Source organism: Bidens hawaiensis, unplaced genomic scaffold (assembly GCF_021521415.1).
Source record: "Bidens hawaiensis isolate Kalapana, Puna unplaced genomic scaffold, B.hawaiensis_p1.1 tig00023831_1, whole genome shotgun sequence".
NCBI classification, from domain to species: domain Eukaryota; kingdom Viridiplantae; phylum Streptophyta; class Magnoliopsida; order Asterales; family Asteraceae; genus Bidens; species Bidens hawaiensis.
In genome coordinates, this window is record NW_027493750.1 from 92302 (window position 1) to 164390 (window position 72089).

General features: G+C 36.2%; 4 protein-coding genes across 4 annotated transcripts; 2 read left to right on the top strand and 2 right to left on the bottom strand.

The window, feature by feature from the left end:
• The first annotated feature begins 24854 nt into the window (after positions 1–24854).
• On the top strand, positions 24855–25670 carry LOC143568204 (uncharacterized). The gene has a single exon (XM_077054414.1). The coding sequence runs from the start codon at positions 24855–24857 to the stop codon at positions 25668–25670; it is 816 nt and encodes a 271-aa protein (XP_076910529.1).
• Positions 25671–28817: 3147 nt separating this feature from the next.
• Positions 28818–32577, top strand: LOC143568202 (uncharacterized). The gene is made up of 9 exons (XM_077054412.1): positions 28818–28896; positions 28976–29041; positions 29582–29687; positions 29778–29820; positions 29974–30046; positions 31141–31228; positions 31959–32015; positions 32097–32175; positions 32306–32577. Exons 1-9 carry the CDS (start codon positions 28826–28828, stop codon positions 32317–32319), a joined length of 597 nt encoding a protein of 198 aa, XP_076910527.1. The 5' UTR covers positions 28818–28825; the 3' UTR covers positions 32320–32577.
• A 5541-nt stretch (positions 32578–38118) lies between these two features.
• On the bottom strand, positions 38119–38682 carry LOC143568205 (F-box protein SKIP19-like). The gene has a single exon (XM_077054415.1). The coding sequence runs from the start codon at positions 38680–38682 to the stop codon at positions 38119–38121; it is 564 nt and encodes a 187-aa protein (XP_076910530.1).
• A 7201-nt stretch (positions 38683–45883) lies between these two features.
• Positions 45884–52216, bottom strand: LOC143568206 (uncharacterized). The gene is made up of 14 exons (XM_077054416.1): positions 51454–52216; positions 51259–51345; positions 50992–51101; positions 50859–50909; positions 50621–50792; positions 50214–50531; positions 49857–50066; positions 49290–49772; positions 48342–48551; positions 47835–48020; positions 47511–47674; positions 47280–47432; positions 47121–47199; positions 45884–46451 (listed from the first exon to the last, which is right to left on the bottom strand). Exons 1-14 carry the CDS (start codon positions 51877–51879, stop codon positions 45993–45995), a joined length of 3108 nt encoding a protein of 1035 aa, XP_076910531.1. The 5' UTR covers positions 51880–52216; the 3' UTR covers positions 45884–45992.
• Positions 52217–72089: the final 19873 nt, after the last annotated feature.

The following is a 72089-nucleotide window of genomic DNA, read 5'->3' on the forward strand; positions in this document are numbered from 1 at the left end:
AAGTTTTTGCTGTGTTTGAATTAATCAACTGTAGATAATTGATTAGTCTAGTTTGATTTTATGATGTTTTTGTGACACTCGTCAATTTCAAGTTAACTCCGTTAATCCGAACTACGTTAATTCAAACTTAAGATCACACGAACTATAACGCATATCTAATTACATTTAAACTACGGTTTAGATGACGCATGACAATCACTACACAAGTAGTCTTTCGGAATTTCACCGAAACACACACGAGTCGACTCAAACCGTTGGTGAACAAACAATAAATATCATGAACAAGTATTTGATAATTAAGGTGTTAAGCTTATGTGTTACTTGGTAATTATGTGTATAAAGTTTACTATAAATTATATAGACAAATGTTTGCTAGAAATTGGTTAATTAGAAGATTAGAGGGGCTAAGTGTAATATAATTGATATTAATCAGATTATTACATAACCCTAATCCTCCTCCATCCCATATACGATCGTCTCTTTCCCCCTCCCTCCTCTTGGCAGCCGTGAACACCCACACACACATACAATCTCCTTGCAAGCTTGTTTGAAGAATTAAAGTGCTAGCTAGGTAAATTACATCCTCTCTAGTTTATTTCATTGAGTTAATTTCATGATTAAGCATAATAAACATAAACCCTAGATGTTAAAACTATTGATTGTTGATAGATTATGAGTCTAGAGGGTTGCTTGCATGGTTAATTGTTCATAGGATGATAGTTTATTGAGTTTTGATGAAAACTGATGCTGGACAGATTGTTGAATTCGTGTTTGGATGACTGTAACTCGATGTTAATTACATGTTTTGATGTGATTGTTGATTCTATAATATACTAGGTCAAGTCTAGTTCCTGAAAAGTCCGAGTTTGTAATTTTTGGACGCGTAAAAGTAAGATTTTATTATTTTACAAATCTGTTGTGCAAGTCTGATTCGGGAAGTCTGATGGTAAGCTGTTTTGCGACTAAGATATCTTATAAATGACCAGACCAAATGGGTTGGTTCCACTTCTGAAGGTTAATACTTTCAGTTAGGAATCTAACCCAATTGGTCTTGCATTAATTGGATTTGTCATTTAATGGGAATAACAAATAACATTTTGTTGCACATGAAAATGATTGTTGTGTGTTTTCTGTGATGTTTTGATCACTGTGATAAAACCGTATACGATAAAAATATAATAAAAATATTTTTAGAAACCTATCACGTGTGCTTCTGTGATGATTTTTGATGATTTATTTGACATGTTAGGATTTATTAAATAGAGTAATATTTTCGAGTGAAAATCTGCCTTGACAATTTAGCTGCTGAACTACTTGGATTAACATGAAAAGTGTATAACCGATCGATGTTTGTTATGTTTTGACCAAATTGCCCTTGTGGGGGATATTTGCTAGTAATGAACGATGTTAATACTTGACACTTAAGTACTTGTTCACATGTGTAACTTATCACCAATGTGTTTGTCGAGTCGCACTTATTTCACAAACGAAACACGAAACGCATCTCATGCATAAGTTGTATGTGTCGAGTCTTGGGACTCACTCGTACTTCAATACTTAGAAAATCTCGTTTTTGTTTTTAGAACACCAGTGAGGATTTTTCTGTGACGCACACCTTTCTCGGATCTTTTTGGTTATCTTCGCAAACAGTGAGTTTCACGGCCCCTTTTACTCTTTTTAAACGCTTTTATTAGGGGGAGATAACATACTCCAACGATTTAGATTTTGTTACTTTTAACTTGTAAGGCTAACTGGCAAACAAGCCAACTAAAGTCCTTCATAACATCGAACCGGTTAATATTTGGATAATAGCGAGTCACTGTTGAGTAGTACTACTGGGTTTGACAAACCCCACCCAACTCTACACTCGACTGTAGGTCGAGTGGGTGTAATCTTGGCTAACACATTACCATGGTCGTGGTTGACATGGTGGCAAGGCAATTGATAAACAGTCAGCTTCGGTGAACACTTAGTAATACATGCTTGATAGGTTAGCTACCTATTGATATATAATTGACTTAACACTATCTGGTAACGCAAAACGTAAACGCTAAAAACGCAAACACTTTATTTATATAAACCTGTGAACTCACCAACCCTGTGTTGACACTTTTAGTATGTTATTCTCAGGTAGCCGAGGCAGGCGCGCGGTATAGGACATGCATTCGCTAAATACCATTGATTTGAAAACTTCTTTTAACTTTTGTCTTAACAACTTGTGTTTTTAAGTCGTCCTGTGTGGCGCAACTGTTTGGTTTACAATTTACGCTTCCGCATTTATACTTAAGACTTGATGTCTTGGTTGTTTGAAAACTTTATTTATGGTGTTTGATTATAACTAATGATTCCGATCCTGTTAGTTCACACCCTCTGACGGTAAAACTCCGTTAGTGGATTTTGAGGGTGTGACAGTTTTATAATATGAACGTATCATGAGTGTGTTACTATATCTGATTATGAGCTGATTATAACGTTGTATAATATGAGCGTGTTACTATTAGTATTAGCGTAATAGTAAATCATAATAATAGCCTATACTATATGCAGAAACAGTTGTTCAGTTATTATAAACAAGCTTAGCAAACGCATGTCAAACGCTCATCAAACGCCTAATACTATATGCAGAAACAGTTGTTCAGTTTTTACAAACAAGATTAGCAAACGCTTGTAACACGCTCATCAAACGCCTAATACTATATGCAGAACTAGTTGTTTAGTTATCACAAACAAGCTTACCAAACGCTCATCAAACGCACAAGACCAGTTAAAGAACATGTTATTCACTCATCACAAACTCTCATCAAACGCCTAATAATATATGCAGAACCAGTTGTTCAGTTATCACAAAAAAGCTTACCAAACGCTCATCAAACGCACAAGAGTAGTTATTTAACACTTGGTATACCAATATGATGAAATCAACCCAAACGCTTACAAACAGAGGTTAATTGACAACGTAATAACCAATAATTAAAAACAAATAATACAATTTAACATAAAATTAAACCCTAAAATGATTGCATCTACTGATTGTTGTCAAACGCTCATGAAAACAACTGTTAAAACTTCTCTAAAACCTAAAACGATTACAAGAATAATAAACAAACACCTAATTTATTAATAATCTGAGGTTTATCTTGTTTATGCTTTGATCTTCGTTCTTTTGTTGAATCAGATGAGTTAGGGTTCTTTGTTTTATCCATCTTCATTACGATTGAATGTAGTGTGCTTCAGTTGCTTCGTCGCCGGAACAGTTGATAGTTTTAGTTGATTGAATGAGTACGCTTTCGTCGCGGGTAACCGCTCTCTTAATAGGTTGATTAATGAGAGTGATTTTAGGGAGACAAATTGACGATGTTACCCTTTTTGAAGAAAGAGGCGCGTGGTTTAAAAAACTTGATCGGACGCTTGATTGTGTCGCGTACTGTTTGTACGATAAGGGATTAATGTACGGTAACCGCCCTCATACCATGTAAATATAAAACTATACAACTTTTAAAAACTAACAATCTCAACTACTAGATCCTAAATCCAATGGTCTATATCTATTCTTAGAGCATTCTCATCCAACCAATATCCCTAAATCTAAATTACATTAAACACACTATATTTTCTCTTTCCTTTTCAATTAAATAATACTTTTTATACCTTTATCATTATCATTTCTCTTTCCTCCACTCACAACCACTTTCAAAATATATTAAAAAGTTATAAAGGGTGAACAATAGTTTTTCAAATATACAGAAAAATCACTACGTTTTATAAAATATAAAAACTATTCACTCACAACACACTAAATCACTCTCTAAATTATAAAAACGTCCTCTCACATAATATGGGGTGTTGGATGAGAATGCTCTTATGCTTCTCACAAAACTATTATTTTTTACGTTAACCATATATATATATATATATATTTATATGAAAATATAATTAAAGTATCAAACATTAAAACTTGTGCTAAATTAATTACTTTGACAATTTACTTTGAGTTATCACCGTAAATTTCTTTTACGTCTTTAAAGTGTGCACACTAGCTTTTGACATGAAAGCTTGTTTTATAACAACATGACAAGCATACACGTCTTCGTTAGTTTCAGCACTTGATACCATAGACGTTTCTCGTCAATATAATTGAAGTGACTTGGATGGTTACATATGGTTTCTCTATCTACTTCGAGTTTGATTTTATATCTCATCTCCTAGTCATCCACATTGATGTCAGTTTCATCTGCATCACATCAACATTGTTCACAACAACAAATGCATAATATAATTATATTGGTAAAAAATAATTATTTTAAAACCATGAAGCCCTCAAAATTGGTTGTTTAAGTAGGCTTCAATGAAATCATGTTTCAAATGATTATATACTTGTTTAGCAATCGCATCTATGACCTAATTAAAAAAGAATACCTACATAGATTGATCTTTTCTTATTAAGTTTTAAAAACTTAGGGGTCGCCATTCAAAACTATCAAGGGTCGATCAAAAACCGTAATATACACTACATACAAAGAGTTAAAAAAATGCATGATCAGTTGAGCCTGCTGCCAATGTAATAGGTCCATCCATGTGAGCTTTTAAGTTCCGGATCAACAATCAAATATGAACTAACGAATAACTCTCGTTTATATTGGTAAAAAATGTTACTCATAAAACTGATTACAACTCTTAAACTATAACTTGGTTTGACTCTTGATGAACCGTAACTCGGTTACATCTCGTGTGTATATCTAAATGAACCATAACTCACTTGCATCTCACACTCTCTAATAATGTCTTACCATAACTTGGTTTATATAGACTATCCTAACTTGTTAGCCCATAATTACCAAATATAATAAAACCCCAATTACAACCCCATAAACTCATTACATCATTAATGAATCCCACATGCCTAATAAGTCCAACCCAGTCAGTAGTAAGGCCCCGTTACCGGTGCCCTACTTTGGACGTTGGATGTACTCATAAACATAGTTCTAAATATCAGAGTTAATTAAAAACTTCGCGGAATAAATAAAATTTCAAACATTCATTACAAAACATTCATAACAGGTCTTAAAACATTCTTGTCTTTCAAATTAAACATCAAATCATAAAAACAATTTGAATCTTCAGATGCCAGCTTCTTTATTCAACTGCCATGTGCCCCGCTCAAGCTAGCTGCTTCATCCTACTCACCTGCGTGCATACTAAAAGTCAGCTACGCTGAGTGAGTTCTAGTTTATCATACAACATACAATACGTATAGTTACCTTCAATCATGCATTCGAAGATACATAATAATTACTTTACTAATTTACTTTCATTACATAATTTCATACATACGTTCATAATTTAATACTTTCATACTATATAAGTACTGTCCATTCTATCTCAGATATTATTAGGGTCTGATCTCTCTTACCTTTGTCTATCTCAGATATTATTAGGTTATGATCCCTTTCTTGTCTATCTCAAATATTATTAAGGTCTGATCTCTGTTTACTTCTCTATCTCAGATATTATTATTAGGGTCTGATCCCTTACTTCTTCATCTTCGCACATACTGTCTTTACATACCCATAATGTACATATACTTTCTTTAATCATTCATACAAATTCACATGTTGTACATACATATATATCATACACATTCATCTTTCGTATTCATACATCCCTTGTCAATACTTGCAAAATCTGAAGATCGTTCACATGCCGACAAGCTTTCATTCACATTCATAACATAATATCTAACACATAAATCATACATGGCATACGCTTACAATTTAAGGTAAGTGTATTAACTATCACATCGAGTATGCTTACAGCCCCGAAAACATAACAAGGAATGGGCCTAGAAACTCACCTGAACTCGGTTACATTTGCCGTTAATGGTTATCCCTTTCTTTAGTTATGCACGGCTAACTGTATAACAATTACGCGTATTAATTACTATCACTATCCATATCGTATTTCTAGTTAATTTATAACCCTCATCGAATAGGGGTCCGAGGGCAGCGCCCCTTGCAGCGGAGTTCTAAGGGCGGCAGCCCCTAGTGGGGTCCAAAGGGCAGAGCCCCTGGCTGGGTTCGAGCTGCCAGGTCAGCTTGGAAAATTTTTATTTCCATTAACTGTCTTAACACATTTTCCATTAGAATTTTATATTATTTTTTTATTCTCTAACTCATTCGTTTGATTTGCCTCTGATTCGTTATGTTTTCTTCCTTAATTCGTTTTCCTGATTTGTCATTCCGGTTCGTTATCTGAACGTGACTTGATTCGTTATCTTAATCGTAACGAATTGGCGAGTAACGAATTACCTGATTCGTTATCTGGTTCGTTATCTTAGCATACCCTAATTCGTAATCTGAACACAGCCTAGTTCGTTATCTGAACATAACGAATGGGTGAATAACGAAACACTTGATTCGTTATCTGAACTTAACGAATGGGCATAAGCACCAGTCTTATCCAGATCTTTGACTCAAGGGATCAAAGTCAAAATCATCAAGAACAGCATACAGTCAACTCGTACCAGATCTGCAATAAACCTTCGTTTCTTAACGAAACAACACGATTTAAGTATCAATGCACTGGTAATACCAGGGCCAACAAACCCTAACCATTCATTCATCCAAATATTCGTGTTTATATGGTGCGATTATGTATCTATATTACGGGTTCATTAGGTTAACAATTAAACTATCAAACGTTAACGAATTTCAGTAGGATTTGTTGAGTTGGATTTGTTTTTAACATACTCAAACAAATTTATGATTTCTATATGTAATTCGGACCTAAACGAACAAGTTCTTGAAATAAACGTACCTTAAAAGAGTCGGTCTACGAACACGTTCTAGTCTTGATGTTTTTTTGGTTCGTCACAACGTTCTAGCACTAACAAGCGCGGGTTTTCACCTTCGGATCTTGGCTCGGGTTATAGGATGGTGTTTGTGTGTTTTCCAAGGTGTAAGCTATGGTGTAGAGATGGATAAAAATGGAAAGGATTAGGGTTTAAAGGGTATTTATACTCCCTTAAGCCCATGGACTTAAGGCCCATTGCATCTCTTATTCCATCTTCTAAAGTCCAAGCCCACCTTCTGTTAGTTTATTTATTTAAACTGATAAACGATACACTATAAATAAACGAAATTTCATTTATTATTATAACCGAAAATAGAATGTTACACCTACACGTGACAGGCCTATTAAGATAGAAATTATGTCCAACAAGCTTGCATTTTATTTGTCTTTATAGCTTCTCGTTTGAAATTTAGAGAGTGTTACATAGACTTAATATAATCGTGACCAAATAGGTTCATGTTTTGTAAATGATTACCAACCTTTCAAGTTACAAGTTTTGTCTAATGAAGTACAAAATAATTATGTGCTTATTCGTGAAACTAGGGATGAGATCGGTGTTGCGATACCGAAAGTACTTGTACCAATAATTGATAAAATTGGATATCGAGTACCGTATCTATATTTATTGAATGGCTACTTTCAATACAATATTCGTTTTGGTATCACTTTTAGTTTATTATTTTTGTATATAAAAAATCTTCAATTAACTTGGTATCGATACTATACGAGTAACTAATAAACAAAATACAGTACATACATTCAATGAACTACAATATCAAAACCGTAACCGCTTGAAAATGATACGCACGGGTTAAGTTTTGGGCCTTTCAATAAAAACCTCTACATGTTCAAAATGGTACCGTGTATCGAAATCCTGAGTTTTTTTATTACCAAAATGGGGGTAGGGGGAAAGTATTTACCAAAATGGGTGATTTGAAAACTATTTACCAATATAGGTTTTACTTTATAAATTTATCTTTTCTCACCTCCATTCTAATTGAAAAATTAATTTCTGTTAAAAAGTTTTAATAGAAATTAATTTATTTAATAAAAATGAGAGTGAGAAAAGGTGAATTTATTAACGAAAGACCTATTTTGATACATACTTTTCAAATCACTCAATTTGGTAAATAATTTTTTCTCCTCCCTCATTTTGGTAAAAAAACTCTCGAAATACCCTTACGCCTAAGTACATAATAGGGGTGTGCATGGGTCGGTTTGGGGCGGTTTTGAGCCAAACCCATAACCATAATCGATATGTCGGTTAATGGATAACCATAACCATAACCGATTCATTATGGTTGTTTCGGTTAATCGGTTTTGAAGGTTAAAACGAGTCGGTTATGGGTCGGTTAACCGTAACCAAAACAATATAGTCGGGCCTAAAATTTTGATACCAAATATTAGAAAAAATGGCTTGACATAATTCAACATAACATATAATCCATAATATCAATATCAAATATTAAAAAAATAAACATTATATAATCTAACATTAAAATTTAAGTTAATTTGATAACAAAGTTGAACCGAACACATCAAAATGGTATAATCCGACAATATGTTTGTTGAAAATAAATCCCAAACATATTGTTGGTTAAATAAATAGTTCGGTTCGGTTATGGCGGGTTTGGAAGTATCTAACCAAAACCGACCCGCATTTTGGCGGATTTCAAAAAATCATTAAAACCAACCCACCGGTTATGACGGTTATCGGTTAAAATTGGTTCGGTTATGACGGTTATGGTTTGGTTAACGGTTATGACGGTTAAATTGTTCATCCCTAAGACATAAACTCTAAAATCCTGATACCTATACCCGGTATACCGTACAAAATAGACTGATTGAGTACATACACATACACGAATATTCAGGAAATAATCACATCCCTGCGTGACACAAGCCTTGCGTCTGATTTGCGTCTCGATTGATTTATGTAATTAAATCGTGATGGTTTTAGTTAAAGGTGGGATGGGAATTCCCCTCTTGGACGTTATTGTAAAATAATTTGTACCTTGCGTTATTATCAAAGAAGGGCTTTAAATAATAATTACAAATTAAAAAATTTAATTTTCCAATTCTTATCGAACATTATTCTATTAATATTTATATTAATATTCTCTTAAATATTATTAAGTGATTTTCGTATATTAAGCACGACATAATCTTACAATACTATTAAAGGAACACAATGCACCACATGACATTCAATTACAGTGTCCACATCAATGTCACATCATTGCCAACTCATCTATTTTATTTCATATTATTGTCAAATCATCTCATACATCTTAAATAAAACATAAATTTTTCAACCCTAATCATTTTAATATCTCTCTTTCTCTCTCTCTTGGCTTATTACCTCCACCATCTCCTATATTCCGGTAAGGTTATATCTTTTTCCGGTCAGGTTTTCCGGTAAGGTGTTATATTTATTTTAATTTTTATATGATTTTGTTATAATCTCTTTAGGTTGTATATCAAAATCAAAGATTGAATTGATATGTTAAAGCTATTACGAATTTCCGGTAAGGTTTATATATTTATTTTAATTGTTATCTGATTTTGTTATAATCTCTTTAGGTTGTATATCAAAATCCAAAATTGAATTGATATTTTGAAGTTATTACGGTTTTCCGGTGAGGTTTTATCTGATCTGCTACTCTAATGTCCAATTATTGTATTATATCTTATTTCATTTACAATTGTTTTTGTTTTCCGTTTTTGTTTGTATTATTATATATATTAAAAGGAGGATTAAATCCTCCTCACAAACTTACTATTCCTTTCACTATTCAATTTTTAAGTATTTTATTAATTATAATACCCACTAGCCATAATTCCATAAGTAATAATAATGGTTTTTATTTCCTTCATTAACTTTTGTTTTTCAACTAATTAAAATATTTAACAAACTATATTTTTAAGCACTAAACTTGAACAAAGGTCGGATTTACATGTTGTATTTATCGGTTAAACGATTTTCTTATACTTTGTTTGCACATTTTTTATAGTTCGTCTTCACAATGACCGAAACTTTTTTCATGATTTAAAAATAGTCTATCGTCGCATGGTTTTATATCCGTGTTTCAATGTTTAACACCATATCTTTAAATATTTATTTTGGCTTACTAATTCATGTTTATGAATTTGTGTTGGCACCGCTGATACTAACTGAATTTGTGTTGGTTCGCAGTTGTAACGTGCTGGTTTTTTTGGTTCTACATATGCTGATTGTTGTATTTTGGCACTGACGGGTTTATTTATTTTGTTTAGTTTCGATGTCGTAACTTGATACGTACTGACTTCGCGTCGACTTGCAACGAGTTTATGGTTTAATGTTTTACTTATGTTTTTTTGGTCAATTTAACTGTCCCCGCGCGAAGCGTGGGATCCTAATCCTAGTTTATATTAATTATTATATGTTTTTCTTATAATTTCTTAAGGTTCGATATCAAAATCGATCGAAGATACAATGGAGATTTTCCCTATTTCATTTTGCTGTAATGCGATTTAAATATTCCGGTTATCAATTAGAATATCAATTTTACATTTGTTAACATAATTCAAATCTCCCATAATTGGTAATTTATTTATTATGTGATATTAATATTAATATACAATTTTCTCATTTCAGGTTATGTCCCCAACTTGATATAGCTAATTTCATGGTTTGAAGATTTTTGGATAAGATTTCTTATTTTTTGTTTAATATTAATGTATATTTTTGTTATTATTCATGTATAAATATGTATTTTTCATAATTCATGTAATTTTTTTATTTTTATATAATCAATCATATATTATTGTTGGTCAACGCAATTTAAAACATTATTTTCCAATATTATCGCACTTTACATTTTAAAATAATACACATTTAATGAATTTTTAGAAACCGATTTTCACTATTCAAATTCGGGTTCTCACCATATATGTGACATCTGCCCGATCCGACCCAACCCAGGTACCCGTTTCCCTTATCCGATCTCTTTCTTTTATGATTTAATATTTATTTATACTTATATTTTACTTTTAATAATAATATATATTTTCCTTCCCGCCTCTTTCTCTCTCTTTCTTTCCGCCGTCCCGTCCCTCTCCTTCTCTCTTTCCGCCCTCTTTTCCCTCTTGTCGCCGTCCCGCCCTTACGCCTTGTTTCCCCCTTTTTCTTCTAACTCTTTGCTTGTCCTTTGTTCCTTCCCGCCTAAGGTTGTCTGCGCAGCTCCACGCACCAGACCCCTTACAAGGAATCCTGCGTGAAGACCACCTGTTTCAGCGATACGCGAGACGAACTCTTCTCGCAGCGCGCTAAGAATTGTAATTCTTCTCGCAGCGCGCTAAGAACGGTAGTTCTTCCCGCGACGCGCTAAGGATTTGTAGTTCTTCTCGCAGCACGCTAAGAATCGTAGTTCATCCCTCGACGCGCGAAGAATTATAGTTCTTCCCGCGGCGCGCTAGGAATTTTAATTCCTCCCGCGGCGCGCTAAGAAATGTGATTCTTCCCGCGGCGCGCTTAGAAATGTAGTTCTTTCCGCGACGCGTTAAGGTTGTTTCTGTCTGCCTTCGCGCTCGCGCTCTCTTGACCTTCTGTGTCTGCCTTCGCGCCTTAGCCTTCTCGCGCTAAACCCTTTGAGTTTTTCTTCTGTTTAACCCAGCCGTTTGCTTTTGTGATGTCTTATCTTTTGAGCTGTTGACCTAATCTGCTTTATGTCTGAAAAGTTACTTTCGGCGCAGCATGCGCACCAACCCCATTGGTTGGCAGAAAAAGTGACTGACGTTATCTTTTGAGATCTGCTTTTTCCATGCTTGACCAGTACCTTTATCTGACCCGCCCATGCCTGTCTACTGTTCCCTGTCAGCTTTATCTTGCCCCCTGCAGCTGCCATATCTTTTGATATCTTTTGCTTTTGGAATCTTTTGCTTTTTGAGATCTTTTTCCCCTTTTCTAGGGATTGTGTTCCCTAGGGTTTCCCTATAAATAATAATAATATTTTCATAACACTACACACACAAAACACTTAATCTCTCCTGTTCTCTTGCTCCTTGCTCTCTCTGCCGTCTTCCTCTCTGCCTCCGTCTTCCTTTCTATTCTGCCCTGCTTTTCCGGTAATATATATATATTATATATAATAATTTACTTATTAATTATGCTAACTTGTAATCAAGACTTAAAACAAATCATTAAAACGATAATCTTATTTATAGGTTAACTTGTGCTTGTTTAAAGTCGGTTCTTGCTTTATCTTACACCGCATCGTTTATCAAGTGAGTAATCTCGTACCTAATCCCTTTTTGCTTTTAATGTTTTGGGATGTTCATGTGTTCATACAAACTTAGAGTCTTAAACTGTTTATGAACTTTAGTCGCGCAGTATCCCATGTGTTGAGGACGTAGACTTGGCTGTTTATTTGTATGTGTGGATCATTAACCGTCTTGTCGGTCTATTCCGCAGTTCTCATGGTACCATTAGATGAACACGGGAGAACTATCGTTTATGATTTTCTCTTTTGTTTACACATGCACAGTTTGTCTTGTTTGTGAGCTCAATTGTGAGCACTGGCAGTCTTATGAATCTTAGAGTTGGTCCCGATCAGATTACACCCTTGTTGAAAACCAGACATACACATGTTGCGCGCAGATTTATTGTTATCTATGTATTAACTATTAAACTTGATTTCTCACCAACACGCAAGTGTTTGACGTTTATTTTAACACATGTTCAGGTTTGCAGTAGCTGTTTTGGAGCTTGTGGACACATAGGAAGTTTTCTTTATTTTGGACCTAGATTAAAATGTATCAAGACAAGTTATTGTTGTCCGAATATTATGATTTATAATATATTGATTTATGATGATTTATGTTATCTTATGTCTACTTTGCGCGTGCGCGAATGAATGTATTTATTAAATATTGACACCCAATAGTGTCACGAGTAATGAAACAATATGTGGCGCCCCGATGTATAATCCGCCTTTGGTCGGGGTGTTACAGATTGGTATCAGAGCTCGTTGACTTTAGGATAGGTGGTTAGACGTAACGGCCTAGAATACCTAAGAGTCCCTTCTCGCGCAAGAGAGAAATCTCATGTTTGCACGCTTATTGTTAATTACTCGTTATTTATGAATATGCTCGCGCTTGCGCAGTATATGACTTTATGTTTTATTCCGCGATATTTCGATTTTTGTTGAATTTCGATTTTTATTGATTTTACTTACATATTCGTTTGTTGGGTTTGAAAATCCGAAAAGTCATGGTGATACATGAATAGTTGATTTTCAATTTCCATTTACGATTATGTTCTGAGGTTGGAGACTTGAAAAGTCATGGTGATACATAAATTGTCAACCTCCAATACTCATTTTCTTGTATGTTTTATATTGAAGATTGAAAAGTCATGGTGATACATGAATCGTCAATCTCCAATACTCGTTTGCTCGTATATTTTAAATTGGGAATTCGGAAAGTCATGGTGATACATGAATTGTCGATTCTTGATTCGAATTTGTTACCTTTATTAAGTCTGCATTTAGGGTCATTTATTTTACCTTAACTTTTGACAGTAACTGACTCCGCGAAACCAAGCTTTATAAAGTTATACTTTGCGATAAAACCAAGATATTAACTAAAATTAAAACTTTTATAGAATGCCTCCGCTATCTCGCCGATTTCAGAGAAGAGAAGCCTCGCGCATGCGTAGACAGCAACGTTCCCAGGAAATGGCCGCCGCGATAGCCCAAGCCTTGAGCCAAAACAATACCAACACCTCTGGTTACAACATTAAATCCTTTAACGCGGGTAACCCTCCAAAGTTCACAGGTCTTGAAGGAGCCACCGTGATGCTCCAGTGGCTTGAGAAAATAGAAAACACTTTCCTCCACACCCAATGCCCCTCAGACAGACGAACCCTATATGCTTCCAGTGTCCTGGAATCCAGAGCGCTTACATGGTGGAATGGAGTAGCTCATGCGCGTGGCGCAGAGGCTGCTTCTAGCATGACATGGGAGGAATTCAAGGAAATTCTTACGCGAGAATTCTGCCCTCCCAACGAAGTTAAGCGCCTGGAGGAGGAATTTTGGAATCTTAAGCAGTACAGTGGCGAAGCGCGCGAGTACGCGACGCGCTTCCATGAACTAAGCCTGCTTGTCACTCACCTTGTTACCCCTTCCCGCCGAGCCATAGAGAAATTCCTTGGGGGTCTCCCCATGGAAATTCAAGATTCTGTATGGGCTAGAAACCCAGTTACCCTCTCTGACGCCATCGAGTTGGCCGCTGTGCTCAGCGACAACCATGTCAGAGCAGGAACCCTGTTCCTGCGGGGAGCTGAGAAAACCAAACCCACCAAGACTGTCCCTGAACCAACAGAAACCAAACCAGAACCCTCAAACCATAACCAGAAACGTAGGCGCAGACAAGCTTACGCGCTTACCAGCCCACCCATAGTCCAGCAACCCGCATACCAACCTCCAGTTTATGCGCCTAACCCTCTGTCAGCCTACCCAACACCTCCTGTAGTCCACAACTATGCCTTAACCAATCCAGCACTCCCTGCCCCGCCAACTAAGAAACCTTACACAGGAAACCATCCCTTCTGCCCAACCTGTAGATTTCACCACCCAACCCAAACCCCGTGTCGACTTTGTAACCGATGTGGCCGTACTGGTCACACTGCTGAAAACTGTAGAGTCCTTCCCGCCAATCCAATTGCGCCAATACCACCAGTCTACCCGCAGAACCCACAACCAACCTACCAAAACCCACGACCCAGATCGTGCTTTAACTGCGGTGATCCCAGTCATTTCCGGAACGCGTGCCCGAGACTACAAGTGCAAATCACACAAGCGAATCCGGTGAACCAGATTTCGAACCAAGTGACGCGTGGACGAGCTTTTAACATAACCGCGCACCAAGCGCAAGCGAATAATGACGTAATTAATGGTACATTTTTGCTTAACGGATTTTATGCTTCTGTACTTTTTGATACTGGCGCCGATCGAAGTTTTATTTCTCGCGCCTTCGAGCAGAAGCTTGCGCGACCGCGCAGCGATTTAAAAGAAGATTTTTCAGTTGAATTGGCTAACGGTGAAACTGTTTTAATTAACTCAGTGATTAAAGATTGCACGCTTAACCTTAACGAAAACGATTTTCTGATCGACCTCATCCCCATGCCTCTTGGGAGCTTTGATGTTATCATTGGTATGGACTGGCTCTCGCATAATCGCGCCGAAGTTATTTGCGCCAAGAAGATGATTCGCATACCTCGAGAAAATGGTGATCTTCATATCTACGGCGAAAAACCCTCCAGTGGTCTTAAGCTTATGTCTTGCGCCGAAGCCCGAAGACTCATGCGAAAGAAGTGTATTGCATTTTTAGCCCATGTGGTTAAACCCGATGAAGGAAAGAAGCTTCGCGATATCCCTGTTGTGCGTGATTTCCCTGAAGTTTTTCCTGATGATCTTCCTGGTATCCCTCCCGCTCGTGAAGTCGAGTTCCGTATTGATCTTGTCCCTGGTGCTTCCCCCGTAGCTAAATCTCCTTACCGTCTTGCGCCCGCTGAGATGCAAGAATTGGCAAGCCAACTTCAAGAGTTGACTGCTAAAGGATTCATTCGCCCTAGCTCTTCGCCCTGGGGTGCTCCGGTGTTGTTCGTTAAAAAGAAAGATGGATCGTTTCGCATGTGTATTGATTACCGCGAGTTGAACAAACTCACCATTAAAAACCGGTATCCCTTACCGCTTATTGACGACCTCTTTGATCAACTCCAAGGTGCCTCCTGTTTCTCGAAGATTGATCTCCGCTCTGGCTATCACCAGTTGCGCATCCGCGATGAAGATGTTCCGAAGACTGCTTTTCAAACTCGTTATGGCCATTTTGAATTCTTGGTCATGTCCTTCGGTTTAACCAACGCACCCGCCGTTTTCATGGATCTAATGAATCGGGTGTGTAGGCCTTTCTTGGACCGTTTCGTGATTGTGTTTATCGATGATGTTCTGGTGTATTCTAAGACCAAGGCCGAGCATGAGCAACATCTCCGGTTGGTGTTGCAAAAGCTTCGAACCGAGCAGCTCTATGCTAAGCTTTCCAAGTGTGAATTTTGGTCTGATGAAGTACAGTTTCTTGGCCATGTTGTGAACAAGATGGGTATTCATCTCGACCCATCCAAAATTGAAGCAATCAAGAACTGGATTACGCCATCCTCTCCTTCCGAGATCCGTTCCTTTCTGGGCTTAGCTGGTTATTACCGGCGCTTCATTTCGAACTTCTCGAAGATCGCTTTGCCTTTAACAGCTCTAACGCACAAAGGTAAACCGTATATTTGGGGCTCGAAGCAAGAAGAAGCCTTTCTGACGCTCAAGCGTTTGTTGTGTGAAGCTCCTGTTCTTGCGCTACCTGAGGGTAATGATGATTTTGTCGTGTACTGCGATGCCTCCAACCAAGGTCTCGGTTGTGTTCTTATGCAACGAGGCAAGGTTATCGCTTACGCATCAAGGCAACTTAAGGTTCATGAAAAGAATTATACAACTCACGACCTCGAACTTGGTGCAGTTGTTTTTGCCTTGAAGATCTGGAGACACTACCTTTATGGTACTAAGTGTATCATTTACACTGACCATAAAAGCCTTCAGCATATCTTTGATCAGAAGGAACTTAATATGAGGCAACGCCGATGGAACGAACTCATCAGCGATTACGATTGTGAGATCCGGTATCATCCTGGTAAGGCTAATGTGGTAGCCGATGCGCTCAGCCGAAAACCCTGCCAGCTTAACTGTATCTTGCCGCGCACGCATCTTCACTTTGCGCCGATCCAAAGCAACCTTGAATCGCGTATTCGTGACGCGCAGCGCGCATTCATCTGTAATGGTAACCTTCGCGCCGAATTAGCGTGTGGCGCGGAAACACACTTTGTCCCTAATCTGAGTGGAATTCTCTGCTACCTTAATCGCATCTGGATTCCCTTTGATGAGAATCTTCGCGCTGATATCCTGAGTGAAGCGCATAAATCTCGGTATTCTATTCATCCTGGCGCTGATAAGATGTACAAGGATTTGCGCATAACTTATTGGTGGCCCGGTATGAAAAAGGATATTGCTGTGTTCGTAGCTAGATGCCTGACTTGTTCTAAAGTAAAAGCTGAACACCAACGCCCATCTGGTTTGCTCGAACAACCAGAAATTCCTACGTGGAAATGGGAAGGTATAGCGATGGACTTTATTACCAAGTTACCTTTGACAGCAAGCAAACATGATAGCATTTGGGTAATAGTGGATCGTTTGACTAAGTCTGCTCACTTTCTGCCCATTCGTGAAAACTACCGTGTTGAGCAACTCGCGCAGCTTTATGTCAAGGAAATTGTCTGCCGCCATGGCACTCCTTTGAGCATCATATCCGATCGCGATGGCCGTTTTATATCTCGCTTTTGGAAATCTCTCCAATCTGCGCTAGGAACTCGCCTGGACATGAGTACGGCATATCATCCCCAGACTGACGGTCAGTCTGAGCGAACTATTCAAACTCTTGAGGATATGCTCCGATCTTGTGTTCTTGATTTTGGAGGTAATTGGGATTCGCACCTGCCTTTGATCGAGTTCTCTTATAATAACAGCTATCATTCCAGTATCGGTATGGCCCCATTTGAAGCACTTTACGGTCGTAAGTGCCGCTCCCCGATTTGTTGGAGCGAAGTGGGAGAAACTCAAATCACAGGACCCGAACTTGTTCAAGAGACAACCGATAAAATCGCCAAGATCCGTGATCATCTGCTGACTGCCAGAAGCCGGCAGAAGAGTTACGCAGATCGCAGGCGAAAGCCTCTCGAATTTCAAGTTGGTGATCTTGTTCTCCTCAAGGTGTCGCCCTGGAAGGGTGTTGTCCGCTTTGGGAAGAAAGGTAAGCTTGCTCCTCGTTATGTTGGACCATTTAAGATTCTCGCGCGTGTAGGAAAAGTTGCCTACAGACTTGACCTACCGCCCGCGCTCAGCAATGTGCATCCAACGTTCCATGTATCCAATCTCAAGAAGTGTTTAGCTGACGAGAACCTTCACATTCCACTTGATGAAGTTCAAGTTGATGAAACTATGCATTTCGTTGAGAAGCCTGTTGAGATTATGGATCGCGAGGTTAAGCAAACCAAGCGCAGTCGTATCCCTATTGTTAAAGTTCGCTGGGAGTCCAAGCGCGGAGCCGAGTTTACATGGGAAAGGGAAGATCAAATGAAGATCAAGTACCCGCACCTGTTCTCTGCGCAACCTACTTCGAGATAAATTTCGGGACGAAATTTCTTAAAGTAGGGGAGACTGTGACATCTGCCCGATCCGACCCAACCCAGGTACCCGTTTCCCTTATCCGATCTCTTTCTTTTATGATTTAATATTTATTTATACTTATATTTTACTTTTAATAATAATATATATTTTCCTTCCCGCCTCTTTCTCTCTCTTTCTTTCCGCCGTCCCGTCCCTCTCCTTCTCTCTTTCCGCCCTCTTTTCCCTCTTGTCGCCGTCCCGCCCTTACGCCTTGTTTCCCCCTTTTTCTTCTAACTCTTTGCTTGTCCTTTGTTCCTTCCCGCCTAAGGTTGTCTGCGCAGCTCCACGCGCCAGACCCCTTACAAGGAATCCTGCGTGAAGACCACCTGTTTCAGCGATACGCGAGACGAACTCTTCTCGCAGCGCGCTAAGAATTGTAATTCTTCTCGCAGCGCGCTAAGAACGGTAGTTCTTCCCGCGACGCGCTAAGGATTTGTAGTTCTTCTCGCAGCACGCTAAGAATCGTAGTTCATCCCTCGACGCGCGAAGAATTATAGTTCTTCCCGCGGCGCGCTAGGAATTTTAATTCCTCCCGCGGCGCGCTAAGAAATGTGATTCTTCCCGCGGCGCGCTTAGAAATGTAGTTCTTTCCGCGACGCGTTAAGGTTGTTTCTGTCTGCCTTCGCGCTCGCGCTCTCTTGACCTTCTGTGTCTGCCTTCGCGCCTTAGCCTTCTCGCGCTAAACCCTTTGAGTTTTTCTTCTGTTTAACCCAGCCGTTTGCTTTTGTGATGTCTTATCTTTTGAGCTGTTGACCTAATCTGCTTTATGTCTGAAAAGTTACTTTCGGCGCAGCATGCGCACCAACCCCATTGGTTGGCAGAAAAAGTGACTGACGTTATCTTTTGAGATCTGCTTTTTCCATGCTTGACCAGTACCTTTATCTGACCCGCCCATGCCTGTCTACTGTTCCCTGTCAGCTTTATCTTGCCCCCTGCAGCTGCCATATCTTTTGATATCTTTTGCTTTTGGAATCTTTTGCTTTTTGAGATCTTTTTCCCCTTTTCTAGGGATTGTGTTCCCTAGGGTTTCCCTATAAATAATAATAATATTTTCATAACACTACACACACAAAACACTTAATCTCTCCTGTTCTCTTGCTCCTTGCTCTCTCTGCCGTCTTCCTCTCTGCCTCCGTCTTCCTTTCTATTCTGCCCTGCTTTTCCGGTAATATATATATATTATATATAATAATTTACTTATTAATTATGCTAACTTGTAATCAAGACTTAAAACAAATCATTAAAACGATAATCTTATTTATAGGTTAACTTGTGCTTGTTTAAAGTCGGTTCTTGCTTTATCTTACACCGCATCGTTTATCAAGTGAGTAATCTCGTACCTAATCCCTTTTTGCTTTTAATGTTTTGGGATGTTCATGTGTTCATACAAACTTAGAGTCTTAAACTGTTTATGAACTTTAGTCGCGCAGTATCCCATGTGTTGAGGACGTAGACTTGGCTGTTTATTTGTATGTGTGGATCATTAACCGTCTTGTCGGTCTATTCCGCAGTTCTCATGGTACCATTAGATGAACACGGGAGAACTATCGTTTATGATTTTCTCTTTTGTTTACACATGCACAGTTTGTCTTGTTTGTGAGCTCAATTGTGAGCACTGGCAGTCTTATGAATCTTAGAGTTGGTCCCGATCAGATTACACCCTTGTTGAAAACCAGACATACACATGTTGCGCGCAGATTTATTGTTATCTATGTATTAACTATTAAACTTGATTTCTCACCAACACGCAAGTGTTTGACGTTTATTTTAACACATGTTCAGGTTTGCAGTAGCTGTTTTGGAGCTTGTGGACACATAGGAAGTTTTCTTTATTTTGGACATAGATTAAAATGTATCAAGACAAGTTATTGTTGTCCGAATATTATGATTTATAATATGTTGATTTATGATGATTTATGTTATCTTATGTCTACTTTGCGCGTGCGCGAATGAATGTATTTATTAAATATTGACACCCAATAGTGTCACGAGTAATGAAACAATATGTGGTGCCCCGATGTATAATCCGCCTTTGGTCGGGGTGTTACAATATATATGAAGATTATTAAAATATGTTATATAGTTTGACTTTCACAAGTTATTCAAAAACCAAATTTTAATGAATTTGACCATTTCATAAGTTTTCAATATTTATGCCTTAAATAAAAAATATTTTTAATAACCATTTCTAAATATTTCAAGTTATTATAATTTTAATGTCACTTTCAACTAAATTCCTTAATATATTTATTCATAAATGTCAAAAATAATATATATATATATATATATATATACTAGTTTGATCCTCCCGTGTTACGGGAGTTTATTTAAGTTTTTGTTTTTAATCGTTTTGCTATTTTATGATCATTTATTTTATTTTTTTAACGTAGTTTGTTTTAATTTAATACATATATATTAGTTTGTTATTATATTTTTTTGCTTTTGTGTATTTTCAATTGAAATGTGTAGGTTTCTTAGTTTTTTAACGAACAAAAATACATGAACACGAACATGTTGAGTTTTTTAAATAAACAAACATGTACACAAATATTTGTCTAATGAAAAATGGGATGTTGATGTAGTTGACGATGACGGGTAGTATCGGAAGTTAACCCGCGATGGAGATGATAGACCAGCAATGGAGAACATGTAAAGAAAATAAATTAAATTATGGTTTGAGGATTTAAGTATTACCAATAAATAAGTTCTTATAACCAATTTGAGAGCTATTAGGGTTTGGTAAGACCCATGTGGAAATTATTTTTTTGATGATTAAAGGGTTATTTCACAAATAAATGAGATGTTATAACCCGTTTAAGGGTTATCCGGGTTTGGTAATACCCATGACCCGCGAAAATTATTGTTTGATTATGAAGGAGCTTCACAAATAAATGAGATGTTATAACTCATTTAAAGACTATATGGGTTTGGTAAGACCCATACCCACGATTTCGGGTCAAATGCATGAGAAGCCTCCATTTAGAAATCAAGCAATCTGGTGGCTCTAGAAAATGTGGGGGACAACCTGAGAGCGACACGTAAGATTTCATGGTAGACAATTATATAGATAGTTAGATATATATATCTAACCGAATATCAAATTCGGATTCTGAAAAATAACAGAAGTTTAAACTTTAAACCATAAAGTTCATAAACAACTAAATATTTCCTTATATATAAGTTGACCATTTAATTATAGCCTTTATGCTTTCATAAACTATAAAAGTTGACCGTTCTATTATAGGCAAAACTCCATGTATTTTTAAAAATAAGTTGACCATTTATATATGGCCGAAAATGAAAGTTTTATTTAAAATAAGTTGACCACTCAATAACATCAAAAAAATACGTATTTGATAAATCTGTTTTAAATTTTAAATCACAAAAATAAAAAACCTTTATTTTAGACAATTCCTAAAATAAAGTTTTATAAAATAATTATATATGAATGATATAAGTTGATCATTTATTTATGGCTGAAAATAAGGTTTTATTTAAAATAAGTTGACCATCTAATTATAGCAAAAAATTATGTATTTGATAAATTTTTTTAAAATTTCAGTGACACACAAAAATCATCACCTTAGGTATGTAACATCCCGAAATTTCGAGAATAATATTTAAAATATTTATGGCTGAAAATAAGGTTTTATTTAAAATAAGTTGACCATCTAAATATAGCAAAAAATTATGTATTTGATAAATTTTTTTAAAATTTCAGTGACACACAAAAATCATCACCTTAGGTATGTAACATCCCGAAATTTCGAGAATAATATTTAAAATATTAATTGCTTTGAGAGAAATAATTGAGTTAGTGGAGTAATAATAATAATAAATTATGAAAGGATAACTAGGCTTTTTAGATGGAATTAATTATGGACCAAAAAGGAAATATGGGCCTTAGGTCCATGGGCTCAAGGGAGTATAAATACCTCCTAAAACCCTAATCCTTTCCATTTCCATCCATCTTATCCATCTTATTCTCTACACACTCATAAACACACACATACATAAACAAACTCACGACCGCAAGCTAAAGGAGTAATCCGAGACCAAACCGAGCCTATAACTTGATAGATCTTTTATGTGCAAGCAATATACAAGATTGTAGTTCATCACCAAGCTAACACATAACCTTAAAAACACGTAAATGTATGTCCTTTATCTTTAAAGTTTACGTTTTTATGAACGGTTAGTCTTGACACTTAAACATATAGTAGATCGGGTATAAACGAACCATAAAGTAGCAAACTTTATGTTAAAATGGACTTAACAAACTTATCGACATGAACGACTCGTTAAAGAAACCCTAGATCTAGTCTTAAATGTTTCTAACTATAAAGCTTCAAACTTTATGGTTACATGGGTTAAGTTTTGGCCGAAAACGGTAAGGGAAACATTTATGAGTCCATACCGAGCCATGACAAGGTGTTAGGGTTAAAACGGGTAAAGATAACGATAATAAAGGACCAAACCGTGACCTAATATTTAAATAAAGTTCAGCTCGTTCGCTTACTTTAGGGATTTCAATTACTTTTGGTATTTCGATCACTTTAGGGATTTCGATCACTTTTGGATCAATCACTTTAGGAATTTCGATTACTTTTGGTATTTCGATCACTTTAGGGATTTCGATCACTTTTGGATCGATCACTTTAGGGATTTCGATTACTTTTGGTATTTCGATCACTTAATGGATTTCGATCACTTTTGGATCGATAACTTTGGACTTAGCATACATTTGGATCGATCACTTTGGACTTAGCATACATTTGGATTCGATTAATTTTATAATCGATCACTTTATGATCGATTACTTTTAGGATCGATCACTCTTGGATTCGATTACTTTGACTCAGCATACATTTGGTTCGATTACTTTTATATTCGATCACTTTATGGGTCGATCACTTTATGGATCGATCACTTTTGATTCTAAGTATAAAGTAATCTAATACAAGGCCAAATATTATAGATATAAAGTAATCTAATACAAGGCCAAATATTCTAAGTATAAAGTAATCTAATACAAGGCCAATAGATTAGATCAGAATTAGCCATTTTGGCTGAAATACAAATAAGATGAGTATTGATACGTGTAACTTATATACAATTAGAAGATCTCAGTTAAGAAGAGGAATAACGATAAACTGAGAACGTAAAAGGATCCAGGTGAGTTTCTAACCCCATTCCTTGTTATGTTTTCGGGGTTGTGTGCATACGCGATGTGATAGTTAATACACTTACCTTAAATGGTAGGTGTATGTCATGTATGATTTATATGTTATCTATATATGTCTTGTATGAGAATGAAAGCTTGTCGGTACGTGAACGATCTTCGGATATTGCACGTATATCCAAGGGAAGTGACTAGCTCCTTACATGGATATTAAATAATAACTTATATATGCAATGTTCCTTCTATGGATAATATATAGAGTTCCTTCTATGGATAATGTATAATGTTCCTTCTATTGATAGCATAGTGTTCCTTCTATGGATAATATAGTGTTCCTTCTATGGATAATATATAGAGTGTTCCTTCTATGGAAAGTATAGTGAGTGTTCCTTCTATGGAAAACATATATAGTATGAGTAATAGTAATGGTTCGTTTAATAGATATCATGTGACGTTCCTCTTGTGGATATTTATACAAGGTTAAAGTAATAATACATGTCTTCGGATACGTGAAGAAATGTATGAGAATGAAATGTATGTTACCTGATTAACTATAACTCACTCAGCATAGCTGACTTTTAGTATGCACGCAGGTAAACATGTTTAATGAGCTAGCATGAGGAGGGCACATGGCATGGATTGAATGGCTGACATCTGAAGATGGAAGAGAAATGATGTTTTAAATATGATGTTGTATATTATGTTTTAAAGAAAAGATCGAATGTTTTGTATCGATTGATTAAAGTTAACGTTTCCGCGAAAGTTTTAATAAACTCTGATTTGTAGAACCGTATTAATGAGTAAATCCAACGTCCAATGTAGGGCATCGGTAACGCGGCCTTACAAGGTAGTTAGTGATGATTTTTTTTAGCTAAATATGTCACCAAAGGTCGCGCCATTGTAGATGTTGTTTGGTGACACACAAAAAATCGTGACTGTAGCATATAAAAATCAGTTACAATAGAGTAAAGGTGTCCCTATAGACCAATGATTTTTGTTCCAGTTTTATCAAATAATGTCAATATAACCCTTTTTAGTGACACATGTTTTTTTGGTTAGTGGCAATATATCAACAATTGATCACATGCAATATTTTTTCGATGTGACGTTTTGCTTGAAATTTGTCACATTACACTATGTTCAGTGTGACTATTGGTTGGTATTTGATCACAATTAGAAACCAAGTTGTTAATCTAAGTGGTGACTATTACATACATTCTAGTGACATAACACAAATGAAAATGTGACCTAAAACGTTTAATATAAACTTCTCTGATTTTAAGTGTCACTGTTACAATACAACCCTCTCATTCTAACCGAATCCCATTACATCACAAGGGACATTTTAGTAATTTAAACTTGACAACCATATAACCCCCGCATCATCTCCAAACCAACGGCGAGAGAGAAGACGTTAAGACGTTCAACACCTAAACGTTAAAATTATCCCTCTCTCCATCTCCAATCAAACCCTTCATTTCTTAATAATAATAATAATCATTCCACTAATCTTGAATCCAATGGCGGAGAAACAGACACGTATTCTAGAGATTAACTTGATCTCAGCCCAAGGTCTAAAGATTCCACCATCCGCTAAAATGCACCGCATGCACACCTACGCCGTCGCATGGGTCCATCCCAACGCTAAACTACGCAGCAGCCTTGACCGTGTCGGCGGTGAAAACCCTACCTGGAACGAAAAGTTTATTTTCCGTGTTCCACCGGAGTTCATCTACGGCGACACGTCAGCAGTTCAGGTTGAGATCTACGCTTGCGGTTACATTAGAGACTACTTAATCGGAACCGTACGGTACCTGTTGAGTAGCAGTTCGTTGACCAGTTCGAAAACCGGTGCGGTTATTGGAACTCCGGCGTTCTCCGCCGTCCACATCCGCCGGCCGTCCGGCAGAGTGCAAGGCGTTTTGAACCTGGCGGCGACGGTTTACGAGAGTTCGAATTTCGCGGCGTTTGACGGAATGTCGGCGGTGTGCTTCCGTGATTTGATCGGGGAGAAGGAGGATGAGAAGCGCCGCCGTGAGCGGCGGATGTCGTGGCAGCCGCGTCTGAGCCGTGCGAGTTCGAAGAAGAGTGATCGGTCGTCGGCGGTGGAGGATTCCGACGGGAATGAGTCGACGGCGTCGTCTTCGTCGTCGATGACGATGACGGCGTTTAAGGATTTGAACGGTGTGGTATCGACGGAAATGGCGGGAAAGAAAGGAGTGAAATCGGACGGTGGGAGGTTGTTGAACAGGAGGTTTAGTTTCTGTCCGTCGGATCAGAATCTGTTGGCGTTGGCTGGGTTGCACGGTACTAAGCACAAGTGTGATGGTGTATGAACCAACGGTTGAGATTTGATCGTGGTGGGTGGGTGGTTAGTTACTGTTTGTTTAGATTCCGGTAAGCTATCAAATTACAAAATTACCAAATTAACCTTTACCGGAATTCAAATTGACAAATTTCAACCTTTATGTTATATTTGAGAGAACTACAATTTTTTTTTCTTTTTTAATTTTTGAAATTGATTGAATTATCGGAAAAAGGTTAGATTTTATGTTTTTACAAATTTGGATTTTGTGTTCTTGAATGATGACAATAAGTTTTACTATAGAAAGATATTCCGATGGTATAAATCTCTATAATTTTTGTTTATTTATTTTTTATATTAAATAATCAGTTAGTGTTTTTAATGATGTGAAAGATTATATGGTTATGAAGATGGTTATGATTCAATAAGGTTTTCAGTTTTTCTTGCATTTTGATGGTAAACATTATCATTTTTGTGATAAAATGGCCATTTTAGTGTTAGTGTGATCATTTTGATGGTAAACATTATCATTTTTGTGATAAAATGATCATTTTGACCATAAAGTTTTAAGATGCTTTTTGTGATTCAAGACGGTTAGAATAATCTTCAATATACTTGGAAAAACGGACAGGATAACGATTATACCGGGTCGGCCAGAATGGTAACTCTAAAAGTTGCTCAGTTTGATTCATGGTTAAAACGGATTCTACCCCGAATAGGTTCGGGTTAAAAATATAGGAAAACATAAAAGAAGCTCAAGTCCAAGTTTTCTTTATTGCAAAGTTTGTGTAGTAGCACCAGCAGAGCCACCAGTGTGCATAATCAATCTTTTATCATGACTTGAAAAAAAAGGCATATACATGTAACCAAGTGGCAGGAATTGAGCACAGCTACAAACAATCAATAACATCAATTGTACCCCACTCCCCAGCCTAGCCCATCAAGAGCCCTTCAATGAATGATCTTCTTAACCATGTTTTTTTTTATCTTATATATAAACCCACTAAACAATTACTCCTAGTCCGAAATTATCAAACATATCTGAGTAAATACTCATAGTGACCCAAACGATGTTTGAGTTTTCTTTGAGAGGCTAATTATCAATGATATTATCCTCGTTAGCATAAGTTTGATAAAACCCAAACCAATAAGATTTAACCCGAATCCGAAACAAACATTATATCATTCCGAATCTCCCCATGCCTCTCGCATATGACCCCAATGTAATATACCGGTGTCACTAGTTTAGTACATTAGTTTGCCCATAATATAAAAGTGTTAACTCATCATTTGATAGTATCATTATAATATCATTTGAAAAGCGGATCAATATACAATAGAGGGATGCTAAATGCATAATTAACTTTAAATTGAGGACTATAGTAATCTTATATGGACACTTATACTTATTATTTTAAAATATGTTTTAGTCGCCTTCATCTGTTTGCACCCACTACTAGGGATGACGATGGGCCGGATTCAGGCCGTGTATTGGTAATCTCAGTCTCATACCTGTTAATCGTGCCCATACTTGTCCCATTACATGTGGGATATTTGGCTTACCCCTAGGTATCATGTATACTCGTTAGTTTGTTAAAAAATATGTGTTGGGATTTACAACATTTTTTGTATTGTTTCTTTTATACATTTTATTCATGTAACAAATATTATAATTAAAATATGATACACTACATACACTTAAGCGTTACATTAGATAATTAATATCATTATAATTAAACTTCCCATAAAAAAAACTTTTGTACATATAAACCTACTAAAATGAAGCACTTATACATAACGGTTAACAGAGAAATAAAACTATAATTAAAAGTTTTCCGGGTACATGATTTGGGTACGTGTTTCAGGTAAATGAGCATATGGTTTCAAAGAATCGGACCGGATATCATCTAATCCTATATTCTAACTAGGGGTGACAATCTTGACCCAAACTCTTTCAAATGAGTCAATTTGAGTTGTTTTAAAGTTAAATGAGTTGGTTTGGGTAAAAGGTTTTAACTAAATGGGTCAAAATGAGTCATTTGAAATTTCATCATTTTATTTTTGGGTCAAAATGGGTCGACAAGTTCAAAGAAATGGGTCGATGTGGGTTAGTGTCCTAAGGAAATGTGACAGGTTTCGGATCGGAACGGGTTTTCGTACAAGACAGGTTTCGGCACGAAACGGGTTCATATTGGAACGGGTTCGGTTCAGGTTTCAAACCAACACGAGTTTTCACCCGTGACGTGTTGGGTTTTGGTTTATTTTGTTTCTTTCTGGTCGATTTCGGACTCGTTTTTGTTCGTTTTTCAGTTTTGTTATTGTTCGGTTTGAATCTTTTAGTTTCGTTTTGATTGATTTTTTCGATTTCGATTGATGTTGTCTGGTTTTGGCTTTTTGTTTCTTTATTTCATTTTCGTCGATTTTTTCGGTTTCAGTTCGATTCTACGTGGTTTTATTTTTATTTTTATTTTTTTTATTTATATGGAACGAGGACAACGTAAGAAACATTTTAGTGTTTTTACTTTTTTTATTTATGATTTATATTTTGAGTTATAATTTTTTTATTATTATTTTTGAATATTTTTTTGAGGGTTTTTGATCTTAATAGAAAACCCCTCAACAAAAATTCAGAAATAATAATAAAAGAAATCATAACTTAAAATATAAATAAAAAACGAAAAATCTAAAAAAACTAAAATGTTTCCGCCATTATTCTTGTTCACAAAAAAAAAAAAAAAAACTCAAAACCGGTTCGACCCTAACCTATTTTGACCCAAACCAAAACAACCCCTTTTTTAATTGACTCTTTTTGATCCAAACTCATTTTAACTCATACTCGTTTTGATCCATGACTCATTTCAACTCATGACTCGTTCGACCCAACCAAACTTATTTGCCACCTCTACTTCTAACGAATAATTTTGGGGTTCAAGTATACCAATCGGGCTCGGACGTTTTTTTTTTCAATCCCTATCAACTACATCTACGTTCAAATTCTTAAAATTTTCTATTAAAAATATAATTATAATTAGTATTTTTAATATTTTATATCTTATTCACAACGGGCTTTTATAAGGCTAGGCCGGTCAGGATTGAACCGGTTCTCTTTCTCAGGGTTTTAGGGTTTACAGCTAACTCCCCACCATAATACCTCCATCCCCAAATCGCTAATTCATCAACATCAAGATGGGTAGATCAAAGAAAGGTCCTAAATTCGCCGTAATGAAGAAACTGGTCTCCCACAAAGCAATTAAACAGTAAGTATTCTCTTCTCTTTCACCTTATTATTATTATTATTATTAACCTACCTTTTTATCACATCAATTTGTTCTTCAGACATAAAGAAGAGGTTTTGAACCCTAATAAAAAAGACTTAACCAAGGCCAATCTCCCCAGAAACCTGTAAGTCCTTAATCCATTGATGTCTTACATCTTCGTGTCTCTGTATCATGATTTGATGCTAGGTCTAAACGAGCCGCTTAAGCTCGGACTGTGAGTAGTTTTCCAAACTCGGGCTCGTCTCGGCTCGGTTATTGTTTAATTATCTATCTTTATATACAATAATATACATTGCTTAATTGTTTTTATCATAATTTTATACATAATAACACTTAATTAGTTATAAATTAGTTATTTTATTTATATATTAATTATAATTATATATATATATATATTTGTAATTGCACTTTATATATAATAATAATATACACTAAATTATTTTTATCATAATTTTATACATAGTATACATAATAATGAGTTTGATATGTGAAGCTAGGGCTCAAGCTCTTTTATTAAATGAGCCTCAGTAAAAGCTTGAGCTGGTGCTTGTTTAAGCTTGGCTCGATTCGAGTTTTTAACGAGGTGATATTGAGTAACTTACGAGTGGGTCGGATCGTTTACACCCATATATGAATTTTTTGATTTGGGATTTGTGATTTGCAGACCTTATGTTTCGTCTGCTCTGTTCTTCTCGCACAATACGGCGTTAGGACCTCCTTATCAAGTTTTGGTTGATACCAATTTTATCAATTTCTCTATCCAAAATAAAGTGAGTTTTGCTTAATATTACTTGAGTATTTTTTTTAAGTGTTAATTACACGAAAGTTATTCAAGTTTCAGTTTTTAATGTTTGATGTAGTTGGACCTGGAGAAAGGAATGATGGACTGCTTATATGCAAAATGTAAGCTTTCATTTCATCTTTTATGTTAAAAACCATCGTTATAGATTAACAATGAACATTGTTGTTGATTAATTGTACTTCATCATTTGTGTTACATTAGCAAGGAGTATGTAAGAATAAAAATAATTTTAGTGTAATATATTTGTTCTACAGGTACTCCATGTATCACGGATTGTGTGATGGCTGAGCTTGAGAAGCTTGGTCAAAAATACCGTGTTGCTTTAAGGTAGCTTATCTCGTGACTTTGTTAAATTGTTGGTCAATCTTTATTTGATGTTCTCATATCTCAAGTTATACTTCTCAACTATGAAGTACAAATTATAACTCTCAGACATTGTTATTTGTTGTAGATTAGCTCAAACAACACATGTTTAAATCAAATGGTCTAGTTTAGGATAGATATATGGCTAGTTTTGATATTAGGAAACACCTGCAAACAAATGGTAAGGTACGATATCAACAATAATTTCAGACTCACCTTGATGGTTAGCAAAGAATAGAAAATTAAGACACAAGAAAGATTTTTGTAACCCGTATGCCTTTTTCATTTCTACAGGGTTTCAAAAAGAACATCTAGATAGTTTTAATTTCTAGAAAACTACTATTGATTTTCCGTAGTCTACTTGTTGAAAGTTATATGTGCAGAAATGTAAATAAAGAAAAAAAACGCGCAATAAATGTAAATGTTGACACGAATTTTTTTTACACAGCATGGCGATTCTGGATTGCAGAAATAAAATTGAAGGTTGACTTTAGCTGTCTGATGTTGCATTTACAACCCAATTGACTAGATCATTGAAGGGTAATCTGGTCAATTGGATTGCAAATGCAACTTTGGGAACTTTGGGCAGTTGAAGTCAATCATCACTTGTGTTTCAACAACCCACGAAAACCATGTTATGCAAGAGTCGTTGCCTTTATATTTTATGCATATTCTTTTTCCTTGTTCATATTTCTGCATGTTTATTTCTCAGGAAGTAGGTTAGCGGAGATCATGGATAGTTTTCAAAAAATTAACTGTTGTAAGTATTATCTTTCAGGCACTGTAGAAATGAAATGGCATACAATTTAAAAGAAAATTTTCCTGTGTTATTTATCTCACTTAGAGGAGTCTTCTATTCTTTGCTTTTCTATTTCCAAACTAGACGTAGAACTCGATCGTTAGAATTAAGGTTTCTGTTCAAAGGAAATCCGGAAAGTGATATTTTTATTTTAGAGAAATGAATGTAGATGTTTAAAAATGTATTGAGAGCATTAAACATACTGATTGCTTTGTATGTTGCTCAATAATATGCTCGTTTTTCTATTTGCTTAAAACAGAATTGCCAAGGATCCAAGATTTGAAAGGCTTCCATGCGTTCACAAAGGGACTTATGCCGATGACTGCATTGTTGAAAGAGTTACCCGGGTAATTACTTAAATACTCTTTAGATGCTTGTTTCTTTGTTCATCACTAAGTTGAAATTGATCTCGAACTCCACTCGACTTGGTTTAGCTCGGTTTTAAGCACATAAAATCAATGGTCCCATGTTTGAAATCACGGAGTTAGATTTATAACGATCCACTTTTATTTTGCGCATGCGTGGTACGACATTTGAAATCACGAACTGTATTGGTGTAACTAACACAACATCAGAAACCTTGATAGTTATACATTTATATACATCTATGATAATGCACAGATGGTTGTAAAGTATAAGAGTTTTGTAGATCTCAGAATTGAGTGTTGTAAATGTTGATGTAGATTTGTAGGTTTGAAAGTCGAGGTCGTTAAAGTAAAAAAAAACGAAGTTGAGGGCTGTGAAAGTCAAAGAAACTATTGTTCTTTGAACAATCTCAACTTTCAAATCTATAGATCTACAGTATCACATCTACAAAACAATTGTATTTGCTAACAATTTGTGTAATATAAACCCATGTCTATTATATTTTTGAGATTTTGTATTAAAGTGACGGTGTCCATGCTTTGTGGTTTTAAACATAGTGTCACATGTGTGCAAAATTAATCTGATCATTATTTACAAATCTAACTAGTAATTTTTAATTTTTTTTATGGTACTAATGTATGACCAAAGGTAACAACTTTCAAAACTGGCATGTACTATTTACTGTATCTGATAGTTTTTCTGTTGAAACAGCACAAATGTTATATGGTAGCAACTTGTGATAGAGATCTGAAGCGTAGGATTCGCAAGGTAAGTAGTATTTCAGCAAATCTTCCAATTTATTTTTGTTTTGAACATAACTTATTTTGGATTAATATTTTATGTAATTAGATACCTGGTGTGCCAATTATGTATATCACTCAGCACAAGTACTCAATTGAAAGATTGCCTGAAGCAACAATGGGTGGAGGTAGGTTAATCACCCCTAAATATTCTTGCAAGCATTTTTTTTTTCAAACACAAATAAAATATGCCTTTGGGTTCATCGAATCAACCCGCTAATCATACTGTACTAACTCTTACTTTTGTTCTTGTTGCAGCCCCAAGAATATGATGTTTAAGTATGTTACTGCATGTTATTCCTGATGATCTATAAGGATGGTTTTTGCACAAACTGCTGATAGCTGTTGTTACAACTGTTTATTGTTCTCCAAGAACGTGTCGTCATTTTGTTTTATGGGTTTTGTCTTATGACACAAATACGAGATGTGAACAATTGTGCTTCTGCAGCGAGTAGCGTTTGAGATATATGTTTTCAAAGATCTGTTTTGTTTTCAAAGATATTAAAAATCGAACCAAAACCTAAATTCTTAGTATTTGCATTCTATAAATAGAACCACTATTAGGAGTCAAAATAATTTGTGCACTTCATCGTGTATAGTGTTCACGAGTTGAACATGACGTGGGAAGAACCTAAAACTCTGGCAGAAGCTAAACACGTCACCGGTCTTCATGTGGTTTGACGCGAATACAATTTGTTTAGCTTGAATATTATGACTTAACATATATAGATACTTTTAAAAGGCAGTGGCAGAAGCAACGAATGATGCTTATAAACGGATGTATGAACGTTTAGAAACAAAAGAGGGGGGACACGATATGTTTAAGATTGTCATAGCCAGGGGCGTAGAAGGCAAGATCTAGGGCCTGTGAAGTTCATAAAGGATACAAATGGGCATGTACTGGTCAAGGAGCATGAAATCAAGCTAAGATGGCAAACCTACTTCCACAATCTTTTTAACAATGGGAGGGCTTACCAAGAAGAACATAACAACACAACCTTCCAACGACAACAACCGAATAACTGCAATTGCCGACGAATCGCACGAGAAGAGGTGCAGACTGCGCTTAGGAGGATGGGAAGGGCTAAGCCGGTTGGCCCATACAACATACCCATCGAGGTGTGGAAGTGCCTGGGAGAGGAATGAGTCATGTGGTTAACTACTCTGTTCAATAGTATCCCCAAATATGGTAAGATGCCAGACCAGTGGAGGAGCAACGTTGTAGTTCCTATCTATAAGAACAAAGGAGACGCGCAATGTTGTGGTAACTACCGATGAATCAAACTACTAAGCCATACTATGAAACTATGGGAAAAAGTGATTGATGTTAGACTTAGACGAGAAACTCAGGTTACGTTGAACCAATTTGGCTTCATGCCGGGTCGTTCCACCACAGAGGCAATTCACCTTATAAGAAGATTGATGGAAAAATATAGGGAGAAGAAGCGTGACCTGCATATGGTGTTATTGACTTAGAAAAGGCCTACGACATTTTGCCACGACATGTGCTTTGGGAGTGCTTGGAGGGTAGAGGAGTACCCAGGAAATACATAGATATAATTATGGATATGTATACCAGGAGTGCAACAAGTGTCTGTGCGCCAGTGGGGGATAATGATTTCTTCCCTGTAGAGATAGGTCTTCACCAGGGGTCAACGCTGAGTCTGTTTCTTTTTGCAGTAGTCTTGGATGAGTTGTCAAAGTCGATTCAGGGGACGCTCCCATGGTGCATGATGTTCGCAGACGATATTGTGTTACTAGCTGAGAGAAAACAAGATCTAAACATGAGGCTTGAGGAGTGGAGAACAACCTTAGAGACAAAAGGTTTAAGGATTAGTCGCTCTAAAACGAAGTACCTCCACTGTGATTTTGGTTGGGTTAATGACAATGAAGATGCACAGATCACCATTGAAGGGCAGGTGGTTCCACATGTAAAGAAGTTCAAGTATCTAGAATCATTTGTTCAGAGTGATGGGGAATTAGACAGTGATGTGACCCATCGAGTTCAGGTAGGATGGTGTAGATGGAAAGCAGCCACAAGTATATTGTGTGACAAAAGTTTCCCAACTAAACTAAAGGGAAAATTTTATAGGGTGGCAGTTAGACCGGCAATGCTATATGGAACAGATTGCTGGGCCATCAAAAAGGCACAAGTGCGGAAGATGGAGGTAGCAGAAATGAGAATGCTACGTTGAATGTGTGGGCACACAAGGTTAGACCGAATTACAAACGTTGTGTTTCGGGAGAGATTAGGGGTGGCGAACATAGCAGACAAGATAAGAGAGTGGAGATTGAGATGGTTTGGACATGTGAAGAGAAGACAGACGACGAATCCTGTTAGATCCGTAGAAAACATTACTATAGAGGGGGAGGAGGGGTAGAGGACGACCGAAATTGACTTGGGACAAGAGGGTTAGGCGTGATTTGATAGGCCTAAACCTCTCCGAGGACATGGTGGAGGCTAGGAATTTTTGGAGAAGTAGAATTAAAGTTAATGATTTTTAGCAAGAAATGAATACCTTAGGGCTTATATTTCCCTTTTTTTGGTCACACACCAGAATGATATTCTCATTACATATATATAGTATTTGAATTATTATCATTACTGTTATTATTATCAGTATTATTAATATTTATATATTATTGTTGCACTTTGATTTCCTTTGTATTGCTCCAAAAACATATGTACTTTAGAGCTGAGGGTCTCTCTGGAAGCCCTCTCTTTATTCTTTTGGATAGAGGTACGGTGTGCCTACATCTCACCCTCCCCAGACCCTACTTATAGCTTTGTTGTTAGTGGGACTTCACTGGGTATGATTGATTGATTGATATAAATACTTTTAAAACTAAGAAATTACAAAAAGTAATAATACATATATACATAAATACCTTTAAACTTTAAAAATTTTATGCCTATTTTCTCTTATAACTTTATATACTTGACATAAAATATCAAATCTTTTGAAGTTTTGACATAAAATACATTTTAAAAATAATTATAAAAATGTAATGGATTAAAAGTCAACCCAAACACACCCAGCTTTACTAAAAGTGTTTGCAGGTCAACCTGAACCCGTTAAAACTAGAGACGTACATACAAATTGGTTTGGGCAACCAACGGTAATATAGCCGTTGGAACCGGTTTTTGAGAGAATTATAGCCGTTGTAACCGTTGGAACCGGGTTTTGATGTCCGAAACCTATATATAACTTGTTTTCCATCACTTGTTTCACCACCAAACTTAAAAACAAACTAAAATACTTCTCCTTTAGCAAACCCGACCATCCAACTCAATATTATTATGGCACCCACCAAAAAAACTAACAACAAAGCTAAGAAGAGTGTTTTTATTGAACCCGTTCGTGCTATAGATGACCCACAAGTTCTTGCGGTCGTCACCCATAACCGCAACCAAGACATATGGAAGAATTGGGATTTGGTTGTCAATGTCGATGGTGATCAAAAGGCTCGTTGCAAACTATGTGGAACACAATTAAAGCACGATTCCAACTCGACTTTGAGAAAGCACATCGAGAAGCTATATTGCAAGGCCTTGAAAGGCATTGGCGCAACCGATCAAGTTGACTTGGGTAAATATGGTACATTATTTCGTTACAACACGAATCAAGTTCAAGATAGAATGGAAAAGTTCGTTATTCAACGAGGTTTGCCGTTTAACCACTTTGACGACCCGGATTTGACGTCGTTGATTCGAGAAATTCTACAACCGCGATACACACATGTAAGTCGTACTACCTTAAGACGTCATTGTATCCAGTTGTGGGAGTGTGCTAAGAAAGAGTTAATCGAGTTTTTTCATTCTTTACAAGCGATGGTTAGTTTAACTACCGATGTTTGGTCGGCACCACACGGGTTACCCGAATCATACATATGTGTCACCGCTCATTGGGTTGATCCGGAAAGTGTTTGGGTCAATGTCGGGTTTTTGTTGGAGTATCTTGACGTGTTCAAAAACTCAACAACAAAGTTATCGGGAGTCTATTATCCTACTAGTTGTTGGGTTTTGCAAGAATTGTACTACATGTCTTGTACTTTTAAAGAGTTTGAGGAGAAGAACAAACTCTTCAAGAATATTGTTGCGGTAATGAAGGAAAAGTTTTTAAAATATTTTGAAAACATACCGCCGGTCTTTACTTGTGCCGCCGCTTTAAACCCCTATTGGAACGTTCATGGGGTTGAGACAACGATCGAGGAAATATTCGACAACATTGGTATGCATGAGATCGACCTGAAGTTGTCGACGAAAGCAAAGGAAAAGTTTAACAAAAACCTTCAAGATCTTTATGACCATTATTTTCAAATGTATGGTCCAAGCACGAGATCGTCTTTTGTGAAAAAAACAACGACCAGTAGGCCGTGCAAGGACCCACTTATAAACTTGATGAATGCGGTTCATGAATCTGCATCTAAAAGGCAAAAAGGAAACACACCAACTAGCGAACTTGGTCGATATAGTGGAGCAAACTATGTTGAGGGCGCAACGGTCGAAGAAATTCACAATATTGATTTGTTGGCTTGGTGGAAAGGAAAACAAAACGAATTTCCTATTCTATTCGCCGTGGCTCGTGATTTTCTTGCCGTACAAGGCTCAACGTTTGCTTCCGAATCGGTTTTTTCTCTTAGTGGGAGAATATTATCAATGCGAAGAACAAAATTAACTCCCGAGTCTCTAGAGGTTTGCATTTGCATAAAGGACCATTTGGATGCGGTGGATCGTGTACAACACAAAGCAAACTTTGAAGACGAAATACCAATAAAGCGTCCTATTCATGATGAGGAGGCTGAGGACGTGCTTTCTTCCGATAATTCGGGTGGTGAAGAAGACGAGGGTGAAGACGAAGAAGAGTTGTAATATTTATTTGTTTTAGTAAAATCATTTGTAACATGATCAAAGTTCAACTAAAAATTTAGTTTTGATTTGTTTAATAACTACTTTTGTTTTGTTTATTACTAGTACCAGTTTATTTCTTATTAGTCATGATTAATTTTTTGTTACATTTTTAATAACGACGAACATTTTATTTATTTAAACAAGAACTATTACAAACATTATTAAAACATAAACGATACTAAACATAACAACTTAAACTAAAAAACAACGTCCATCGTTTTAATCCGGTGTTCTACAACAATTAAGCGCTGTCACCGGCGGTAGATGCTTGAGTTGTTGAGCTGGACGACTCTCCCACTTCCGCTTTCTTGACATCCAAACTTCTTTTCTAACGACAATACTTATTCGTATGCTTTCGTAAGGTCGAGTTCGACCCCGCTTTAAGAAACTTCGAGCAATACTTGCACCGAGCCATCTCTTGTGCGTCGGTCATGACACAAAAATCGTAATGAAACCAAACATCGAGGCTTGTGTTGTTTCGATCATAACAATGCCGTCATTACCATTTCTTGTCGGTTTAACCTTAATTGTGATTTAGAGTGTGTTTTATAGTTTTGAAAGTGGTTTAACTAACAACACACAACACATTGCTATTTATAGTATGTTGGTAAGCTTTATATAGTAAAAAAACCGGTTCCAACGGTCAAAAACGGCTATATAGTCGTTGGAACCATTTCATAACGACTCTATTATTTGAATTTCAAAAAAAACCGGCGGAACCGGTTTTTACGTAATATCCGGCCCCGGTTCCTAAAAGTTGACATTTCATGCCATCGGTTCGGGTCCGGAACCGACCCGGTACCTGACTGGAACCGGTCCCATTTTCTACCTGGTGTGAAAAAAACCGGTTCCTAACCGGTTCCGGTTTTTAACAATACCCGATTTTGTGCACCTCTACCCGACACCACAACCAAACCAGTTTTAACCCAAACCGATTTCTAACCCGTCCCTTACTGATTTGTATCCGGCTCGATTATAGATCCCTGAACCAACAAACGATCCGATACAAGCGTCAACAAAATATCCAAATCAACCATGAAAGTCATTATCCGAGTACCCATAATATCTGTCATCATACTCTTCAATATGTATCTTGGGCTCGGTAGTAACACCACCACTGTCACTACTATCAAGACAATCATCAGGCAGTTTCACAAACTTAATCTGTTTTAAACATCGTTTCCCGAGATCTCCCTTGAGATCGATCAATGTGGAAGCACTGACGCAAGTCAAGCGATTCAAGGTGTCCACAACCATCTAGAATCGCCTGCAACCCAATATTCGACAGGCTGCTTCCAATGAGTTCAAGGTGCCTTAACTCGGGTAAGTTCTTACCGATTGCCAACACCGTGTCATCATACACAAAAGTATATGGTTGTTGGTTGTTCATTTTCAGTGTTTTTAGCAGAGGGCAGCAACGACCAGCAACTTCAATAGCTTCTTCTGTGATATCTGTTGTGTGCAGACTAAGTTCTTCCAACTTGACAAACTTCTCCATACATTCATCCCAGCCATTGCAAACACAACCATAACAATATGCAATCTCCAGACGTCTAAGCTGACTTGATCTATAAATATTAATGGCATCAACAAACACAATTAACACCTTTTGGGCATTCTCGAGTATGTCAATCACACCAACTCTGTAGAGTATATTGGTCATTACATCATTAGGAAGCTTCAACCAGTTTCTTCTTTGCTTACGGCCTTTTCTTCGCTTCATTGTCACTTTAGCATGTACAAAGCAAAATATACCAATTGATAAGCATTTAGGGTTGTAAACAAACTGAACCGAACAAGACCTTGTTCATGTTCGCTAGCTAAGTTTTTATCAGACAAGCGAACGGTTCACAAAAAACTATTCAAACGGATTTTCTTTTTCGTGTTTGTTCATTAAAGAAATGAGCTTGTTCGTGAATGGTTCACAGACACAGATGTGTAACATCCTACTTTCGGTTATATTAATAAAATAAAGTTCGTTTAATTTATTGCGGGTCGTTATCGGTTTAGTTGAATAGAATACGAGATGGACTTGTGTAGGGTAAATGGATATGGGTTATGGACTTGGGTTATGGAGGAATGAAGGAAAGACCATGGGCTTAAGCCCATGATCAAAAATATATATACCCTTAATCCTCCATTTAATTCATTTACACATATCCCTTACACCATCCAAAACACACACTTAAGATTCTCTCTCTAGTTTCTCTCTCACTCTAGCCGAAATATAGAAGAAGAAACGGATCCCGACCCAAGGTATGATAGTATTTTGTTGTATGAGCTTAAATCCGTTAGATATAATCATGAAACGACGAGTCGACACCATTAAACCGTTTAAGTCATGAGATCCGGGTGGAATCGGGTATAAACCGAACCTATGATGAGCTTAGGGGTCACCCTAGCTCAGATCTGGATCGAAAGGGACGAAAAACGGTGAAAAACGAGTTAAAACTAGTTTTTCCGACGTGTTCGCGGTTTTCCGGCGGCTTTCCGGCAAAGGCGGCACCGGAATAGTGGTACGAGGTTAAGGGGAATGTCAGGGAATGTTCTGACATTCCTGACCTAACCCTAGTTCGCTATGGGGACTTAACGAACTGAGGGTGATTCGCTATGGGGACTTAACGAACTGAGGGTGATTCGCTATGTGGGCTTAACGAACTGAGGGTGATTCGTTAGTCGATTCGCATAAGGGGGCACAGCGAACTAGCCCTAGTTCGCCTATGATTCGTCTCTGATTCGTTAAGGGAAAAGGGTAACGAATTACCCTTGATTCGTTATGACCAGTTCGTTAAAGGAGATAACGAATTAGAAGGTCCAATTCGCTACTTGGACTGGTTCGCTACATGGACTGATTCGCTAAGAGTCCAGTTCGTTAAAAGTCCAATTCGTGTAAGTAACCAGTTCGTCATGGCAAGTCAGTTCGTTAGGGATAAGTAACGAACTAGAAGTTTAACAGAATGACAGAATGGTCTCTGGACTTAGAAAAGAATGATTTAATTACAAATAAGCCCTTGAACTTTTAAGTAGCATATTATTCAATGATTCAAAATGCTAATGGAAAATGTGTTAAGACAGTTAATGAAAATAAAATTTTTCCAAGCTGACCTGGCAGCTTAACCCCAGCCAGGGGCTCTGCCCCTTAGACCCCGCTAGGGGCTGCCGCCCCTAGAACCCCGCTGCCAGGGGCGCTGCCCCCGGACCCCCGTTCGTTGAGGGTAATAATTAAACTAGAAAGACGATATGTGTAGTGATAGTTATTGATACGTATAATTATTATACAGTTAGTCGCGCACAGCTAAAGAAGGGGATAACCGTAAACGGTGAACGCAACCGCCTTGAGGTGAGTTTCTAGCCCCACTTCCTTGTTATGTTTTCGGGGCTGTGTGCATACTCGATGTGATAGTGAATACACTTATCTTAAGTGATAGGTGTATGCCTTGTATGATTTACGTATGATGATTGCTTGACGGTGCGTGAACGATCTTCGGATATTGCATGAACCGTCAGGTAGTAGTTAAGACATGATTGATAAGTATGATGAGAGATATAATGTATGTATGAATATATGATGTATGCATAATGTATGTATGTTATGATGATGGTACGTGAACGCTCTTCGGAGATTACACGTATTGTCAAGGAAAGCATGTATGAACAGGTATGGTGTAGTTACACGAAACAAAGGGACCAGACCCTTATAATATCTGTGAAGTTAGGGACCAGACCCTTATAATATCTGTGATGTTAGGGACCAGACCCTTATAATATCTGTGATGTTAGGGACCAGACCCTTATAATATCTGTGAGGTTATAGGGCGAAAGGCTCTTTAAAACGTATGATTATGTATGTATAGAAAGTATGAAAGTAAGAATGAAAGTATATGCACTTATGTGTGTATGAAAGAAAGTTAAGAGGTTAAGTATGAAATGTAAGAAGGTATTGTATGATTATGTGATTAACTAGAACTCACACAGCGTAGCTGACTTTTAGTATGCACGCAGGTGAGTAGAATGAGGCAGGTAGCTTGAGGAGGAGACATGGCAGAGTTGGACGAAGCTGGCATCTGAAGATTTTGCTATGATGTTCTATTTTAAAAGACTATGTTTTGTTTTTAAATGACTATGAATGCTCGATAACACCAGAATTATGGTTATGGAATGTAATGGTTTGAATGTTTTTAATGTTCCGCGAATGTTTTAATTAACTCTGATATTTAGAACTGCGTTTATGAGTAAATCCAACACGAAAGTAGGGCTACCGGTAACGGGGCCTTACAAGATGCACGAACATCTTTATAGTTAATCAGATGATACTCGTATACATCTTTGTTTTTTATAGCTAACTAAAGAGAAAATTAGAAAAGTCATAAAATAAATGGATATAAATTAAAATGAACACATTATCAGACGTTCAAAAACACAATTTGATTCTTTGGCCTTTATTCGTGTTGGTTCATTTAGTCAAACGAACAAACATAAATAAACATTCTGTTTGTTCACAGCCTAGGCAATGATAAGAATATAAATATAACCTAATTTCACGAAAATAGAAGAAAGTGCATACTTGTAATTGTTACAAACCAAACAGAAGAACTCAACCCAAAAGACTAGTCAGATAGGTGAGGGAACCCATTTGGCTTATAAACCTCACATCAGTTGCCCATACAACCGATGTGGGACAAGTCCCATACCTTGCAATGGTTTCAGTCCGTAACAATGCACCCTCCTTAAAGGACAACATCCTCGTTGGTCACGGCCACGTTGGTCACTCTAGGCCACCACTTCGTGGGCCACCACACCGAGGTTGGCTCTGATACCAATGTTACAAGCCAAACAGAAGAACTCAACCCAAAAGACTAGTCTGATAGGTGAAGGAACCCATTTGGCTTATAAACACCACATCAATTGCCCATACAACCGATGTGGGACAAGTCCCATACCTTGCAATGGTTTCAGTCCGTAATAGTAATCTGCGGAAATTAAGCATAAGATAAACTCACAGTGAATGACGCAGAAATGTAAGAAATCTGGGTTAACTCATCATATACCCGTCCTTACCTCTCATTAAAATGATCAAAATGCGCTCTTTTACCGATTACAACCCTAAACTAATCCTCACAACCAAAAATAACTAAGATGTCCACTTTCTAAACTGTCGGAACAAACATATTAGATCTGATACCTGACGAATTTATCCAACACTCTTTTGTTTTTGAACCAACCACGTAATGGTTGGGCCAAACATCTTTTAAAAAACTGTCAGGCCCAACCGATTAAGTCAATATGTGTTTAGATATAATTGGTTCAAAAACGAAAGTATGTCAGATAGATTTGTCGGCTGTCAATACTCAAATCTAATATGTTGGTTCTAACTGTTTATAAAGTAAACATTTTAGTTATATATGGTTTGGAAGGTTGGTCAGGAATGTTGTTGATAAAAAAGGGTTATGTGGGTCATATACCCCTCATTAATCTACGGGAGAAAAAGAAAATTTAGATTTTAATAATAATTCGTGGTCAACTTTCACCTTTATCTTGTCACGTGTGTAGTATAATCATCATATATTTATACTTAATTTTAACTTTATTTATTTCAAAATGGTTATGAATGAAATGAAGAAACGTATTAGCGAAATCAAGTATCATTCAAATGGATAATTACGCTATCGGTATTGCTTTTGGCGACAAAAATGAAAATTATGATTATCATTAATCAAAATGTAAGTACGGATTATTATCAAATAGTAGGTAATACTTTGGATTATAAAAATCCATGTTCCTTAATCTATTTATAAATTATAAAGTAAATACATAAAACATCCTCATATTTATATAAAACTTTTAGTTTTTTACTTTCAAGTTTATATTTTAAAGTTTTTAAATATACACCTATAAATAAAAGTTTTGTTATGCACAGCTATACATCAGTTTAGACCATGCGTAGTGGTGCGTTTCCCCACCCCATGAAGCCCCCAAAGTGCTGGAAACACCGCCCTCGAGGCGCTTTAGGCGCTATGGGGTGGGGGTGGGGGGCGCTTCTCACACAATACCGGCTTGTGTCTTTGTTTGGTCAAACATAGCCGTTCAACGACCAGTTAAAAAAATAAATTATTTTCCTATATAATCACCAAACATCTAAACTTTCTAAAAAATCTCTAAAATTCCTCACACATTTTTAAACACTCTCTATAAACCTTACACCAATCTTCACAATTTTTTATAAACTTTAATTCAAAATACCAACAATATCGATTCTCCTTCTTCGTCCGACGTAACCAACCGATATTTGCAAGATAACGAGTACACAGCCGATGACGAGGCAGAGGATGTGATTACGAGTGTAGTTACGCTTGCTGCAAAGTATATGCAATATACTAATTCTCCTCCTCACTCGTTTTTGAGAAGAGAACATATTGAAGGAGACCGTGAGGCCGCAAAACGATCGTTTGATGATAGACTACTTCAATGGCTTATCGAGATACAAGTACCTGAAGACTTTTAGACGCCTCTTTCGGAAGCCTAAACGTTTATTTTTACGCATTGTCCAAGATTTGGAGCACGGGTATGATTACTTTTAAGCAAAAACGGGACACACGAGGGCTGTTAGGATTCATCAGTATCCAGAAGTGTACGCCAGCGTTACGCATGCTCGTCTACGGAACCACAACCGACATCAACGACGAGTACTTAAATATGGGGGGGGGGTTTAAAAATTTTAATATAGGCATAATACAACTATACGTCACACATTATCTTAGAAGACCCACTTGACACGACCTACAACAGATTTACACGATGCATGAAAGGGAACATGGTTTACCCCACATGATCGGGAGTATAGATTGTATGCATTGGAAGTGCTCAAACTGTCCAAATGCATGGCGAAATCAATATACACGTGGTGACCAGAAGTACCAACGGTGAGTCTTCAAGCGGTTACTTCGTACGACCATTGGGTTTGGTCGATCTACTTGGCAGCCCCGGGTCCAACAACTATCTTAACGTTTTGGAGGCGTCACCAGTGGTAGAGAATTGCATCTCCGGTACCGCACTAGTCACATCGTTTTAGGCTAACGATAACTACTACCCACACGGGTACGATTTGAGAGATGAGATATATCCGGAATATTCTATTATTGTCAAAAAGTTTAGAGACCAGATGGAAGAAAATATAAACTACTTTAAGAAAGTACAAGAGTTTTCGCGAAAGGACATCAAGAGGTGTTTTGAGGTTCTTCGCCAATGTGGGCATTACGTGAAAAGAAAAATCCGTGCCGTGCATGGACATTGAAAAAAACCGAGAGTGCTATGTATACTTGTATCATATTTCTGATTTCATAACATGATTATAGAAAACGATGGGTGAGAAATACGTCAATATTATATATCAGGGAATGTCAAACAACAGCCTCAAGCAACTATGGAGGAGAGGGCGCAAAATGTGTATCAAATGCGTTCAAGTGAGATACATAATTCGCTTACGGCGGATTTGGCTCAACATGCTTTGTCGGTTCGACCAATTCGAGACGGTGAAAATGTATCAAGCGGGGATGACGAAGGAGATGAGGAAAGCGAAGACGAGCTTGACGGAGGTGAGGACGACAAAGATGACGAAGACGGTGAAGACAAAGAAGACGAAGACGAGTAATTTCTAGCAGTTTTTTTTAATTTTAATGTAAAATTTATTTATTTTATTTAATGAAATGTTATTTGCATTATTTTAAATAAATAATAATAATAATAATAATAATAATAATAATAATAAGGTAATGATTGGAATGAGCTCCATCCACCACTCATTTTATTCATAAAACCTCTGTGATGACGTGACACCACATGACGCATAACGCTCCTATGAGGCTTTATCAACTGCACACAGTAATATACATATAATCATATGAGTTATGGTTTGAAAGTGTGTTGGAAATGATATTTAAATCTGATGTTAGAAAACTACTTAATTAAGTGATTTAGAAATGTCATTTGTAGAAAATTTGGACGAAATCCTAAATCATATTAAAAGTATCAGCATAAGTAAATTTGAAAGTATCAACATAAGGTTACACGGTGAGGACTGAGGAGCCTAGAGCTCGGCGAGGGCTTGGTGAGCCCGGCCCCTTCGGGCACACCGTCCCTTGCCTGGCTCCGATTTTGAAGCCCCATATACTTGGGTTATCGCTTGAATGAGTCCCTGGTTTTATGGTGGTTTTCGATGTCTATATAGCTGTTAAAATGGTAATTAAACAAATTAATTCTATATTAACATATTATTTGAACCCATTCAAACCAACTTTAACACACAACATTCATATTTTTGTCTCTTTCAACCCCAAAATTTTAACCATCTCAACAAAATGTCCACCTCTTACAATGTGCCGAATCAAAGTTTGAGCCGATAGAGTCAAAAATCAACCCCAACTACAATCGTAGAAGAAGTTCACGAAGCCAAGCCCCCACAAGGAGGCGACACATGTATGCATTTTTTTGTGAGGGTAAATGCGTCTGTTTACAAACAAAGGTTCTGGCACCAATACTAGCACCATGTAGAATGGGATATCCGCAACCAGTTTTTTGTAACCAAAATACCATTTTAGATCTATGCACATAATTGTACCATGTAAATTCATTAGCCATATGCGGTTTAAAGCAAGATAACCACGTCGTGTAGATGGTATAACAAGATGGTTACACACTTACACGGTTACACCGCACAATGTGTTGCATTTTTTTAAAAAAAAGTTTCTCATTTCTATATATAACAATATTATACGCATATTAAAGAGAATAAAATACTTGATTTTATTATATAATTTTCTTTAGTAGTCAAAGCATGAATGAAGAGTAATTACAAGTTTACAACAAATTTAGTATACATTTAAGCCAATGTATGAACATTTAAGCATCACTAGACATGATGCCACTTTACATACAACAAATTTTATCAACTTCAAAAAACAAACCCATACAGATTATATAGACTTTCACAAAGAATCAACCCAATAAAACTACCAACTTCTACCCAAAACATATGTGTTATCTAACAATCTTCACTTCTTCCAAAACCGTGTTCGTGTCATTCACCGTCTCATTATCCGGTGGCGGTTTAACATACTTCCCTAACGCCTTCTGTTGCGACCGCTTTTTAATCCTTTGAATCTTATCTTTACTCTTTTGCTTTCTTTTTTGCTTTTGTTGTCTCATTTGATTCTTTTCTTTCTCATACATTCCTTGCCAGAATACCTCACCGGTTTTAGGCCATAGCCACCTTCGGTTAGGGTGGTCCGAGTCGGCTTCTTCGGCAAGATCTTCATCCATGGTTTTTAAGGTTTTGTAATTGAACCATTTGATCCACATTTTGCCTCTTCGGGTCTTGAACTCGTGTTGTTCTTCGAGTGTTCCGGTTGTGGGGTCCACGTACACCATTCGTCTTGCACTGTGGTACGCCCATACGTTTACGAGAAGCTCGAGAACACGCGAGTAGCAATGTTTGTCCTACAAACAATGTTTATAACCGTATCAGTCATGTCAAACCAACCCGTTTTGACCCATGTAAAAAAGTACATGTTTTGACCCGTTACTCAATTTCCCATTTTGCCACCTCTAGTTAGGGGTGTAAACGAAATGAGCCAAGCGGTTTGTGAGCTACTCGAGATTTTCTCGCTAAAGTTCAAAACAAGCCGAGCTTCAACGAGCTCGAGCCTAAAAACACGCTCGTTTAGTAAACAAGCCTGAACTTGAATTGAGCTTTCATGTACCGAGCTTGGCTAGGCTACGAGCCTGTTATTAACAAACGATTATAAGTATAATAATATTTATTTAATATCATAAATATATATTACATAATAAAAACAATCATATATGTAGTTAGGATATAAATACATATTATGCTGTGTATATAAAATTAAATTTATAAAGATATATATACATAAAAAATTATAAATGTATATAAGTAAAAAAAACTACTCGTAAATAATAAACGAGCCAAGGTTGAGCACTTGAGCTTGAAAATTTTTTCACGAGCCAAGCTCCAGCTTTGGTGTTAGAGCTCGAAACGAGCTGAGCTGGAGCTATGTTAGGCTAAACAAGTCGGGCTCGCTTGAGCCCAGCTCAGCTCGGCTCGGCTCATTTACACCCCTACTTCTAGTGAAAGGTTGAGATTACCTTGGATGAACTTAAGTAGCAGAAACCACTTTGATGATGTTCCTCATAAACTTGTGCATCCAACGCGTCCACAAACATTCTACAAATGTTCAAAAATAAGATTAGTCCCATTTTCAGTTTCTCTCTTTGCTAAAAGTCAAGTTAAAAGGCCGTTCTAACCGTGAAAACATCACAAATTCCAAGAAAGATTTGGTTGGCATAGACCAACTATGCATAACCGACCATGAACCACCATCCATAGGCATTGGAGGAAGAGACGTCGAGTTATCCTTCACCCCATACATTTTCTTGAGCGTTTCAGAGAACGCAAACCTTGTACAAATTAAACATGTTGTCGTTAGAAGGGTATTTTAGTCATTTGACAAAAAAACCAAATATTTAGAGCCTTACTTGCAATTTCCCGCATTAATAGCATCACAAAATGTCCAAAAATCTTGCTGCATCGGGTTTCTTGGATCTTTATCCATTCGAACCCAAAAATACAAAGCGTCACCATGCCTTCGTGCTTGAATATCATTTAATAACGCCACCTCAGCCGCCTTCGACAAAGAAGCCTGTTTAAAACAAAAGCTCAAATCTTTTAGACATAAAACCAATCTTTGACCAAAATAACAGAAATTTGTTGACCCGAATCGATATGATGAGAAAATTTCATTATAACTTGGAAATCTTGCATAAAATCAAGAAAACTAGGAATCGGTGACAGTGACATACCTTCTTAGCGGTGGCTCTCCATGATGAAAATCCAATCCAAGCATTCTTGTGAATCCGGTCAATTCGGTTAGCAATAGCAAAAAATGCACCAAAATCACCGAGGGCATTACTGTAATATGGTATGCTTAAAAGAGGAAGACGAGAAGGTGCATCAATGTCGTCTCTTGATCTTCGACCTTTAGTTGTCTACCATATAAGCAGTAATGTTAAGAATAGTAAACTCTAAACTAGCCATTAATAAGTTAGTCATACGGTATTAATAGCTAAAAGATGAACAAGTTGAAAGCCGCCCAAAGTTTATACTTAGTGCATAAACATCCTATATCATTTTTTTTCAAAAAATCAAAATATATTTGTGATAATATTTTGTATCATAAATAACATGGTAGTTTAAAAAATGGGAAATAAGTCGCACTAAACACGGTCCGTTTCCACTTGAACGTGTTATGACCCGATATTAGCTACCTATATCTTTTAAGAATGTTTACATAAAATAAAGTGACTCACAAGTCCAAGACCGCGATAAAGTGGACCTTGATGCAAAAAAGGCCAAGCTCCTTGACCAAAATAAGGTTCATAAATGCATAACGGTTGACCCGTTCTTTCAAGCTCCCCGTCATCTCGCTCATGCAAATCATTCTTACTACGATCGGCTCTTTTTGCACTTCGGTATATATCCTCCCATGTTCCCCTGTGTTGCTCACTTCGGTCCCTCAACTACATAAAACATTTAAAACAAAGATTAGGCTTTTAGAACTTCCAAACATGACCGTGTAGTTTATTTGGGGTTTTATTCATAATAGTATAGGAGTGGTTTCCCGTTATGAAAAATGCAAAAAAATCTCATAAATGAGATGTCTCATTTACATTACAAAGTAGGGGTGCAAAGATTGAGATCGGCATATTAAAGCTTGAATTGAGCCGAGGTTAAGCAAGCTCGAGCCTGAACCTCGGGTGGAGGTCATTTTATAAACGAGCTTGAAATCAAGCTTCACTTATCGAGCTACACTAGACGCATGAGCTAAACAAGGCTATTAGTTATATAACTCAATGTAACATACTAAATGCATATTTACTTGATGATAATTATAGTACGTAAAATTATAATAAAGTAACCAAATAACATAAATTACGTTATACATAAAAAAAAAATAAAAAATACAGATGTATAATTGTATATAAATAATGAATAAGTAATAAACTAGCCCGAAACTTTAAACCCATTTCTTTTAGCTAATAAATTTATTTGACTATTTGAGCAAAACACAACCCACTTACAAGCAACTAGGACAAACCGACACCTTTAATCATCACAAATATATTGATGACATTTTAATTTGGGTTCATAGTATTCTTTTAACTGTTTTTTGAGAAAAGAATACTAGACTTTTCATAAAAAGTAAAACCTGACACAAAAGTCGAAACCATGTGTAAAGTCAAACATTTCTTAATTACCTCACCATCTTCTCTTTTCTTTTTAACCATTGCCGTCTGAATGCTCTTCTCTTCTTCCCATATACTATACAAAAACGTATCGTCACTTGACACATCACCAAAACTCTCTTTTTGAGTATGAGTCCACCGATGTTCAACCTCGTTTAAAAACCGATCAACCCTCATTGTCCTATTTACATGTGTATTATCTGCAACAGCTTCAAAAACACGCCACTGCCACTCGGTTTTTAAATTGGATGGAATTTCTGATATCGCCTTTGGAGATGCAACTTCTGAAGGTAAGTTAACAACATTTTGTATTAACGAAACATACCCTTCAACGGCTTCAACTACCATCATGTTTTTTGCAGTATGTTTTCCAACCGATGCTATATTTCGAGATAAAGATGATACTTTTCCATTTGACACCAATTGCAGCATAATTTGTGTTAAAATCTTTATATTTTCCTTTGGGAAAAGGTAGCCATTGACTTTGTCATCAACCTGAAATACAAAAAATAAAATAACAATATAAAAATTTAAATTATATTCTCAAGATGTATAAAGGTTGCGAATTTAGAAGCATACGTGTTTCTTGATTATCGATAGGTCGGGAGCTATGATTGGTTTCTCAAAGCACATTGCTTTAATTAGAATATCGGGAAAAGATTGTTCTTCAAGAAATGACCCGTATATCACAACGTCTGCAATGCTAAGAATGTTGTACACGTCAGCATCATCATCAATGGCAGCATGAGTGACAGTGCCTCTTGGGTAGTTTAGATTTGAAGCAATTTCCTGTGAAAAAATTAGTGAAGGGTATTATAGTAATTTAACAAACGATCAAACACTTATATTGACTTGTACAGGTCAACGTTTCCAGTTTTTACGAGACTGAAGGACTACAAAGTAGATAACATAAAAGGATCCAGAACAAGATTTTACCTCAATGGCAGCACTGTAATTACCGGTCAAATCTTGACTCAAGATTACGATCCTGAGACGTTGACTCAAACCATCATCAACACGAAATTCTGCTAAAAGTGGCGATAAAGCTTGTAAAACGAGTGCGTGTTCCACCCATAATCCTTTATAAAGAAACTGACTTCCTGTTATTACAACAACAAAATCACGAGCCCCAATATTCATATTCACACGAACACTTTCTTCATGAACAATCACCGAGTTATTTATATTACAAGTATCACATGGTGATCCCGGTATAACAAAGTAGTTCCCAGCATCAAATGCAGCATAATACATCTGAAAACAAAAAACATATATATGAAATTTCAAATTAAAAAAAAATTCTTGTAAATTATTTTTAATTAAAAAATCAAACTAAAATGTACCGGTAGGACGTGATTGGGGAAAACAACAACTGTAGCTCGATTAAACACGGTTTTCCAATCATCAATCAGCTTAAATTGGCTATCGGATACATAGTTTTTGTAACGGGTAACAAGTGTTTTTTCATGGATGGTCCATATAAGTGGCAAAGATTTAAATGGTTCCTGTAAAAGACTATAATAACTAAATTTATTAACTTTATATAATTATTTGATCTATAATAAAATTTGGTATATTTACCCTGAAATGACATCTTTGGCTTCAAGAGAATTCACAAGTATGGCATCATAGCTGAAAAAACGAACCGATTAAATAACAATAAAATTTTAAGATATTAAACTAAATATCACCATATTTAGAAAAGGAAGCATACTTTAGCCAGTCGATTATTATCCTTGTATCGTCGCTAGTTTCCACTACATTAACCGGAACTCCAATATCTTTCCACACAGTATGCACAGGACCATCTTCAAGTGAGTAAACCTACACAAGATTAAAAGAATTCCAACTGTATAATAAAGATTTAACGTGCATCATATACGCGAATGCATGATTAATTTGAACTGCATTATGCATTTTAATGTTTAATCTCTTAAAATTTACTCTGAATTATCATAACCGATAACGCAGCCCGAATTACCTCAATTTCATAGCCAATTGCTCTCAAAGCAGCTGCAACAGAGACCATCAATACATGCTGTGGATCAACCAACAGATCTGCAAAAACCTACATAATTGAACTAATATTAAATAAACAAAAACCATTTATAGGTATGATTCTTACTTCAAAACACTAAAACTTTAATAAAATTTTATCTAAAAAAAAATTACTCACAAAAGCAAGCTGAGGTTTTTTGTGCCCAAATCTCACTACTTTTCTTGAATTTTTATTTTCTCCTTGAAACTTAGCCAAAAGCCTTATGGGTTCAAACTTAACACCTTCACCAAAATCCAACCCACTAATCTCTTGAAACAAACTCTTCAAATCCTTATCAAAGTTATCATCTTTAAGCTTCAAGAAACCACCACCAGCTTTTTCCAAAGTGGAAAGTGGCAAGAACATTTGAAACACAAACATGAACAAGATGAACACTGCAACTGCACATATCCATTGCAAGTAATCAAGCTTCTTCAAAACCATAAATCTTGCAAATCTTGATCTGGGCCTTTGCCCAAATGAACTGTTTCTTTCATTTCTTGATAAAGATTTTAATAAAGGCTCTCTTTTTAATGGCAAGACTCCATTTTCAAGAGAACCCATTTACATTCCCACTACTTAAACACCAAATCAATCAAATTTTTCATAAATTTTGCATACCCAATTCAAATCAACACATAAAAAGGCAAACTTTTTGATAAATAGTGTAATCAAGATTTCTTGAAAATGGGTAAAGACAAAAAAAATAATAATAAAAATGGCTGCTTTTTTACTTTATTCTTGAAATATTTTGGATAAAACTTGCAATTTAATCACTACAAAAGGTGTATATTTTTTTATTTTTAATTTACACCCATTAAAGAAATCAAGAGATGCTTGTGAGTTTTTGCTTTTGAGTAATAAAGGAAACAGCTAAGAAACTTTTAGAGAGAGAATAATAATAATAAATATAATAATAAGAAGAAGATGATGAAAATCATTCATTTTTTTAAATATTTTAATATTTTTGTCCATGAGCGGCCGTCAAAGACTGTTTTACTTGCTGGATTCTCATTAAGTTAAGGTTTCTATATCTTCAGACATGTTTTTTTGATATACAGTGATATGTACAAGTTTTAATGCATAGGGTACAATTTGAGAAGTTGAGTTTTTGTTTGCATTTAGACAAGAACAAGTTAAAGAAAGATCACATGTGATCCAATATATTCGTATCTGGATGTATCTAATCTAATCTTGATATAGTTATGACTTATTATTACACGTATGTATCTCTATGTTGTTTTATATTGAATGAAACAAAAATTAATGCAGTAATTAACTTTTTTTTTAAATGGTTTGTGGTGTAATGAAAACATTTGCTTGTGTAATAGTTGTATATCAAATACATACTTTGATTAAAATATGATGTTATGAGAAAATGGTAGCAGAACATTTCAGGGAATGTGTTGTATAATTAAGACATGATAACATGTTAAATCATTCAACACATTAATTAATATGCATTAATTAATACAGTATGCGTTAAAATTACCGAATATCAGGCTAGTTAATCAGATGCATTAAAATACATATATTGATCCGGAGCTGACCAAGCAAATGGCTTGGCCGGATAGCAAAGGCGGAGATGGTTAAGAAGTTTGGACGTGCATGTTCAAATTTGACAGTGGTCGATTTTCTTTTCTTTTATTTTGAATTTTTGCTTATATAGTAATTTGAATCCCTAAATTTAATAATTTAGTTAAATCACTCATAAAGTATTATAGTTAACTTTGATTAACTAGACAATTTCCTCCTTAATTATTTTGTGTTTTTTCACAACTATGTTTATTTATCAATTTTAGCCCCTTAAGTTTAATAATTTAGTTAAATTTCTCACAAAGTTCAATATTAACTTTAAAGTGTTAAATAGATTAATAAAATTAGTTTTAATAATAATTACTTTTAATAAAATGAGCCTTTTAGAGATTTTTTTATCTATGTTATTCATTTATTAAATAGATTTATCTATGTTATCCATTTTATAACAAAATGAAAAGATATAAACAAACATAAATTTATAAAACATATATAATTATATAGTAACTAGAACGATTAAATTGTTAAAACTTAACATATAATAATAATATTGTTGATTGTTTTTATATTTTTGCATTACTTAGTAGTAGCCTAATTATAAACTTTATATAGATAATATTAAGTAACAATAATAGTAGAAGCATGATAGATGGCAACTGACGTTGGAAAAATTATTGTTTGGTCTAATGTCCATTTTCACATGGTCACATGGGACCGACCCATTTATTAATATAATTTAATGGTTTATCATATAATATGTATGTGATTCGTATCCCCGTCGATTTTCAATTTAACACGGTGGAAATTTTGTAATTTTCATCAAATCTGACCCACTGCTCCCATCGATTCCGTCCACCTTCATCGTCACCATTCAGCAATCTTCATTGTACAACGATTTCGTCCGTTGCCGAAGCCACCATCCACAATCATCATACATCGTCGTCTATTATTTGTTCACAGGTTTGTTAATATTTTGATAAAATTGAAATTGAAATTGAAATTGATGAACCTAATTCATCAATTAACCTTTAAATTGATCTAATTAATCATCAATTTGAAGATTTGGTCGATTAATTTTTTCCGTTTTTAGTGTGTTATGCTTGAACGTTTAAACTCTTTTGCCTGAACGTTTAAACTTTTTTGCCTGAACGTTTAAAGGTTTAACATTTGAAAAAACACATTTAACATTTGTTAGTTTTAGAAGTTCTGTTTAAAAGTTCTGAACTTTAGGTGTTTAATTTTTATTTGTTAGTTTAGAAGTTCTGTTTAGAAGTTCAGAACTTCTAAACCTTTTTGAACATCCAGAACTTCTTAGAACGTTTAAAGATGTCAATTTTTTTTGAACACCCAGAACTTCATTGAAAGTATTAGAACGTTTAAAGATCTTCATTTTTTTTAACACTCAGAACTTCATTGAACGTATCAGAACGTTTAAACATAATATTTTGAACCCTAATCAGAGCTCGACTGAGTGCGTTATTTATGCAATTCCATAATCGATTGATGATTCTAAAGCCTCTTACACATCAATTCGATTGATTAAATCATAATTTTGGTGTTTATTTTGGTCAGAATGTTTAAACTTTGAGCAGGACGTTTAAACATGAACGCTAATCATAGCTCAATTAAGTGTGTTAATTTGTATTTTTATAATCGATTGATGATTCTAAAGCCACTTACACATCAATTCGATTGATTAAATCATCAATTTTTGATCAATTTGAAGATTTTTAATGTTCAGGGACGTTCTGATTTCAATTTTGATTTTTGACTTTAGAGATTTCATACTTTAAGCTGTGATTAGAGTTTAGAAATTGGATTAGATTGAGCGACAAGTTCCGAATTTGGATAAGAGTTGATTTGTAATCGACAAATTTTGATCGTGAACTACTATTGGGTTATTTACGAAATTGCCACCACGCGTTTTTTAATCAAACGTTCTGGAATGTCGCGTACCTAATGTATGATAAGCCATTATTGTACGTTAACTCACCCCATAATTTCTGTTACATTAATTTTGCATGCAATCAAATAAAATTAGACCGCTAGGTTTGTTTTTTACACGACGTGGGCTCTTTCAAGGATTTTTTGGTCATAATGATTAAGAAATATTTAAGTATTCTTTCTGAAATGAGATCTTAAACGTTCATATTGATTTTAACACCTCATGTCTGACTCGCTTATGAATACCATCGAAGAGGAAATCCATCACAGTAGGAAAAAAAACTCCTTAAGTCAGTTTTCAAGCCTAAAACCATAAGATTAACTATCACGTTTTAGCCATAGTAACAACTAGAAAGCATGTACCTGATAAGCTAGATATAAGTAATGCATAGCAGTGGAGGCATAAAACTAATTCGGTTATGAACACAAATTATAACAAATTGAAAAAAGACAAAATGGCAAAAGACGTCCTTTATGTTTGCACGGTTTTTCAATGGACGTCCTTTAGCAAACTTAATGACACAAAACATCCTTTATGTTCAATAACCATTGCACAGTTCGTCCTTTTAACTAACGAGGGTTAGTTTTTCTCGTTAAATTCAGTCATGTGCACCTCATGTGAGGGCAATTTAGTCTTTTTACCCTTTCAGGGGTTATTTGTGTAATTTACTTAAAATTTTGATCTTTAAATAAATAAAACTCATCTTCTTCCCCCAAATAATCATAACCCACCATCAACAATCAACACCACAACCAAACACCAGCCACCACCCATCATGACACTTAACTTTTCCAGTTTTTACAACACCAAACACCAGTTTTTATAAAACTCATAGGTAGATGAATGCCCAGATGACCACCACTGGTCGGAACAATAGCCTTCTCTCAACCCAAATTCAGATAATCCTGTTCACCGCTGACTAGGGTTTTAAGACTTAGAGAGAGATCTGAGTTTATATTCATTCAAATCGACAACCGGAAATTAAGGTGAAGCCGGATCTGAGATTTTTTCTTGTGTATTAACAATACCATCAGAAAACAGCTCATAGGGTTTTTGGGGTGGAGTTGCAGGCGGCGGTGGTGGTGGATATCACCAACAGTGCTATGGAAGAGAAAGATAGAAAGAGAGAATGGTGACGATGTCGGAACCCTAAGTCGCCACCTCTTGCTTCATCGCATCCACTGTCCGCATGTGTCTCTTGGCTTGACTGGACTATCTTACCTTCACTATTTCCGTCATGAAGCCCCTCGCCATAAAACCGCTACCGTGTCGTACAAAACCGGCAACCCTCTTGCTTTTCCAGCAAAAACTAGCCTTAAGTCTCATAGATTAAAGGGATGTTGAATGGGTGGAGATAGTGTAAGAGAGAGGTTCAAATGGGGGCAGTGTTAGTGGCAAAAGATGAGAGATAGAGAGAAAGAGTGTGTGTTGGGAATTGAGAGAGAGAGAAAGAGAGTTCTATATTTTTTATTTATTTTTATTATTAAATTAATTATAAAATTACAAAATTACCCTTTTATGCATTGCACGTGACTAGATTTAACGGAAAAAAATAACTGGGTTAGTGGCAAAGGACGTAATGTGAAAGAGATTTGAAATATGAAGTATGCTTTCTGTCATATCTTTCGCTAAAGGACGTCCATTGAAAAACCGTGCAAACATAAAGGACGTCTTTTGCCATTTTGTCTTGAAAAAATAAGCATGTTATATTGGAGGTTAATCCTGAAACATGTCATTAAGAAAATTAACAGGTAGGTTTTGAAGGAAAGTGAAAGTTGAATGGCTAAATCGTAAGATCTTTAAAAATATGGTTAATCTATTTAGAATGTTTATTCAGTATAGTAAGATATAGTAAGAGTATTATTGGTTACTTAGCAATTTACATCTCCTTTCCTTATTATTATTATTATTATTATTATTATTATTATTATTATTATTATTTACCAAATAACCTATATATACTATTATTATTATAAACCAAAGATCTAACTTGGTTAAGTTTAAGTTTCGATGTTTATCTTGGTTTATAAACCCCGTTTTATCTAGATCTAGAAATCATAAACGAGCCAAACTTAAATGAATGAGCTTATAACTTAAAATGTACTTCTAACCGATATAGATATTGAACGTTTTCCTTCTTGTTTTCTTGAAACGTGTTGAACTTGTGCTTGCAAAATTCTTGGGTTCAAGAGGTGTGTGTGTTTTCAAAATGGAAAGTGGCTAGGGTTTAAGGGAATATTTAAGGTATATATATACCTCAAGCCCATGGACCCTTAATGTGACATATGTCTTTCTTGTTTAAATTCGTTTTTGTATTGAGAACCCGACCCATTTTGTCTTTTGAATACTTCGTTATTAATAAAATATTGGGTTTTATATTTCCTTTATGCTATACAATTGTCGGATAAAGAAACACCTTTGTACGGTATTTTAAAACACTCTTTTATGGCTAAAACGACTTAAAACGAACTTCAGGGACCTAACTCGCCAAATAACCAAAGTTGGAGACCAACCCACCCTCCCGGGGTGCCACGCCGCGCGACCATGAAGGGAAATGCTAGTCGCGGGTGGCCGCCACCTATCTGCACAGTTTCAAAGTTCGTTTTTATGTTATAACTTAATCTAACCCCCAACCAACCATCTTAAATGCATAATATCTTATTGGTAGAACTCCCTTTCCTTATAAATACCAACCCATTCTTAACCATTTTCAGCTGCTCAACCCTCAAACACTCTCTCAAATATGAGTTATAAGCTTCTTTCCCATGTTATTGATAGTTTGGCATTCAGAAGTCAAACAAATGCTAATCATAGATTTGAATCCGTTTTTGGTAATTAAATCTTGTATTTTTAACATTTTGATTCATTTAAGCTTTGTGTTTGTTAAGAATCTGAGTTTTAAGAGTTTATATTAGTTTAATAGTTTTGGGTATGTGGAAACCAACCTCGGTCTCATACCGAGTCATGGACCAAACCGAAACTGAACTCTCGTTTAACTCTTTATTTCATTGTTTTAAAATAAGTGGTATATAAGATTCAAAATTTTAAGTTCTTTTATTTAATGTTTGTATTTTTTTATTATTATATGGTTATGTTGTACCCAAACTTGGTCATATACCAAGTCTTGAACCAACCAATCCATACAAACCAAACCAAACCGATTTCACTCGCTTAAAACATACTAGTTGTGTTTCGGGCCACCGAATCTCATATTTTCTTTAAAGATCTTTTTATAAACTGATTATAAATGTTTTCTCAAAGTACTTGGTATGTTGTAACCAACTCGATCTTATAACAAGCTTGGAACGATAAAACCGAACACCCGTTTAACATCGACGTTTGGAGTTCTTCCTAACAGAACTTTCTAACTTAGTTAAGTTTTCTGTTTTATTGAATTATCTCATAACATTTATTCAATTTGGAATATTAGATTCAGACTTGACCAATTATTAAGACCGAACCGACTAAGCTGAACACTTGTTAAATCCCGTTTTGGTATTTATCTAACAAGGGTCGTGCATCTGTTGCATTAAACCAATCCCTACACATTTACTTAACAAAGGTTAAGTAAAACCTATGGATAAAACACCGAGACTTGATTTCGAGATAACTTATTTTAAACCGTCATTTCATTTACTTAAGATTTATTTCACTTTAAACCCAAAACTTTGTTTATTTATTTTTACTTGTCTTTTATTTTACTTTAAGCTTTCACAATACAACCAACTAACTTAAGGACCTTTTAAATCTAGGATTCTTCCGTTAACTCGTCGAGCCCTTTTCCCAAGCTATCTTTTGGACAAGTTCATCTTCAAGTCACTTATACAGAGTGAGTACATTTCATCCCCCGTTTTCATTTTTATACTTTGGGGGTAACATGCATACATATAAAAACATGAACGATCTAAGATACTAGATCCTCAAACCACAAACTCTAGGGTGTATGATACTCAGAATAATTGCCCTATTGTGTGTTATATGCTTCATATGCTTTACATGCACGAGTTTTTATATTGATGTTGTTGTTGAGCCTCAATAAGTATGATCATACACACCCCTAACTACTTTTGCCTTGTGCTAGTAGAATAGGGCCTCATTATTCGAGTATGTTGGTTGTTACCAATTAGAAAGGATCCTTGATGTGGTGCGTGCGATGTGATAAAATATAAAGGATATGGGAGATTTAGCTAATGCACAAGATCGCGTTTTAAATTTATAAAAGTGATTTCTACTAAGACTAAACACACACAAAATAGGCAAGTGTACCTATTGTATATGTAAAATAGTATTGGTAAGAACCAAGTATCGATCTGTGGACACAAATGTTTCTAATAATGAATCTTCGTTTTAGTTCAATCGGAGAGTTTTAACCATTTTGGGGTTACTTTTTAAACTTCATAAAATAGAAATACTTATATATATAATATGTAGGTAACAAGAAGAGAAATTCTAAATGAGTAATTCAATTATATGAAGGTTACCATCTAAGATCAAGAATCCACTCCATTCTTCCTTAATAATTATTAAGTAAACATGTGATAAACTTTCCCTAGTAATATATGATATAATAGTCCCTCATTTCTAAGTGAACATATTTTATGACATAAAAGAAATTAACATGCGTATTTTTAAGTCCACCCTTGCTTAATCTCATACTACCACGAGAATGTCAATTTAAGTAGGCAAGTAGTTTGGTAAAGTAGAAAGATTAGGATTGACTTTGATTTCTCAAATACCAATTCTAACAACTTCGGGTGGTTATAGTTTAGTCACATAACCTCCCCTTGGTTGATTAATTAGGTTATAATTAGACATTCAATTAACATATGCTTCCTTTAACTAGCATGATAACCTAAGAAATCGTGTTAACAATGTTATTTCAGAATTATCAAAACTAGAGAAATAGATCATAGCTTATATCTCATCATTTCTAAGTAAAATATAAGGATCCATGTTTTATCTTGAATAATGTATCAATGTATTCTTTTTAACCATTTCTAGTCTCCAAGAACATGCGTGAATCATGAATGGATATTAGTAATCAACCTTGATGTATAGAGTTAAAGTGATAAAACATTATTTCATCAAAGGATAATTGCAAAATAACCATGTAATTTATCAAACAAAATCACATGTTTAATATAATCATCAAGTAAAACAAAGCTTCTTCATAGAAATTAGATGGTAAATGGAGTTTAGCTCATGATGAGCATGGTTATGAACATTAAAAGAGATGAAGATAACAAACACATGATCAAACTAGAACAATCTAAACAAATATGGATGAATCTTCCTTCTTCAATGGTGATGGATGATGATGATAGCCTCCAAGCCTTCAAAAGCTCCACAAGACCTTCAATATGAGTGTAAAGTGGTGTTTTATATAAGAGAAACTCGTATAGAAGTTTTCTTCAATCACACCAAATGAGTGCAACATGCTCCTCTATTTATAGGATGTCTGGGCACTCAGGCACGGCATTGTTCTCCATGAGGCACGACCCCCGTGTCTAGTCGCATTAAATGCTCTGTCAGATCGTACATGCTGACTCAGCACGGGGGCGTGCTTCTTGAGGCATGACCCCGTGTGTTTGGTCCTTTGTTATATTTCTTTTGTCTTTTCTGAAAGGTGACCACAGCTCCATGCCTTCTGAGGCACGGCTCAGTGTCCACGTGTCCACTATTTTGTCTTTTCTTGCATATTTTTGTGTTTTCTTGCATAGGAAAGCATGGGGGCGTGTCCGGGGGCATGAGGGCGTGTTTGAATGTTTTCTTGGGTTTTCTTTCATTCTTCTTTAGCTTTTCGCTTGTTTTTTCGTTTAAGGCTTGGGTTTACCTGAAAATACATTTTAATATGATAAGTAGCTATGTGAGCTATATTATTTGATGGAAGTTGCAATTTTTAGAGATTATTTGATGTTAAAAAGATGTATATTTTTATATACATCAAACATCCCCACACTTGAATCTTGCTTGTCCTCAAGCAAGCTATTTATAAATATTTTTTAAAAATAGCAAGTCAGGACCATAGCTTAAACATCCCAAAGAGTTCCAAGAAAATCGGAACAAAATAACCAACCTTAAATCATAGGAATATATGCAGTGATATATAAAAAGACGATTTGCTTTTATGAGCTTCTGTTTATGCAAATGTCACGTTCTCACAACGTTCACTCATGCTCGGTCTAATATCTGATCATACCTGTGATGTATGTATGTGAACACTCTTAGCCAAAATGTAACATGTGATAAATAAGCTTGTAACAAGTTCAAATCTCCACCTTTGTGAAGGGTTTCATAGATCAGAAGGTAATATAGGTTGGTTTTGTATGAGTCGGGGTTTGATATTTTATGGCGGTTCAAGGGTTTAGGTTAAATGAGGATAAGGATGGTAAATACAACTTCTGATGATTGTCGCAAGTCTTAACATGTCTTCAATGGTTAGCTTCTTTTCTCCCGATATATAATTTTTCTTTTACAAACCTACTGACTCTTTTAAGGTCAGATCGTCAAAACTAGTTTTTTCTAGGATGTGGATCAGTTCTTCCTCAATGCTGCTTTGAGCCTAATAGCCCCCACCCTCATTAAGTCGACACATTCATGTTGAGACTGAGTTAGACTTTTTCTACATCTTTCTTCGTGGGACCAACTTCCGCATCCTAAGAATCGTTCGTATCTTTTTGCTCTTTATTTCATTGCGCTTTTGGAAACTCCACAAAATGGTGGCCTTTGTTCGTCTTGGCGCCACTTTTTCCTCACCTCATTGCTAAAGAGAAAGAATCTCTCCCTAAGCTCTGGAGGCAACCTAGGTTTTGTGAAATGTATGCAACAAAGGAAACTCAAATCGAGAGAATGCATTTCCAGTTCTTTAGGGTCTGCCAGTAAAAGACCACTGTTGTATTGTACCGGTGATAGGGATAAAGTGGTAAGGTTTTTGGGTTTTGTGATTTGGAGAATGGTTTGAGGGAATGTGATAGTCGGGCAAAAGTCGTGTATATTATTATATTATTTGTTTTCTTTTAGTTTAAGTATTATGTGAACTTTGGTACTTCAAGCATGTTTATGTGTTTCAGGATAACTGACGTTAAGGACGCTTAGCGGGAGGAATTACGCGCTTGGAACGAAGATATAGAAGACTCATGATGATTGGCACGCTTTTCTATGCAAAATAAATGAAGAAAATAAAGAAAATTCTGTCAGACACCCTTAGCGCGGCGCTAAGGGGTCCTGATGGTGATGTCAGCGTATCTCTAAGATCATCAGAATTTTGAGTATTTAGCGCGGCGCTAAAGTCTCACCCCTGGGATGTTAGCGCCGCGCTAACATCCTCCTGACGGGAAAAATTACCCTAACTTTGATATAATCAGTTTTTCAGCCCCCATTCGAGATATCCTTCATTCCTTCAACCAAGTACAAGACCTAGGACGATTTTCCACCATCCCGAAGCCTCCGGTTCGTTCGTTCATCACATGCTTTCATCCTCTCATCAGATAAGCGAATCCTTCGTGATGCCAATGTCAGGCTAAAACCATTGTATTCACTTTAGGCCAGGGTTTTGTGTAAACTAACTTTGATCAGATTCTATGTTCTGAATGAGTATGAACTTGATTGATTGTTTTTAATCTTGTTTTACATTATGAATTGATTGTTTAAACAGTTTATGATTTTGATTATCAAACTTTGCATCACTTTTTTAGTTGTGTTCATCACATGTAGGGTTAGCTCTTATGTCATTGAACCATTAATCGTTAGTCTTTGCTTAAAATTGGTTTTCATATTTTAAACTGGTAATTGGGTAAACCGGGGTTCAGTTGTGTCAACAATTCGGTTAGGGTATCGTTTGTCATCACAACCCAACTGTTAGGTTTAGTAATTACTGCGCAATTAATCTTATGAATATGTGATTAGTCGGTTATCACATTACCTGAACCTGAAGTAAATCGTTTTCTCATTATTGTTTACAAACTTTTCCAAGTAACCGTGTGTTTTTATTAAATCATCTTTTATAAACCGCTTGACATCGTTTGTCCACTTAGTTAATTAATTAATAATCATGAACTTTACTTGCACTTTCCACTGATTCCCTATGGAGACGACCTTACTTACCCGTACTAGTTATAGGTATTTAAGCATCATAAATACTTGTTTTTATTAGAGCACGACATCTACATCAGAATGGTGACAATATTACCTTCTTCTTTATACAACGCTTCGTGCGGTCTTGAAATGAATATTTGCGACAAGTTCTAAATCACACGAAACATCTGACTCACTCAAATCTTCAGAAAAAAATATTTATATGGCATGAGGTTTATCTCATAGTAATGGGGGAATTGGGTAAAAACGCCATATTTTGTATAAATTTATTCTCAATATTACAAAACTTCTTTTTACCTTTTCACTTTTTTGGTTATAGTAGATTTTTAGTTGGTTATTTGCAAAATATTTTCTTAGATTTTCTTTTGGTTTTGTCACAAAAATAGTCTTTGTTTGCTACAAAAATGGTGGGTAAAATGGAAATGAACTTCCCTACGGTCTAACAAAATTTCGACAGAGAGTCCCCTGTTTTTTGTCCGTTTTCCTGTAGTGTACCTAAATAATAAAGACTGCACACAACCAAAAAACACCCAAAGCATAGTACTACTGAAAATTGGGTATGAAATCATCCATCCCCTGCCCACACGGGCCAAATAAGTTCCTAGTCAAATGTCTTGGCACCCATGGCCATAATAAGTAGCAAACAAACCAACAACAACCAAATAGAAATTGTTTCAAACAAACATAATAATAATGTTAGATAAGTACTACCGCCCATACCCATACCAGACCTACCATCCTGCTGCTCGTAAGTTACCCGGGTGATCCGGGTCAAAGGGTCCCCACTGCCTGTCCATGTGCTCACTCAACTGATTAATCTCCCACCTTGTCTCTGCTTATTCCACGGCTCACTGTGTGTTAAAATCAGAAATCTGTTCTAATAACCTGTCAAATGAAGTGGTGGTGTGAGTCTGGAACTGGTCAATGAGCCCGTAAAGCACCTCGAAAGAGTAATGGCTATGGTATGACGAGTTGGGGCAAACCCCTGATGATGATGGGCCACCCTGATGAGATTAAGTGTGGCAGCGGGTCTGACGTGGCGGTGATCCTGTCCTCCTCTCAGGTATGTCCTGAATGGTCATCTCAGAAGGGTCCTAAGGATCACAAACCTGGTTGAGGGAATCATGAAACCTACACTGATATGGGTTTCTTCCTATTTGTTGGACCATCTGCATACTGATACAGAAGTTGAGATCAAGTGCGATAGGGTTCGGGCTTCGTGCTCCTTCTCTGTCTGCACCATAAGCTTTTTAAAGCTTATAAATTTATGCACCACCAAAGATCAGGGTATTTGGGATCCTTGCATTTGCATTAGTTTTAAACAGTTGACATAATAGGTACATGATATTGCAATTTACCTCGTTCTTGATGCAATAAAGGGCCCATAAATCCCTTAACCCCACGACCCCCTCGCTCTGGCCACTCTGGGTGACTGTGTGGCTCAGCAAGCGGTGAATGTATCTCATCAGTGGGTCGCGTAAGGCGGTGCTTTTTGTGCTGCTTGGATGATATCTTTCACCTTTCAAACTTAACTGCTCCCATGCTTGTATCCTGGTGATTCCCGGCTTGCTTGATTCATAAACATCTTCGTCTGCAAAAGTTGTCATAGACTCGTACCATTTGGGAGTGTTGGTCTCATCGCTCGTATAAATGCCCAAATCAATCTCGAGCTGTGTGACCGAGGTTTTGTACCATACTCCTCCACATCTGAACTCAACAACCTCTTCGTCCCACATATACAAGTCTTTTGTTTTTATAAAGAATGAAGCCAAGAATTCTTTAGTCAGTTCAGTCACTGCCTTGCCCTTCTGATTGATAACACGTGTCCACGGTCCCTTGACAATCCTTTTGTACCTTCTCCTGCTTCAGAGTTTCTTTGCAAGCATAAAATTTTGGTTTTGGAAGTCGGATGTTTAGGTAGCGCATTCTTTGTCGGGCGTGCTCATCTCGTTCCGTGTTCTCATGAAAAAACTAAGAAAGCATGGTTATCGTCCCCGTATTCAGCCATCTCTTGTTGGAAATCGAAGATTTGAAGCAAATAATTGAATGAATGGTTAAAGGTCATCGGTTTTCGGATGCAGGCGGAGTGTATTTTAGGGTTAATTTATGAGGGAGTTGTTAGTTTGATTTAAAATCCTGTAACTGTTCTGTAGGTCGGTGCACGGCCCCGTCCTGCATGTAACGGTCATGTTCCTTTTTGTTTTAATCGTTTATTTAACGAGCTTGTTTGTTTTTAACTGATTCATTTGAGGATTAAGGTTTAAAATAAAATGCAAAGTCCTAATAAATTTCATCAACTCTTAAACATTACAAAGAAAATTAAACAACATGAACCAAGAAACATGAAACTAGCTTAAACGAGAACAATTCCTAACTAGACAAAACAAGGCTTATTCTACTAACGACCACCATTCCTGAACAAATCCTGAATATGTGGTGGGGTACTCTTGGCTTCCAAGAGCTCGGAAAGCTTTTTGTCGAGATTTTCGATTTCTCGGTTAAGGAAATTGAGCTTGTAGTCCACATCTTTGTTGTGGTTATCAACAACGTGGAACTTCTCAAACCTTAGCAGTTCAACCTTGTTTGTCAACTCGATTAAGCGAGTTTCTGTTTGGATGTTACTTTCGACTTGGTCTCTAATTGTGCTTTGAAGCCTTATGATTTCTTCCTCAATGTGTGAGGAAGAATCACCATTTTTGAATTTCCTCACTGGTTTCCACTCCATTCTTTTGTTTTCCATTTCAGTAATTTTTAGTTTGGTATGAATGAAATAGTGAGGATGGAATGCATTATATAGATACTGGAGCGTCTAGCACGACCCCGTGCCTCAAGAGGCACGACCCTGTGTTTTTGAGAGAATAAATGTTTCTGGTTCAAAGAATTGTACGGAGTCAGCGCGTATCATGCTGAAGATTCTAGGGTGACCACGACCCCGTGTAAGATGAAGCACGACCCGTGTTTTCTGTCACTGAGATGTTTTCTTTGATTTTTCAGCAAAATGCGAGAACATGAATTTTTGGAATAATGTTTAAGATGTTAATTGAACATTTTGAACGTCCTAAAATTACTTTTAATTAATAAAAAGGTCCTAAACACAGATTCAGGATAAGCCCGGTTTTCCTAGAATATGAAATTAAATCGGGTTAAGCCCATAAGTCCTAAACTTTGTGCCTATTGCACTTGATTACACATGAAAAGATAAAGATGAATGTCTCTAAATTCCATCGAATGGATCTCCTCCATCGAATGGCCCGGGTGGAGGAAAATAAGTGAAACGAAGGACTTGAAACGGAAGTTGTTCATTGATGTCCCATAGTTCCATTTTCATGCTTTCCATCGACTCGGTGATTGTATGAGTCGAATCTCTAAAGGAGATTCATTTTAGTGAGGTCCTTTACGAGCTCTTGAAGTTTGATGAGTGGCTCGGTTTTTAAAATGGGTCGGGGACGATGACCATGCTTTCTTAGAGATTATTTGATCTTAGTTGGCATTTTGATTTCTCAGGGGTGAGAGTTTGTGTTTAGCTTGGTGCAAGAAATGCATTGCAAAAGGTCCAATTTATAGCCAAACAGTTGTCAGGCACGACCCCGTGTAGAAGGAAGCACGGCCCCGTGCTTTTGGTATGACAATTCTGCGACAAACCAGACTAATTGAGAGTTTTGCAGCGAAGATTCCGGCCCACACTTTGTGGCACGGGACCGTGCCTTCTGAGGCAAGCCCCCGTATTTTGAGACATTTTTTAAGTAAAACAAAAGAACATATGTACAAGGCCTGGTTTAATGGGGGTCTTGGCCAGAACCTACTTCCAGCATGTTCATTGGTTTTGGTGGAGGATTACTACCTTCGATACATATTCGAATGGTCCATCGATGTATGGTTTAATCGATGTACATTAACTTTGAACTTGTGGCCGTCAGAATTTTAAATCTCGACTGTTCCATAGTCAAAAATTGATTCAACTATGTATGGTCCTGTCCAATGAGATTTCAACATTCCTGGTAAAAGTCTTAAACATGTGTTATATAACAGTACACCATCACCAACTTGAAATTTTTTGTTTCCTTTCAATGGGCATTGATGTGTGCTGTGCATTGCGGTTAAATATTAATAGATGGAATGATTTGTTTTTGCACAAGATCGTGTTTTAAATTTATAAAAGTGATTTCTACAAAGACTAAACACACACAAAATAGGCAAGTGTACCTATCGTATATGTAGAATAGTATTGGTAAGAACCAAGTATCGATCCATGGGCACAAATGTTTCTAATGATAAAATCGTTGTTTTACTTTAATCGGAGGTTTTAATCATTTTGGGGTTAATTTTTTCGAGCTTTTTATAAAATATAAATATTTATATATATAATATAGGTGACCAAGACAAGAGATTCTAAACGAGTATTTCAATTACGTGAAGGTTACCATCTAAGATCAAGAATCCGCTCCATTTTAGCATTGATAATTAATATTCAAACATGTGGTAAACTTGCCGTAGCAATATATGATAGATAGCTCTTTAAGCCTTAAGTGAGCATATTTGGCACTAGGGAGGTAACATGCGCATTTTAAAGTTGACCCTTTCCTAATGTCATGTCACCTCCAAAATGTCAATTTAAGTTGGCAAGTAGTTTCGTAAAGTAGAAAGATTAGGATTGACTTCGATTTCTCAAATACCAATTCTAACAACTTCGGGTGGTTGTAGTTTACTCACACAACCTCCCATTGGTTGATTTATGTAGGTTATAATTACACATTCCGTTAACATATGATTTCTTTAACTAGCATGATATCCTAAGCAAAGCCATTTTCAGATTACCAAGACTTAGAGAAATACATCATAACTTATATCTCATCATTTCTAAGTACAATATAAGGATCCATGTTTCGATAATGTATCAAAGTATTTCTATCTTTCAAGAACATGAATCGATCATGAACGATTGCCAATTTGGAATTGGCAATCACCAACTTTGAATTAGTATTCTAAGATGGTGAAACATTTCACATCAAAAGATAATTGTAAGATAACCATGTACTTTACTAGACTACACCACATGTTTTAAATAATCATCAAGTAAAACAAAGTTTCTTCATAGATTTTAGATGGTAAATGGAGTTTAGCTCATAATGAGCATGGTGATTAACATTAGGATGGATGATAACAATAAACACATGATCAAACTAGAGCAATCTAACCAAATGTAGATGAATCTTCCTTTTTAATGATGATGATGATGGTTGATGGTGATGACCTCCAAGCCTTCAAACTCTTCACTAGATCTTCAATGAGAGTGTTAGTGTGTGTTTTTATAAGTGAAAACCGAATAGGACTCTTTTCAAGACACACTTCTCAAATGACACAAGAGCCTCTATTTATAGGCTGTCTGGAGATATAAGCACGACCCCATGCTTTATTAAGCATGGCCTCGTGTCTACGTGTCCTAGTTGGATGTTGTCAGATCGTACATGATGACTCACCACGACCCCGTGCTTCCAAAGGCACGGCCCCGTGTATTTTTATGACATGTGCCAATTTCATTTTTGTCTTTTCTTGCAGACGACCACGGTCCCGTGGTTGAGAAGCACGGCCCCGTGCTTTTGTTCCTAGTTTTTGTCTTTTCTTGTAGATTTTTGTCTTTTCTGGTGTTCAAAAGCATGGGGGCGTGTTTCTTGTTTTTCTTGTGTTTTCTTTCATTTTTCTTCGTCTTTTCGCTTGTTTCTTCGTTTGGGGCTTGGTTTCACCTGAAATTATATTTTATTATGATAAGTAGCCTTTTGTGCTATGTTTTTCTAATAGAAATTGTAGTTTTTAGAGATTATTTGATGCTAAAAAGATATATATTTTTATGTACATCAGGCATCGTGCAAACGTTTAGTCTTTTCCTTGTAAGACCAGGAGTTTTCATAGGCCAGTGCTCTTAGTTCTTCGAGCTCGTGAGTTTGATCTTTCTGATTTTTACCGTCGGACATTAGATCAAAATTTACTGCTCTTAGAGCCCAGTAAGATTTGTGCTTTAGTTCTACGGGTAGATGACATGCTCTCCCATAAACAAGTTTGAAGGGTGTTGTTCCTATGGGGGTTTTGTAAGCTGTCCTAATGGCCCACAAAGCGTCATCTAATTTTTCAGCCCAATTTTTGTGATTCATTTCTATAGTTCTTTCGAGTATCCTTTTAATTCCCCTATTTGAAACTTCTACTTGCACACAACTCTGAGGGTGATATGGTGTTGCTAAACGGTGGTGAACTCCATATCGTGCTAAGACTTTGTCCATCAAGGTATTGCGAAAGTGAGTACCTCTTTTGCTGATTAGGGCTTTTGGAGTATCGAATCATGAAAATAGCTTTTTCAAAAATCGTACAACTACTCGAGCATCGTTAGTGGGAAGATCCTGTGCTTTTACCCATTTAGACACGTAGTCGACTGCTACAAGGATGTACTTATTTCCGAATGAGTTAGGAAATGGGCCCCATGAAATCTATTCCCCACACACCGAAGACCTCAGAAATTTGAATGCCCTTTTGAGCCATCTCATTTTTGGCTGAGATGTTCCTGACTCTTTGACAAGCATCGCATGCTTGGATCAAAGCATGTGTGTCTTTATATATGATGAGCCATAAAAATCCTACGTCAAACACTTTTCTGACCGTGGGGGCGGTACTTTGGTGTCCACTAGTTGGTCTTTCATGGCAGTGTTTGAGAATATCTAATGCCTCATTTCCTGATACACACCTACGAACAACCTGATCGGCACATATCCTAAACAAGTAAGAGTCTTCCCAGAAGTAGAACTTAAGGTCGGAAAAGAATTTCTTCCGTTGTTGACGAGTTAGCCCTTTTCTTAGGATTCTTCAAGCTAAATAGTTTGTGAATTCGACAAACCAAGAACCTTCATTGTGACATTTGTCAAATTCGGGTCTCAATTGTATTCGTATTTGTATTGTTTTATGTTATAAACAGACCCGTATTGTAAACCGAAACTCATGATATATAAATATTGAATTTTTATGTTACCAAATCATTCCCATTTGTTCAATTTGAAAAACCCCTTTTACGGATTCGAAAACGGCTTTAAAACGATTAAAATACATCAAAAACGAACTTCCAGACGCATAACGAACCACAAACGATGAGCTGGGCCAACCCCCCTGGGCACGCCGTGCCGCACGGCCAGGGGCAAGGGTGAGGTCGCGCGGTGCCTGGAGGTGTCTGCACATATATTCGTTTTTTCCTTGTTGTTTTGTGCTTTGCTTGTTTGTTTAACCAACTTATTTGCATGTAAAAATGAAAGAAGAACCTTGAAAAGAAGCCTTGAACCTTACCCTATATATACACACCCATCTTCTTCATTTTACACTTGCTCACACTCCATATTCTCTCTCAATTCTTAAGATTCAAAGGTTGTTCTTCATAATCTTGGTAGTTTGACTTCCCAAGTCAAACTAACCATAGTCTTTCATTTTAATTAACTTTCTAACTCTTATTAATACTTGTTTATGGTGGTACAACATATATATAATGCACACCCCTTGTTACCTTTGGTAGTTGCTTCTCTGATTCCGTTCGGTGAGGTTTCTGACCTTGTAAGGCAAGGCTTCATGGAGAACTTCGTGTTCTTGATACACACACAAACACACACATTTATATAAATTTTTTATACATACTAACCATGCTTAACTTCTGCTCATTTTAGTTTATTTACAAGTTCCATGGTTATGGGTTTAAGGGTCTATGCTTTGGTTTAACCGTAAAAGGCTTTAAACCGTAAACCGAACTTTGCTTACTAGTTTTAGTTAAATACTTGTTTTAAACATGTTTAATGTTAGATATCAGTTTATAAAATCATTTTTATGAGTTCCATGGTTATGGGTTTGAAGATTCTAAACTCGGTCTTAACTCGAAACTAGATCCGAACCAAAAACCGAACTTTTGTTTAAAGACTTTATTGTTAACATTTTGGTTGTAAAACTTAAGTATTTTCATTTGTACATTATTATACAAGTTCTTGGATATTTGGGCATGTGGAAACCTTCTATGAACTTATTGTGAGATGGAAACCGAACCAAACCGAACTAAACCGACTTTTACTCGCTTAAGACACACAAGTGTGTTTTTAGCTATCAAGACTTGTATATTTCTTTAAAAATAGTTTACAAACTAATTTTAATTATTTTCTGAAGTACTTGGAAATGTTGGATCCAACTTGATCTCATAACAAAGTTTGGACCGACAAAACCGAAAACTCGCTTAACGTATGTTGTTAGTTCTAAAAAATAGATCTACATACTTGGTTAAGTATTATTGGATTTTTATGAGTTATCTCATAACATTTAATATTTTGGAAAGTTGACTTTGGGTTTGCCCAATTTTCAAGACCCGAACCAACAACCTGAACACTCATTAAAAACCCGTTTTAGTATCTTTATTCCAAAGGGACATGCATTCTTGCATTTTACCCACCTTATAACTTAACATAGGTTGAGTAAATATTAAGGTTAGATACTTTAAGTTGGTTTCGAGTAAACTTACATTTTTAAAGGGTTATTATTATAAGTTCTTAAATAGTTACATTTTTAACCTTGAACTTTAATTGTTTACATTTCTCAACATTTATTTTATTAAAAGACTTTCAAGACAATCTTTCTAAATCCGAAACTTCTTTTCTTTTAGGCATTGTTCGTTAAACCCATCGTTCCGTAAAATCTAAAAATTATCATCTTTCAAGTTTATTACTTGAACGTGAGTACTTTCATACTCCGTTTTCCATCTTTTGTTTTGGGGGTGACATTTCATACTTATTCAACTAAATGTTTTATACTTGAATCTTAAACCACAAACGTTACTGTATACTTTACTTGAATAATTGCTCAATTTGGTGTTCTATGATAATATGCCTATGTGTTTATCGCTTTTGGTTGGTGGAACTATAAAATCCTAGTCTATTTGGCATCCCCTTATAGCAAGGTCTCGTTAACGTAATGCAATTAACGATAACTATAAAATCCTAGAGTATTTGGCATCCCCTTATAGTTTAGGTGTCGTTAAAGTAATTCTATTACCGATTTTATCCAAACTATTGCTTTTATTTATTGTTTCGTATACGGGTTTTGTGGCACTTTCTTACCATATATTTATATGCTCAAACTTATGAATTGCTCACCAACCTTTGTGTTGATAAATTTTATTTTATGAAATGTTACA

What these genes read in the sequence shown, in the direction of transcription:
- LOC143568204 (XM_077054414.1), top strand. Translation starts at nt 24,855, where the DNA reads ATGGCGGAGAAACAGACACGTATTCTAGAGATTAACTTGATCTCAGCC.
- LOC143568202 (XM_077054412.1), top strand. Translation starts at nt 28,826, where the DNA reads ATGGGTAGATCAAAGAAAGGTCCTAAATTCGCCGTAATGAAGAAACTG. An exon ending in AAATACCGTGTTGCTTTAAG is followed by an intron (nt 30,047 to 31,140) that starts GTAGCTTATCTC and finishes TGCTTAAAACAG; the next exon opens with AATTGCCAAGGATCCAAGAT. An exon ending in TTGTTGAAAGAGTTACCCGG is followed by an intron (nt 31,229 to 31,958) that starts GTAATTACTTAA and finishes CTGTTGAAACAG; the next exon opens with CACAAATGTTATATGGTAGC.
- LOC143568206 (XM_077054416.1), bottom strand. Translation starts at nt 51,879, where the DNA reads ATGGGTTCTCTTGAAAATGGAGTCTTGCCATTAAAAAGAGAGCCTTTA. An exon ending in AAAAACCTCAGCTTGCTTTT is followed by an intron (nt 51,346 to 51,453) that starts GTGAGTAATTTT and finishes TCAATTATGTAG; the next exon opens with GTTTTTGCAGATCTGTTGGT. An exon ending in TATCGATAATCAAGAAACAC is followed by an intron (nt 49,773 to 49,856) that starts GTATGCTTCTAA and finishes TTTGTATTTCAG; the next exon opens with GTTGATGACAAAGTCAATGG.
- LOC143568205 (XM_077054415.1), bottom strand. Translation starts at nt 38,682, where the DNA reads ATGAAGCGAAGAAAAGGCCGTAAGCAAAGAAGAAACTGGTTGAAGCTT.